General features: G+C 37.1%; 5 protein-coding genes and 1 long non-coding RNA gene across 8 annotated transcripts in view; 4 read left to right on the top strand and 2 right to left on the bottom strand.

Moving 5' to 3' along the window:
- The window catches only part of LOC122649715 (ADP-ribosylation factor-like protein 8c), a 4,719-nt gene extending 574 nt beyond the window's left edge, over positions 1 to 4,145 (top strand). The window contains exons 2-6 of one of the 2 annotated variants that reach the window (XM_043842958.1): positions 2,498 to 2,579; positions 2,668 to 2,700; positions 2,778 to 2,899; positions 3,369 to 3,530; positions 3,671 to 4,145. In XM_043842958.1, coding sequence (XP_043698893.1) covers positions 2,498 to 2,579; positions 2,668 to 2,700; positions 2,778 to 2,899; positions 3,369 to 3,530; positions 3,671 to 3,788 — 517 coding nt within the window. In that variant the 3' untranslated portion in view covers positions 3,789 to 4,145. The remainder of the gene's footprint in view (positions 1 to 2,497; positions 2,580 to 2,667; positions 2,701 to 2,777; positions 2,900 to 3,368; positions 3,531 to 3,670) is intronic. The other variant, XM_043842959.1, reaches the window with a different exon arrangement.
- A 6,955-nt stretch (positions 4,146 to 11,100) lies between these two features.
- LOC122650936 (pentatricopeptide repeat-containing protein At4g20090-like) lies at positions 11,101 to 13,163 on the top strand. The gene has a single exon (XM_043844295.1). The coding sequence runs from the start codon at positions 11,101 to 11,103 to the stop codon at positions 13,048 to 13,050; it is 1,950 nt and encodes a 649-aa protein (XP_043700230.1). The 3' UTR covers positions 13,051 to 13,163.
- A 7,223-nt stretch (positions 13,164 to 20,386) lies between these two features.
- LOC122652441 lies at positions 20,387 to 21,113 on the bottom strand. The gene is made up of 2 exons (XM_043846177.1): positions 21,022 to 21,113; positions 20,387 to 20,937 (listed from the first exon to the last, which is right to left on the bottom strand). Exons 1-2 carry the CDS (start codon positions 21,058 to 21,060, stop codon positions 20,518 to 20,520), a joined length of 459 nt encoding a protein of 152 aa, XP_043702112.1. The 5' UTR covers positions 21,061 to 21,113; the 3' UTR covers positions 20,387 to 20,517.
- Positions 21,114 to 35,483: 14,370 nt separating this feature from the next.
- LOC122650935 (probable LRR receptor-like serine/threonine-protein kinase At3g47570) lies at positions 35,484 to 39,627 on the top strand. Its single transcript, XM_043844294.1, has 4 exons — positions 35,484 to 35,517; positions 35,648 to 37,501; positions 38,307 to 38,701; positions 39,523 to 39,627. The coding sequence occupies exons 1-4, from the start codon at positions 35,484 to 35,486 to the stop codon at positions 39,625 to 39,627; spliced, it is 2,388 nt and encodes a 795-aa protein (XP_043700229.1).
- Positions 39,628 to 42,028: 2,401 nt separating this feature from the next.
- LOC122652222 (protein TIFY 6B-like) lies at positions 42,029 to 48,221 on the bottom strand. Of its 2 annotated transcripts, XM_043845904.1 has the most exons (8): positions 47,934 to 48,221; positions 46,521 to 46,726; positions 46,143 to 46,417; positions 45,976 to 46,060; positions 45,559 to 45,883; positions 45,365 to 45,451; positions 43,513 to 43,516; positions 42,029 to 42,040 (listed from the first exon to the last, which is right to left on the bottom strand). In XM_043845904.1, the coding sequence occupies exons 1-6, from the start codon at positions 48,016 to 48,018 to the stop codon at positions 45,390 to 45,392; spliced, it is 1,038 nt and encodes a 345-aa protein (XP_043701839.1). In that variant the 5' UTR covers positions 48,019 to 48,221; the 3' UTR covers positions 42,029 to 42,040; positions 43,513 to 43,516; positions 45,365 to 45,389. The 2 variants fall into 2 exon arrangements, with proteins under 2 accessions (XP_043701839.1, XP_043701838.1); XM_043845903.1 differs by lacking the exons at positions 42,029 to 42,040; positions 43,513 to 43,516 and adding an exon at positions 44,602 to 44,960 and having other exon boundaries at positions 45,394 to 45,451.
- A 15,333-nt stretch (positions 48,222 to 63,554) lies between these two features.
- Positions 63,555 to 71,699, top strand: part of LOC122652353 — a 10,100-nt gene continuing 1,955 nt past the window's right edge. The window contains exons 1-2 of the long non-coding RNA XR_006331587.1: positions 63,555 to 63,569; positions 69,770 to 69,772. This is a non-coding gene — a long non-coding RNA (uncharacterized LOC122652353). The remainder of the gene's footprint in view (positions 63,570 to 69,769; positions 69,773 to 71,699) is intronic.

The following is a 71,699-nucleotide window of genomic DNA, read 5'->3' as shown; positions in this document are numbered from 1 at the left end:
GTCTGCAATAACCTATACTGTACTTTTTTCACCATTGGTTCGCGGCAACCTGCAATTTGATCTGTCTTCTTTATGGAGATTACTACTTACTACCTTCTTTTTTTGAGAAGGGTTTATGATGTTGTTGCTGCTATGATATTTTGGATTGTAGATTAGTGTTTTCTGCCTCTTATTCGTTGTTGCTACCAGAATGAAGTTCCCTGTTATGGGGGGGTGATTAGGTGGATAAATTCAAAGGTAGTAGTACTCACCTTTCATTCGGGGGAAGAGGAAAAAAAAGAAAAAAAAGAAGAGGTAGCTTAAAATTTTAAGGAAAAGCCCTCCTCCCCCCCCCCCCCCCAACCCCCCGGTGGCAGGTGGAATTTTTGCTTTGAATACATCTATGGACTAGTTCTTGACATTGAATCCACTAAGAAGGGGTTCTTGACAGTGAACCTTGGATTGGCAAACTGGTGCTGCATTTGTTTGAGAGAGAGGAAGAAGAAACCGCTTTTTATTTATTTTTGGCGCGTTAAGCGTCTGTTTCTATTTTACTGTATTGTATGAGGCTGTTTGTGGAAGAGTTTCCCTTTCGCAATTGAAGAGGAATTTTACTTTTTGGCAATCTTCTTAACTTGGAACTATGATAATTATTATTATTATTATTATTATTATTATTATTTGCAATTGACAAACTTGTCATTTCATGGGGACTTTCGAGGGAAAGAAATAGATGAAATTTTGAATATAAGAAATACAATTCTTAAAATTTTGTGCATATACTGATTTTTTCTTGAGTGACGGGCTTACAGTGTTGAAAAATGTGGAGAGATCTGATTTGGGGAATCATTAGTGGACTTTATCAGATTTGTAAACTTTTGGCTTGAATATGTTGTTGATAGTTGTCTATTGTTTTGGTGTTTCTGATAGAGTTCCTAATTTGTATTGCAAAGTGCTTTGTAGGTATTTTATACTTCTTAAATACATTCTTTCTATAGCCTTTAATGGATAAAATTTGAGGGGGGTGAAGAAAAATGAAAAGATAGAACGAAAATGATGCTGGCCAATTTTTACAAAACCTGCAGGTGATGGGCCTTAAAAAGAACAATAAACATAAATAAAACAAAGAGAATAAGGTAGGGGCTTGCTTACCATGAACAAGGCTTAGGTTTTACCATCAAACTAATGGAAAGAGAACCATTTCCTTAACCATAACCACTTAACCAATCCACTAAAAATTATGCCATTGACAATGCTGTATAGAGACAAAAAACCAGGCCCATTTGTGCCTATATGAATTTTACTTTAAAGAAAATTCCTAATATGACTAAAATTACATTAGCAACTCCCTTGAGTGCTTAACCCGTTTGCTGAATAAATAAAACTACTTATTTAAGAAATAACCCCAAAATAAGAATCCTAATCTTGCTTAACTTTCTAAAACAGAATTCCCGTCACTGACTGATTCTATCAGAAAATTGGTCATAACTTTCCTGATATAGTTTGAAATCACAAGATCTTGGTCTTGTTGGATAGGTAACTCCATAAGCTATCAAATGGTATTAACATCATGCTAAAAGAATGAGTTGTCGCCTTCCAAAGATAGACCCAAAGGAAAGTGAAGGAAATACGCAATTTCCTGTGTTCTCCCAATTGGTGTAGCATGTCCAAACCGCTGAATTTTCATTATAGGATGCTTTGGCATCAGAAAGTCCTATTCCCATTACTCTTATTTAAGGTATATTGTCAAAGGTTCTTGGTTTTTGGCTTGAGTTTGTCGCAAAAGAGATGTATCAGTTACCTTCAACAAATTCATGATCTCACAAATCTGGTGACATTGGAAATTATGGCCAAAATAGTTTCCGATTATTGATATGTATCTGGTGTATATGAAATGGTGCTATACAAAATACAAAATTACGTCTCTTGCCCTCGGCCATGTCTATAACTCAGGCAGAAGAGGAGGAAGAAGAAGTAAGAGGAGGGGAATGTCATGGTCAGATGAAAGAAACTGAGTGACCTGAGTCCAAAAGCCATGAGTGGTTCTTAGAGTGAAAAGTTTGAGTTGTCCTATTTGAAGTCTGATAAATTGTTGTACAGATTGTGAAATGCTCCGGTGGAAAACCCCATCGAAAATCCACAGAAGTATTTCATTTACCATCCCAATCCAGCGATAAAATGGAGCCTCAGGTCATCGCAACCATTTTCTTCCCCTCAGTAGGAATTCATGCTAAATTAGAAAAATTGCATTGCCCCCACCTTTACCAGAGGAAGAAAATTTTCAGTTATTTATATTGTGTTGTAATACATAACTACCTGTAAAATCTAAAAGAGCACTGAATTCCTTGTTTGAGGTAGATGGTTTATGCCATCCATTAGGTTGTGATTTTACACTTAATTTTGGAATAGATCTGAGTGATCTGCATAACCCCGTCACCTGGGAAGAGGGAGTAACAGTCGAAATTTAATCAGTCCTCTACTTCATTAACTTCTCCATATTCTGACTTTGAGTTTACAGTTTGTTTTTCAAACAGGAAATGGAGCTTTCCCTTATTGGACTTCAGAATGCAGGGAAAACATCTCTTGTTAATGCTATTGCTGTGAGTAAACACTATATTCTTTTTTCTCTTTCTGCTGATTTGCGACTAATTCTCTGTGACTTACCTATAACTTGTTAACTTCTATCAGACTGGAGGCTATAGCGAGGACATGATTCCAACTGTAAGTGCTATTTCCTCAAATAATTCAGTTTAAGCACCTAATGGTATATCACTGATTGTGTAAATTCTGAAATCTAGGTTGGCTTCAACATGCGAAAGATCACAAAAGGAAATGTAACCATAAAGTTTTGGGATATTGGTGGGCAAAGGAGGTTCCGCACCATGTGGGAGCGATATTGTCGTGGTGTCTCCGCAATTCTGTAATTCCTCCCACATTCCCATAATTTGTATATAATGAATTTCTAAATGTTTGATGTATGCTTTTGTTTAGTTGACCATTCAAAAAAGAGGTGGGGGGAACAAGTTCTTGGACTTGAAAGGAAAATGTCTTGTTGTTATAAAATGAAACTACTACATCAATATTATTGAAAAGAATATCAAAGCAAAAAACCGTGAGTTATGAAAGTGACATCAATATGATTGGGAAAAGGACGGAATTAAGGTGAACTATAGCCTATATAGCCATGGTACTTTGGATGGGCGAGTCCCCTAACAATGTCAGCTCTGAGCATATTAAATCTGTACCCATTAGTCATTGTGGATTTCCTTTGCTGGAACTGCATATTTTTTCCCCTTTTTCTCAGTCCTGTATATCTGCAGATCCGTGATGTGGGATGGGAATAGTTTGGTTTTGTGTCACTTACCTTTTGTCCTTCCTTGTAATGGCAGTTATGTAGTTGATGCTGCAGATCGAGATAGTGTTCCTATAGCACGAAGTGAATTGCACGACCTGCTCACGAAGCCATCCCTAAGTGGGATTCCCCTGTTGGTTCTTGGTAACAAGATTGATAAGTCAGAAGCTCTTTCTAAGCAAGCATTGGTAGATCAGCTGTGAGTTAAGAATTAATTGATCAATATAAATCATCTAATGTTTCTCAGTGTAGTGTTGATCTTTTCTTTTTCTTATTTGGTGTCGTTATTTTCTCTGACTTGTTTCTCTTATTCTTGATGTTTGCGACACGTGGGGTTAGGGGGCTGGAGTCCATGGCAGACAGGGAGGTCTGCTGCTACATGATCTCATGTAAAGATTCTATAAACTTAAACATTGTCATCGATTGGCTTATCAAACACTCAAAGACAGCAAATTGATTCCATTGCAAAGCTTTCATCCAGTTTGCAGGAGATTTTTTCTGTAAAGGCCCATTGAGATCTTTGTTAGACAATCAAATTTGAGAATCCATGCCTACCAATGATGGGAAATTTTCCAGGCAAAAGCTGCTCTTCACCGAAGTGTTTCTGTGCATATTCCTCCAAGAGAAGTACATTGTATAAGATGGAGTGATTAATCTAATTCTTTGTGAATGGTTTGTTTTCTTGGTTTATTATGTGAAGTTTTTTTATTGTTCTTTATATCTTGCTGTCAAGCCTGTTGTTTGTTTGTTTGTAATTGAAGGAATACTTTGTATTGCACGTTTGTTTGTAATTGAAGGAATACTTTGTATTGCATGTTTGTTTTTGTTGGTGCATCCCCGTAGAGAATGACAGTTTTTGAAAATAACATAATGACAATTAATTTTCTACTTAATTGTTTTGAAAATTCTTTTTTCATTCATGATTAAAATAACTTGTGGGAATAAGACAAAGGCCAAAAAAATAAGATTACAATAAGATTTTCCCTATATATTACAAAGCAAAAGAAGGCCTCATGGTAGAGATACCAACCTCATGACCGCCCTTTTTTGTAATATTATTTGGAGCATTTGGAATGGCTATTGGGATGTCATCTTTAGAAATCAAAGGTTTTATTCAAGAAGAATCCTTCTCAGAGCTATCTCCGGCGCAAGAGATCAAATTCTTCCAAGTTGTGATCGAAGCAAACCAAGTACTATGATCAAATGGTCTCCTCCTTCCTACCCACTAGTAAAGTTCAATATCGACGGTGCTAGCCTTGGGAATCCTGGAAAAGCTGGTATTGGTGGAGTATGTCGCTCTTCTGATGCTTCTTTCATTTGCAGTTTTGCTATTGGGATTGGATGGAAATTCGCTCGTCGCAGAGGTGCTAGCAGTTCTTCAAGCTCTTCTCACATCCTTAAACTTGAACATTTCTAAACTCATCATAGAAAATGATAACTTGCTAGTGATAAACATTTTGAATGGTTGCTCTCAAGCTGTTCCCTAGAGAATTAACTTCACGAATCATTCATGAATGCCTTCAATTCTCATCCAGATTAGAAGAAGTGTGTTGTGTTCACACCCTGCAAGAGGGTAACTCTTAGTTGATTGTCTTGCTTCTTTAGGAGCTCAGTCTCAAGATTTTTTTTCTTGGAATCTAGTTCCTCCCAAGTGTATTTCTTTTCCTTTGTATGATGATCTTTGCGGAACTTTGTTCCCTTGTTAATAAAATTCGTTTATCAAAAAAAAAAAAAAGGCAAACAAACGCTACCTAGTCATGTGGCTCCTGCACCCAGGCATAGGAAATAAAAAATCATATTTATGTTAATGCCCTATGTGCGCTCTCATTGTCCCTCGCACTGGTGCAACCACTACACGACCAGATGGCTATCTCTTGCCCTATATATAATTCTTGTGCTTCCTCCTCGTCTCCCGACAAGGTTCAAAATCCTGGTATCGGACTCGAGATTGATCATGACCGATCCCGATCCGGATTGATCAACCTTGGCTTGGATTGGTTAAAAATGACCAAAATCTAGGTTTTTCTGGATCGGGCTTGGATCGGTAAAAAATATTAATAAAATATTAAAAATCGGTATGGATCAGTAAAAAATTCAAAGGGAGGGTCAACAAACCCAAAAAAATGGCGAATATTGGATGGGATCGGTCAATCCAACCAAGTTGACCAATCCAGGAATACGTTGACAGATTGGTCTAATCTCGGGATTGATCATGACCGATACAGATTAGATCCGACATTACGAACCATGGTCACTACTCACTAGGGTATATAAACGCCTCTCACTCTCCTTTTTATAAAGAATGAGATGATGGGTTGCCTGACATGCAGGACATCTTGGCCCATTTCCATTCGATGGCTATCTGAGTTATGTAATTCAGACTCCTTGTGTTGGTCACGTATCAATAAATAAGCTTTCTTCTTAGTTCTTACCAAAAAAAAAGATGATGGGTTGCCTCAACGCACGGGAAGGAAATTGTTGAAAACGTTCTCATTCTCCTCTATTTGCTCTTCTATTTGAGGAACAGGAATGAGGTTTGTTCCTGTAGCCCGAGGAAACATAGATGGAGGAGCTTGAGAACGTTTTCGAGAAGTTCGATGTGAATGGGGATGGAAACATATTTCTTGGTCTGTTGTAACTGGGTGCGATCATGAGGAGCCTTTGCCACCCTCCAACCATGGTTTTAAAATCAGGAATCGGTCTAAAGAACCCTAAAATCGGTCATTTGATCTGAAACTAATCGATTTAGAAGAATCTTGGCTTGAATATTTCGATGCCGATTCACCCATTGGAAGTTGATGCGGACTTATTGCAGTTTCCTATTTCATCACTTCCTTTTGTTTGGGAACACTTTTCTGTTCATAATTGTCTCAAAAATTATATTTGGGTTGATATAAAAGAATTTCTTGGTTTTGGTTTTGGTTTGTTTTGTAAACAGCAATATTCGTTTTCCTCTAATCTATATTGGTTTCTAATCTTTTTATAGGGCTTGATTAATGTCTTATCAATATATTCAAAAGAAGAGAAGTAACAACAGTACATGGCACAAACCCTGCCCTCAAGGGAAGAAGGGAAGGGAGCAACAATGACAAAGCCGAGCCACAGGGCAGACAAAATCAGAGGTGGATATATATATTCTAAAGAAGCACTAACCTATGGGAGTCATAGGTACTATAGAAACTCTATCTGTGAGGTTTCAAAACTTCAATTGCGATGGTTGATTAAAATGCATTTTAAATGCAAATATTTGTTTTATTCCCCTAACGAATGGCAAGAAATGGGTTCAGCCAAAAAGATGGAGTCACGGTACGGATTTAAACGGTAAAATATTGCAAATGAACAGTCAAATAAAACAGAAAATGGTAAAAACCGAAAACGGACGGTACGGATTTTAAACATTTATATTTCTAAAATACAGTACTATTCTCATATAAATTGAAGAATTTTTATTTGAAATATATGCTTCTAATTTTAGTATCCGTCCATTGACCTTGAGTTGAAGGTGACATCATGAAAAATATTGGCCCTTTTTTTTTTTTTTTTTTTTTTTTCTGTATGTTTGGTAAACATACAACAAAATGTGTTTAAAACGGTAAAAAACGGGAACGCGTTTTTGCTAACAGAAGTTCAATCTAGTTTCACATACTAAAAATGTTTAAAACGGAGAATGCGTTTTTTTATTTCAACAGTTAAAAAGGTCAGCAAAATTACGACATTAACCCCGTATTGGTTGGGTCTTTGAGTTCGGTTCGACCATGGTTTCAAGAATTAATATTTGGATCGGAATTTGTCATGGGCGATCTCGATTTTAGATGATTTTTTTTTGTAAGAAAATATTATTAAGGATAACGTGAGAAACTCATGGTTGGGCATTGCACAAATCAAGCAACCATGGATCGGAAATAGGCCACACAATCATACACGTCACCGATAGGAACCTCCTTGCTAGGGAGTTGGCGAAGCTGTTATTCTCCCTTGGAACAAAAGTGAAAATACAACTAACAAAGTAACTTGATAGGAATATGATATCCTCTAATATAACTCTCAGACTTAATGGAGAAGAAGTAATTCCCTTCTACAAGTAGGAGATCACGTCGACATCTTTGCTATCCGACTCAACAACCACCTACTCAAACCCTTCTGAAAGCGCATGTAGCAATGAGGAGTGAATGACCATGGCTTCACCAACTACCACAACAAAAAACATTGTTGGAATTGTAACAACATGGAGAGGATATCCTCTAAAATCCAGATAGATTACACCTAAACCTCCAGTTGATCTGTTATAGATCAGACTTGCATCGCAATCAAGGTACTAAAACTCGGGTCTCGGGACCAACTCGGCTCTTGGAAAAATCGAGACGAGTCGAGATCTCGCCTAGTTGGTGCATTTTAATTTTTCAACTTGAAGCCTCAACTTTGGATCAACCCAAGATCTGGACCCGAGATCCGAGATCTTCCTGAGATCTGACCAAGATATGTCGAGTTTTGTCCAGTTAGGTAAGGTATTTAAGTGGTAGGTGGGTTAAAATAATGGGTTGAAACCGAGATCCAAACCGAGATCTGAGATCTCGCTGAGATATTGCACTTTTGAGACTCGCAGGCAGTCTCGTCTTGGCTTTTTCAAAAATCGAGAAACTCGGTGAGATCTCGCGAGTTCTCGAACTATGATCGCAATTGATTTTAACCAAACCTGGTGCAGGGGCAAACCATCTCGAAACACTCAAAGGTTGTAAGGATTGAGGTTGTTTCTGTGATCCTTGGGAAGGAAATGAATTCTGAAATTCTTGGAAAGCTAAGTAGGAAGCTTCTATTATCTCTTCAGGCAACCAAGTTCGACAACTAAAAACTTATCCATTTCGGACTTTCCATAGCATCCAACAAATGAAAGATGCATGGCAAGAATAATCCTAACAAACTTTCTTTTGTTGAGAAATAGAATCCCATCCTTTGATCCATTGCCATAGTGTTGGTTCATCTCCTGGTGGAAGGGAAACCCCAAAGCACTCCTAAACCATGTAGCACGAATGAAGTCACAACCCAACAATATATGTGAAATTGTTTCGCTCTTCCCACAACGTATGCAACCATTTTCAATATTAATCTGGAGATGATGAAGAGCATCAGTTGTTGCCACTCCTGCGACACACGATCTCCACAAGAAACGCTGGATCTTTGGTAGAGTGTTTGTGCTCTAGATTTTCTTCCAAACATCCAACCATGAATACATCCTTGATGTTGATGCTGCAAATGATGTCTCATCGGATAAATTGGATGCAACAATATGATAGACACTCTTAACAAAAAAGAGACCATTTTTTGACCCCATCCATTTAGGCTTATCCCCATGAGGAAATAATGGTAGTTGTATCTTTAATATATTATCCACATTAGATGAAAAAAATAAAGAGTGCAATAGATTGGTATTCCATGTCATGTTATCCTGATCAATTAAATCAACCACTTTGCAAATAGTAGGAGACCTTGGACATAGTATACTGACCTTAACACCCTTATTTGTAGGGATTCCAGCCATCATTCTAAATGTCAACAGAAGCACCATCTCATATACGCCAACATAACCCTCTTTTGAGCGGACTTGGATCTTGTGCAGTTGTGGCGGGAGCTGCATGGTGCAGCACCAAAACCCACCTTGAATACAGGGGGGAGGTGGTCATTTCACATGTGGGGCCCAAGTGGGACCCACCTGTGAAATGACTACCTTACCCCCATTTTCCTTGTTGTTTAGTGGTGTTGCACAGGTGCAGCTCCCGCCACGGTGGGATAAGATCCAATTCCCTTTTGAGCACATCCAAACCCTAAAAAATACTCCATCAACTCTAGCTTGGATTGTTTTTTCTTTTTTGCTTGAAGCAAATTTGGATGTGGATAAATGGACTTCAAGAAACGGGTCAATAAACTGGATGATTCAAGATAACCGATTCACGACTAAAAGCGTTTAGATCGCGGATAGGAATCGGTCGTCTTTTTTCACCCAAAAAAAAGAAGGAATCGGTCGTCTTTTGAAACTTTGGGTTCGAGTTACGACTGTTCTACAGTCGACACTCCACTAATCTCTTCGTTCTCAAATCTGCAACATTCAAACCCTACGTCCCATCCCTGAGAGTTCGAGGTACCAGCGTCCAACGACTCCTCCCTCCTGCTGTCACCCCTTCCCTGCCCCCTATGACGGTACAAGAGCAAGACTACAAGTGTTCGAAGCGAAGACACGACCCCCTGTTGTTGCAGCAGCAGCAGCAACATCGGCGCTGGAGCTGGTAAATCTCTCTCTCTCTTACAGCCTAATCTTATCAAATCGAAAGCCACAAGGGCACTCTTTTCTTTTCATTTGAAACTCCTTCAAGAATATCAATGGGCTTCCTTCGAAGATGTAAAGGACACAGAACCTTCAGAGTCGTCGATGATTCAAATCCAAAATGAGATTTTTAAACCTCGTGGTCCTGAAATCCCCAATTTCACCTCGCCGAAAATGCAGATTGACATTCAACTTTTCTGAAAAAGGAAATTAAGACTCAGGACTTAGGGTTGGGATTCTCTGCAGATGGACTACCATTAAAACACTCCGAGATTTTCAGCCACTGATTCAAGAATTTAGGACTTAGGATTGACATTCAACTTCTCTATCAGTTTGGGTAATCTCTCTCTCTTATTTGGAAGATGGAAGTACATGGAGTATTGCCTCTCGTTTGGGCAATCTTCCAAGATTGATTACAGTGACACCCCTCCATATACATCAATCTTGGGAACTATCTCCTCATCTTATAATGTTGAACAAGAATTTTAACTCTTTGGGATACCCTGGGCCAGCTGGCTTTGGTGGCATTGTTAGGAAGGCTAAAGGGAAAATTGTATTTGTTCTGTATTGGGACTTTTGGTTTCTGTAGCATACCATTAGATCTAGAACTTGAGAGTTCAGATTTTCCATCAAAGTTGTTTCCTTTCCATTTTATAGATTATCAACTTCTCCGATTATCAAAATCACAGGATTTGGTTCCTCTTGAATCTTTCTTGGTCCTGTTCTCTTGTGAAAAATTGGTAGTTTCTTCTCCCATACTGCACTGAAAATCTTGGCCCTTGCAATATACAAGGCCTTTGAACTGTAGGTAACATTTTTGAGGATCATTTGATATATAGATTGCCAAATCCATACTGGTAGCGGCCTATAATGAATTGAACAGGGGTTCTGCAATTTGAACCATAGTTTCTTCTCCCATACGGGATCTGCTTTGGATCATTTGATATATGGATTGCCAAATCCATACTGGTAGGGCCCGATGAATAAATGCTTTGATTTTGGAGTTTAGAATGGGTTAGAATGAAATGTGGATATTTGTATGTATTTTGTTTAGATGTTATAGTTGCCTTGAATTTTGGATGCATGCATTTAGGTCAAATTTTGTGTGTATATTGCTGTTTTTTTGGTCCCATATTTGAAAATTTAAACGTTGAAAACTCGTACTGTTTATTTTTCGTTCTCAGAATGTTTGACCGCATTGACCGCATTTATGACCGTCCCGTTTAATTTTTGAGCCATTTTAAACACGCCGTACCGAACAAATTTTTTTGCCCTTTCCGTTTTAACTATGATTCTGACAGGTCTCCTTTTCCTTTCAAGCATTCCTCCTTGTCACCGTTCTCTGTTTATTCTTGTTTCAGTCGAAATCCGCAGCAAACCCTCAGTTCCCTGCACAATGACCGGGAGTTCCTCTGAAGATGGTTTTTTCCATCAGAACTTCAAGTAATCAACCATGTTCTGCATTACCCTACTCAGAAAAAGGCAAAGGTGGAAACGTTCTTTGAACCCATGTAAGTTTTCAGCTCCCTTTGGTTGTTGCTGCTTTTCAGCTAGCGTTTCTTTGACTAATACTTCTAAGACTGAGCAACCCAATGAGGATAGTAATGAACCACCTCTTGCTGAAGAGATCTTCAAATCGGGTCCTAAATTGGGTTCCTACAGACAGGGTGATTCCACCTTTTATTTTCTCATAAATAATTTTGCTGATTTGGGGGACTTTGCATCATTGGAGAGGGTATTGGATCGAATGAAGCGAGAGAAGCGTGTGTTCTTAGAGAAAATTTTCATCCTTGTGTTCAAAGCTTATGGAAGGGCTCGTTTGCCCGACAAAGCGGTCAACCTCTTTGATCGAATGGTAGTGGAGTTTCAGTGTAAGCAAACAGTTCGGTCATTTAATTCTGTACTTAACGTTCTTGTTCAAGCGGGTCTCTTTGACCATGCTATGATGTTTCACTCACATGGATTGGGGAAGGGTATCTCACCTAATGCCCTCACTTACAATTTAATCATCAAGGTCTTGTGTAAATTGGGAATGACTGATAGAGCAAGTGAAATGTTCCGCGAAATGTCGTTTAGAAACTGTACTCCTGATGTTTTCACTTATAGCACTTTGATGGATGGGTTATGCAAGGAGAATAGGATTGATGAAGCTGTTTCCTTGTTGGATGAGATGCAGATTGAAGGGTGCTTCCCCAGCCCTGTGACATTTAATGTATTGATCAACGCGTTATGCAAGAAGGGTGATATGGCTCGTGCAGCAAAGCTTGTTGACAATATGTTTCTTAAAGGTTGTGTTCCGAATGAAGTGACCTACAACACCCTCATTCATGGTTTGTGCCTGAAAGGGCAATTGGACAAGGCTATCAAACTTTTGGAACGGATGGTCTCAAACAAATGCATACCAAACAACATTACATATGGCATTATTATCAATGGCCTTGTCAAGCAAGGGAGAACTACTGATGGGGCCCGTGTCTTGGTTTGGATGGAGGAACGGGGGCACAATCCAAATGAGTTTGTTTATTCTTCACTTGTTAGTGGATTGTTTAAAGAGGGAAACTCAAAGGAGGCAATGAGATTGTGGCAGGAGATGGTAGGGAAGGGTTGCAAACCAAATACTGTAGTCTATAGTGCTCTTATAGATGGTCTTTGCCGGGAAGGAAAACTCGATGAAGCCCAGAAGGTTCTTTTAGAGATGGTGGATACAGGTTGTATGCCCAATGCCTTCACTTACAGCTCCCTAATGAGGGGTTTTTTCAAGATAGGTAATAGCCATCAAGCAATTCTTGTGTGGAAGGAGATGGGGAAGAGTAGATGTGCTCCTAATGAGGTTTGTCATAGTGTACTTATTGACGGCCTCTGCAAGGATGGGAAGCTCAAGGAGGGGTTGATGGTGTGGAAGCATATGTTGGGTAGAGGATGTAAGCCTGATGCTGTTGCTTACAGTTCAATGATACATGGTCTCTGCAATGCTGGCCTTGTGGATGATGGTCTGAAGCTATTGAATGAGATGCTTTTTGGGGGGCCTGAGGCTCAACCAGACATTGTCACGTATAATATACTCTTCAATAGTTTGTGCAAGAAGGGCAACATTTCTCTTGCCATAGATCTCCTAAATAGAATGTTGGATCAGCATTGTGATCCAAATTCAGATACTTGTAACATATTTTTGAAGAATTTTGAAGGCCCAACTCACAATGGACAGGAGTTTCTAGATGAGCTTGTGGTACGACTAACAAAGCATCAAAGAATAGAAGGTGCTTCTAAGATTGTGGAAGTAATGCTGCAGAAGTTTCTCCCTCCGAAGGCCTCCACTTGGAAAAGGGTTGTTCAAGATGTCTGTAAGCGTAAGAAGGTGCGATCAGCCATTGATAGGTGTTGGACTGAAATATTTGTTAGGTGAGAGATTCATTGTTGTAAAATCCTTTCTAGTAACTTGTTATGCTCTGTACTATGCTACATCATATAGTTTATCTTTGTAGAGAGAGGTACAATAGATGCATTTTACAGCTCTCATGAACGTTCTTTTCTTATCCCAACTCCCATGGAGATCATCTTAGTTGTACTTATGCTTAATATGCCTCTATATTTTATGGAAGTTAATATCTTAGTATTGCTTATCACTTACAAGTTACATCCATAGCCCCATAGGAGGCTAGCAGAGATAGAGTACTGTATAGATGTTTCGGTTGTTTATGGTTATTGTTCCCTATTTCCATATACTTGTGGGTGCGCCAGTACGCTAGATACTGATTTTGTTCTCAGGATAATACAATAATCTAACTTCTATGACAGGTTTAAAATTAATAGATTCATGCATTAACAAACAATTTAGGAATCCATGTTCAAATTATAACTATATGTTAATAGAAAACATTTTGTCATCTTGTTTGTATAAACTTGACCAGTGAAGTTACTGGGTTAACCATTAATCATTAGGTTCTCAAACATTTATTTGACGTGGTTGAAATTCCAAAATTATGTCTTCCAAACAGCATAGTTTTTTGAGCAAATTACTTAGACCTCCCCTGACCTTTTTGACAATTCAGGGAACCCCCCCTGCCCTTCTGACAACTACTCAGACCTCCCCTACTTTTCAAACTTGGTTTCACTTAGCCCATGTCCGTTAATATTTTAACGTCAGGTAACGGATAGATTTGAAAAAATTAAGAAACCTGAAAATTATACCTATTTTCCCTATAGAAAATTACCCTATTGCCCTTACACCCTTTTCCTTTCTTTTTCTTCTTCTTCTCTGCTACCTTCCATGTTCCAAAAAAAACCCTCAACTGCAACTCTAATTGATCACCCCACCTCGCCCTGTCACCGAAAGTGATCTTCTTCGACGGTAGAAATTAACCCAACCATTTGCCACCACCCCTCGAATTGCAGAAATTTGAAGGATCCCCTGATAATTTTATCAAAATCCCTCTTAAATAAACCATATTTCATCAACTAATTGGGTTGAAAACCTCGAATTAGGTATGAATCTGAGATATCCACCCAAAAAAAAAACTCTAATTAGAACTAAGAAGTTCTCCAAGTAGACGAAACCAACCCACCCAGCTGAAAAACCAGGAGAAATCAGCAAATCTGAGGAAAGAACATCCAACAATAATCGCATCAAACGAGGAGAGCAGGAAGAAACGGCGACCCAAATGAGAAAATCAGAAAAACCAACGATCCAAGTGAGAAGAACACGATCCAAAGCTCTCAAAATCAAAACTCTCGTTGGGAAAGAAGAGTAAAGTAAGAAAGGAAACCCTAGGACAAAAGGCAAATATAGAGAAGAACTTAAGAAGTCATCACAACTTACCAATGTGCATGGCAATCCACAAACAAGAAACCTCACGCACACATCAACATCATATATTTTTATAGCAGGGAGAGAACCAGATGAACCTTCCTCTTCTTCTGCTGCACTTTCGCCTCCTCTATTTGGGCTTAATTTTTTGGTGGGTCGATATCATTTATGTGATACAGTCCATTCAGATTTCATTCTATCCGTTCTCTCTCTCCCTGATTTTAATTATCTAAAAACTTCTACCACATTGATCTAGGATTAGGAGAATGTCTTCATCGACCCGTCTCTTTTTCCTTTCCATTCAGCTGAACTAACAGGAGACTGCTGCGGCAACTATGAAGGTTGAGCCATTTCCACTTGATCTTCTCCATTGCTGAATGACTGACTCTTCACCCTGCGTGGATGGGGTTGCAGAGGGGTGGGACCAGGTGGGTTTGTAGGAGGAAGAGGAAGAAGAAGAAGAAAGGGAAAGGGTGCGTTGATGTTGGTCATTTATAAGTAATGGTATTTTGGTCAAAATAGGTATTTTACTAACACCGTTAATGGACATGGGCTAAGTGAAACCAAGATTGAAAAGTAGGGGAGGTCTGAGTAGCTGTCAGAAGGGCAGGGGAGGTTCCCTGAATTGTCAGAAAGGTCAGGGGAGGTCTAGGTAATTTGCTTTAGTTTTTTTTTTGGTGAATCCCAAACAACATAGTGAAACCAGATTAATTGTAACTATATTCAAATTACACATGCGAGATAAATGACAAGCTCCAATTCCAGTCAAGTTACTCTGGTTACTAGATGAATTATTAATCCTTAGGTTTGCAATCAGATTTTAACGCTGTTGAAATTCCAAAATTATGTCTTCCCTGCTTATAAGATCTTACCAGGGATTTTTTCTTTTTAGGAGGGGAGGGGGGGATCATATCGTAACACTGTGGACTATATTTCCTTTTAGTTTCAACTCATTAATATATGCTATTGCACCTTGTGAGGTTCTAAAATAGGTGTGAGCTGGAAATTCAGTAGACAATCTGCTGTTCTTTTTCGATTCCTGAAAATTGAACAACCTAATACTTTTTCAAGTATACCATCCTCTTTATGACTTCAACCCCCCAAGCATGGGTGGTTTACTCCCCTCCTCTTTACTCTGATTAGGTGTTACTTGGAATCATTTTCTATAGTGGTAAAAAGGCTATGGGATCATCTCCATCTGCGACTACAGTTTTCTTAGACATTTTGATTAGGAGTTAAAAAAAGAAAAGAATAATTTCTTAATCCTGTGGAGGAATCCATTGATTTGAATATCCATATATGTTTGGGCTCATCTAAATTGAAATGGTGTTTGGGAGTTTAAGAAGTGTATAATATTTTTTGAACCATTGACAGTCTATGATTGGTGAGTTTACTTCCATATCTGATAAGGAAGTAGTCAAGAGGTTCTACAAAACCATAAGGCAGAAACTTTTGAAGGTGATTAAGGAGGCTGCTAAAGCAGAACACTCTAGAAACAATGCTTCTATGCAGATTGATGGCGCAGGTAATGAATGTTCACCAACACTTGCCAGGTATGTTGACTCCTTCAGAGCATGTAGCTTCATTATATTAATAGTTTGATAACTCTCGATGCTGTTTCTTATAGAAAGATAATCTCATTCTAATTGTAAAAAATGTCAAATCTTATTGTGTGGAAACTGGAAAGATGAAGGTTGAATCTGTGTTGGTTTGAATGTTGAAGAGGTTGATGTTTTAATTTATGCAACAAAACTAGCATTAAAGGTCTGTTTTTATACCTATTATTGTTGATTATAGTTTATTTTCTAAGGGAGTTCCTGTCAGGTTTTCTACCCTAATGAGGTTGCCTTTATAGTGTGAGTTATTTTTTATTTGCAGGATGAAGGTTTGATCCAGAAAATGGCATACAAGATTCTTTCAATTATTCTTAGGGTATTGATTTTCTCTCCCCCTCACCCTAAAAAAAAGAGAAAATTATGCGTACACCCCATGTACTTTGCCTAAAGTAATAATAAACCCGAAGTTTCAAAACACGCACTTGTACTCCCCCTCTATTTTTCAAAAAATACAAAATTAACAGTCTGTTAGCAAGTAAACGTTAAGTGATGACGTGGACTTTAAACTAGATATGAAATGACTATTTTACCCTTTCACCCTACCCTTACCAAAACAATGATTATCGTCTTCCTCAAACACAAAATCATCCTTGTCTCCATGCGAAGAAGAGGCGAACCAATGATCCCTTGCCCAAATAAACGTTCCTCTATTCTTGCGCAGAAGGTATGGAATTGGCCGACTAATGTAGTCCTAGATTCAAATAATCAAACTAGGAACCAAATCAGGATTTGAAGATGCAGGTCTTCAATGGCAACAGCTTGAAGATAGAAGATAGGTCCTCCCGATCTACAAGATGCAAGGAGTCGATTGGAGATCCACTAATCCCTTATAATAGATCCTTTGGATCTACAAGATGCAAGGAGTGAACTGGAGATCCACCAGTCCCTTCACCTTGATATGACTCACAAGACAACACTCAACAAAGTAGAGCAGCAGCTATGGCAGCAAGCAAAAACTTTTTCATTAATCAAATCCGTATTCAATACTTTGCCCCCTTACAACCTTATATAAAAGACTCAAAATGAGACTCCTACACTAAAAAGAAAAAGCCTAACCCATTCCTTAACATACTAGGTAACTTAAACTGACTAGGAAATTGAAATAGACTCAAAATAGAGTCCTAATCCAGCCCAACTAAACAATTAAAAGACAAACCACCAAAATCACTTCTATTGAACCACTGGTTCAAACCAGCTTTGGAGCGGTTCAATTTAAAACATTAAAAACATGAAAATAAAACTAAGTGTAGGGTTAATCCCGTATGCAACCTATGTACTTATATTTTAGGCCCATTAAAGTGGCCTATTACATAGAAAACCCATGGGATCAAAGGTCCAACATGTATATAACCCAACCCTAGACTTATTCCTAATAAAATAATCCCATTTGGATGATGAATCTTCATCAACTCTCCCTAGCTTTAAAAAATTTGTCCTCGAATTTTGTAGTGATGAGGGGGAAACAACTTGTGAGTAGCAATTTTGACCATTCCTAAACAGAATTCTGGTTGCTTGTAGATTTTAGGGATGTAGTCTTCAAGGCGTGGAGCTTTCTCTTCAAAGAATCATGGTGGCATAACAAGCTCTATGTGTTCAACCTCTAAATCAATATCAACTGTGTATATCGTATTCATAGAGTCTTCAACAATGGTAACCTTTTCATCTAAGACTTGAGGCGCAAGCTGTACCTCTTCAAGAACAACATCTTGAATGCCAACGATTTCCTGTGGAGTGCTCTCAACCACCTCTTCATCTTCTGCTGTTTCAGCTTTGTCTACTTTGTTCTCTTCGACATTGACCTCTTCAGTAGAGTCTTCTGCATGTTGTTGACTTTCCATCTTTGAAGCTTTAGGCATTGTCTCTTTCTTCTCATTACAATTCACTGTGATCACTTTAGCTTTGTCTTCAACTTGTGCTCTTTCAATTTCCGTTGGCAATATACATTTGTATTTAGCCGTTGATTTAACACTGGTGATGTCAAATTTCCAATACTTTTCAACTTGCAAACGGAATCTCATTGATGGAGGCTTCAAATTGTCTTCAGATTTGAAGGCCTTTTGGTGGTGATGTTGTCGATGGGAATTTAAGTTACCTTGTTGTAGAGCTTTGAACGTCCATAGGAAATATTTCTTACTTAGATCTTCTTTCATCTTTGCCCATGTAACAGGTTCTCTACCACGGTAGTCAGGATAATCCACCTGGGTTCTCCACCAATTATGTGCTGGTCCCACTAGCTTGGTATGTGCTAGTCTCATTTTCCTATGCTCAGGCAAATCATACCAATCAAAATAATCATCTAAAGCAACTACCAATCACAAAATACCTGTGGATCTGGTCTGCCATCATAGTCCCTCAACTTGAACTCCTCTGGAGGTCTAGGATGTTCCCTGTAGTCTCTATTCCTTCTATTAGGGCGACGAACTAGGGATTGTCCTCGACATCTGTCTTCTTCTAGGGGATTGTTGCTGTCCCTAATAGGAGTATTCCTCTGTTCTTCTAATCGTAACAGTTTGTCATTAATAACCTTCTGACCAGTATATAACTTTTGGAGCATCTCCATTATGGCAGCCATGGGATCTGGTGGGGGTGGCAGCACTGTATTGCCATCTTCATCCATGGCTCTGATACCACTTAATGTAGTCCTAGATTCGAATAATCAAACTAGGAACCAAACCAAGATCTTTTCATCAAAGGATAGTTCAGATTAGGGAAAATCTTGATAACAGAAAATCAGATGGTTAGAATGATCCCAAATTCCATATGAGTTTACTAAATAGGGTCTGGAACAATTGCTAAAAAGCTGAAATTGATCTAATGGTTAGATAAGCTAATATGGGGGAATCCTAGTACAACTAGGAAAAGGGCAAAAAAGTAATTTAACCAAGAAATTCAGAGATCAGAAATTGGGGTTATGTTTAGTAATCGAATATAAATTTAGTCTAGAAGAATCAACAATAACAGATAAGCAGAATAGGTATATTAATTGTGACCTCAGAAGAACAATATAACAATAAGGGCAGAATTGAAAATTCACATCAGGAACAGATCTGCATGTCAGAATTGCACCAAACTGAAATCGAGTTCATGAATTAGGTTCAGGAACATTGGGTCAAAACTTGAGATGATTCTAACCCTAACAGATTGAGGAAGGTAGTAATGATTGAGTATTGGCAATGGGGATCGATGGGGCTGGGTTTAGATGATTAGGAGAAGAAGGGTGTGGGCTAAAATTGTAAACTACTTACTTGAATTTGCAGGTCTTCAATGGCAGCAGCTTGAAGAATAGAAGCAGGTCCTCCCGATTTACAAGATGTAAGGAGTCGATTGGAGATCCACCAATCCCTTATAACAGATCCTCCTGGTCTACAAGATTCAAGGAGTTGATTGGAGATCCACCAATCCGTTATAACAGATCCTCGCGGTCTACAAGACGCAAGGAGTCAATTGGAGATCTACCAATCCCTTCACCTTGATATGACTCACAAGGCAACACTCAACAGAGTAGAGCGACAACTATGGCAGCAAGCAAAAGCTTTTTCATTAATCAAATTCGTATTCAATACTTTGTCCCCTTACAACCTTATATAAAAGACTCAAAATTAGACTCCTCCACTAAAAAGAAAAGGCACAACCCATTCCTTAACCTACTAGGTAACTAAACTGACTAGGAAACTGAAATAGACTTAAAATAGAGTCCTATTCCAGCCCAACTAAACAATTAAAAGACAAACTTCTAAAATTACTTAAATTGAACCACTGGTTCAAACCAACTTTGGACTGATTCAATTTAAAACATTAAAAACATGAAAATAAAACTAAGTGTAGGGCTAATCCCGTATGCAACCTATGTACCCATATTTTAGGCCCATTAAAGTGGCCTAGTACATAGAAAACCAATGGGATCGAAGGCCCAACATGTATATAACCCAATCTTATTCCTAATAAAATAAGCCCATTTGGGTGATGAATGTGCATCACCGACTGTATTGGATTTGATATTGCAACCTCTGGAATTGTCTTTAAACAGCTCCAAAGCAATCATATAGCTGCTTATCATAAGACTTGTCACACCTATCAAGGCAACTCGTACTTCTTTCATAACAAGCATTTATTCCCTGCAAAAGAAGGAAAATTAGGGGAAGAACAATTACAAGAAAAAAATACCGAAGAAACGATAATTAGGAACTACAACTGTAAATGCCAAATTGAAAAAGATTTTTTTTTAATCTCTCACCTGACTCAACTACTGTGGCCATAATGGCACAACATTGGTTGCCAGACGACGATCCCCAACCTTCCATTTTCTGAAGCCATTCTTGGACTAATTCAGCTTGGGAATGGGCTCCATGGCTTCGAGCAGCCCTGAAAAACTGAATCTCCTAGGAGGAGGAAGATCATACATGACATCAGAAGAACTCCTTTGGGAATTCTCTTCAGCAACTGTAATTTTCTAGGTATCAATTTCAGCACTGGCACTTGCAGTCCTCTGATGTCCGTGAAATCTCTCCTCCTTATTCTCTTGTGAACCCCACTCGGCTGAATGCGCAGAATTCTTCGAACAACTTGACACTGTTTCTCCACGCGCTCCCTGCAAATTCCCCCTAGCAAGAATCGTAGCAGAGGGAGTGGCCATGTCTACCAAAGGTCCTGAGAGAAACAAGGCGAGCTCATCCCGTTCACCTTCATCCAAACGAACCCAAGGCAACGTCGACTTGCCTTTCGCGACGACTGACTCCTTCAATGAATTCTCAACCGTAGAAATCAGAAACTCAATAGCAACAATATATTGGTGGTGTTTGATTCTCCCATCTTCGGCCGAGCTAGAGCTCTCAACATAGCTCGAGTTGACTGCCCGTGCAAACTCCTCCAACTGCAGTGACAAACTCAACAATCAACTCAAAAACGTTTTGAAAACCCTAATCTCAGAACAGAAACTAGGGGATGTGAAAGCCTCCTGCCATTTAGCAGTGCCAAGGGTTGTATGTAGGTCCATGCGTAGTTCATTGACATCGTAGATGTTCGACGCTTCTGTGGTTTCATGTAACCAGGTTCTATAAACCGATTCCATCATTTAATCAATAAAAAAAACAGCGATTCAGAGAACAAAGGAACGTTTACTTGGGCAAGGGATCACTGGTTCGCCTCTTCTTCGCACAGAGACAAAGAGGGATTTTGTGTTTTAGGAAGACGATAATCATTTCATGTGCAGTTTAAAGCCCACTTCATCACTTAACGTTTACTTTCTAACGGACTGTTAATTTTGTATTTTTTGCAAAATAGAGGGGGTGTACAAGTGCGTATTTTGAAACTTCGGGTTTATAATTATTTTAGGCCAAGTACAGGGGGTGTACCCATAATTTTCCCAAAAAAAAAAGAGGAAAATTTACGAAACACCCCCCTGAAAATGGGTCGAAACTCAGATCACCTCCTGAAATTTGAAAATACTTAGATCACCCCCTGCATTAGAGCCCTATACTCAAATTAGACCCTACCGTTAGTTAACTGATGAAGTCAGCTGGTTAAATTTTTAGAAAACCCTAAACTACCCTTGGGAAGAGTATAATTTCTATTTTACCCTTAGATCTAAAAGCCTAACATGTATTCTTTTTTTTTTTTTTGTCTTAATTAAAATAAGGAATCAGAGAGGGAATATTCCCTCTCCTTCCCAAATGTAGAGTTACTATTTTACCCTTGAACCTAAAACCCCAAATATCCATCTTCTTCCTCACATGACCTGCAACTTAATCTCTGCAACTTATAGGGTTTCAAAATTGCAGGTAGAAACCTGCAAATCACGGTTAACCGGAGTGACCACCTGCCTACAACTCCCGATGAAGGGATAAACTCATACGGCGACCAGTATGCCGGCGAAGGATACCGGAAAAAAACCCTTGCGGTTTACAAGGGTTTCAAAAACCCTTGCGGTTTACCGAAGTGGCCACCTGCTCTCCATCTCCATCTCTCTGTCTGTCTGTCTCTCTCTCTCTCTCTCTCTCGCTCTCGTAACTCTTGGAGACGACTGCAGCGGGGGCGGTGGTTCAAGTCTTCTTTAATCGCAGCACCTATGCTGCCTCTATTCGGTTTACAAATCCATCAACCAATAAAACCCTAAAATCAAAACATGGGTAAAAAAACAAAATCAGTAAGATCTGAATCCAATAAGATGAATTGATAATCGCTCGTTGGATGTTCCGTTGCTAGTTCTCTTGTTGCCAACATTCCCTGTTAATTTCACGGGCAACACTGTGGAGGATTCGGTTGTTGACAGACGCATTGAGACCGTGAATTTGGTCGACTCGGGTTCTCTCCCGACTCCTGTTAATCTCTGCTGCACCCTCTGTTGCTTTACCCACTTCATCCCCCGCGGCCTCAAGTGATGATTAATTTATTCATGCCCTACTGATAAAACCACCACCCCCACACTTTTGAATTTCGCCTTTGATTTTTTTCATTTTTTTAAAATCCTTTTTGGGATTTCTTTGTTTCTTCTTTAATTTTACCTTGTTAGCTTTTGAATTAAGAATTCATTCTCTGTAATCGAATGGTCATCTTGCAGTGACTTTGCCTGAGAAACCCACCTCCGGGAGTTACAAGAGAGAGATAGAAGAGAGATGGAGCGTGTAGAACATAACCATTGAAGATGCAGGTTGGTCGGAGATGGAGAAGGAGAAGATATGGCTCCGGTGCCGGTGCTGGAGAAGGTGAAACGCTTTAGTCCTTCATCCTACTTGATTTTGGGGTTAAAAGTGTCTTTTCAATGTACAAGGGTAAAATGGTCTTTTTACACCAATAACTAACAGCAGACTAACACCGTTAGTGTAGAAGGGGTGATCTGAGTATTTTCAAATTTCAGGGGGTGATCTGAGTTTCGACCCATTTTCAGGGGGTGTTTCGTAAATTTCCCCCCAAAAAAAGAAAGAAAATAAAATAATTGAAAAACTTAGCAAATATTATCAGCTCCTTTTGATGATAATACATCATCCGGGGACGATTGATGCCCCCAATGTTTGAAGTGTATTCACATTCTGTGATTCCTTTGCGACAAACAACCATGATAAGTTGGGAACCATTTTGGGGATTTCCAGTGAAAAATTTTCAATTCAAATGAGCATTTCCTACGGGATTCTTGTAGCCGACCTTATTTTGTTGTGATGAGGTTTAGTAAAATTGAGTTGATAGGTGGAAGCTCACTTCCACCACCTATTGGGTAGACCAAGCAAATAAATCACAGAAGTGGGCTTATTTTAGTCATACTTGTCACGAAGTCTAGGCGATCCTAGGCGTTGGAGGAGGGGAAAAAATCAAGGCAATACCAACAAGATGTCGCCTTGACAATTATGATTTTGGTGGAAATAAGCCTTGGACTGGTTTACATATGTGTTGGGTCTTTCGTCCAAGGGATTTTTATTGTTGTAATAGACCAACTTTAATGTGCCTAAAATATGGGTAGGGGGTAGGAATATGGGATTTTTTAGTTAGTTAAGTTGGAGTCTTAGTAGTTGTTTTCTATTTATTTTCTTATTTATTATTTTCTCTTATCTTGAGCTAGAATAGGCTTGATGTTAGCAATCCAACTTATCTCCATCTTATCTCTATCTCTAGAAGTCTAGAGTCAGTCTTTTAGTAAAATATGCTGCTGTTTTTATTAGGGACCGGTTTTCATATATGGTCGTGTATGAAATGTGATCAATACTTCAATCGTCGGATAGACACACAAGTATTGAGTATTCCTATCCAAGGGCTAAAGTGTTGACCGTGTTCATACATGACCATGTATGAAACCTTTCAGCCATTTATTATTTTCTTTGGATAAGGCTATCTATCAGTTCTGGGTATTGCTATTAGTTTTCCTAGTAGCACTAGGACTTTTCTACAACTCCATAATTCTGTTTTCAGAATTCCTTTAAATTCTGCAGGTTGATTCTAAAGTTTGGATCTGTTCTGAGTTATCAGACTTCTTTTAATTCTGGTTTCTTTCCTTTTCTCTGACTCTGTTGTGCTAGCTTGCGTAGCGGCAGGGCAGAAACTTAACCTGATTCTTAGAAATGCTGTAAGATTGTTCCACGGGTCCTAAACAGCACTCGACCAGAATTTCTGTTACTTCTAGTTCTGATATCTGTTATTTCTCCTCTAGTTATCAAACCCTAACTTGTGATCTTTTCGAGCTAAATTCCAACTGGTTTTATTTGGTTCAATTTTAGACTCTGTTATTTATGGAACTGACAACAGAATATGAAACTGGATGTTGGGTATTCAACGTACTCGAGAAGGAATAAAACCAAAAAATTAGTGGGCCTGTCCACTACCATTAGTGGGTGATCTGTCCAATACTACCACTACCTACCAAGGGTAATCTGTTCACTACCTACCACCACTACCATTTGTGGAGTTATTTTATGTTAGTGACTGTTAAGTAGATGTTGGTGGATGTATTAGTGGAGGTTTTGTTTTTATGTTAGTGAATATTAGGGGAGGGTTAGTGAATGTTATTTTTTTTTTTAATGTAGAGTTAGCCTATTTAAGATGCAAGAGCCATAAAGCTTCTAACCAAGATTTTCAGAATGAATGAATGTTTGGCTTGTGCCTTTGTTGCTGTAAGAAACAGTTGACTGGGTCAGATGCTCTATTAGTTGGTGACAGACTGACCAAGGCCATAGATGAGAGGCCATGATCATATCCTTTTATTCCTTGGGGCCTAGTTTTTGGTCAGATGTCTCATTATGGCCTCATTGACTATATATTCCAGATCGATAAGCATATATTTTATACTCCTTTGCACCAGTTGCATTGTTCTTCTGTTCGTCTTTTGAAGCTCTTGATTTTTTTTTTTCTTTCTAATTGAAAGAGAAATTCCTCGATATTGATGTTGCTTCCTACTCATGCCAGGTCAAGCATCTCCTTGATATGCTTGTTAGGAAATGTGGTCTAGAGGCTGTCAAAGTGGTGATGCATGAAGAACACATGAAACTCCTAAAATATAAGGAAGGTTAGAAAAATAAACTCTTCAGATTGAAATGCTTATTTTATTAGAGTTTACATGCTTACAAATTCCTTGTCTTAAGAACAGATAAAGGAACAGAAAGAAAAAGAAAAGTTCAGCAAACACTGAGGAATCTACATCCCGTTACTCAAAATTATACTCATCCAGGTTTCTATGCATAACAAAAGGAAAATTTTCTGTCAGTCCCGTTAACGTAACCTATATTTACTCAAAATAACCCAATAGAACATAAAGTTTCTGATTTCCCCCAATAAAGTAAACTTTCACCTCTCCTTCTCCCCTGGATTTTTAGAATATTGAGATTACCCTTCAATGACACATTTTCACTATTTCTCCAATTCACCTTTAAATCTACCTTCTAAGTATGTATTGAGATGACCTAACTATGTATTACGTAATTATTAATGCCATATTATCCCTTTGTAACTATATTGATTCAAATGTCCACATGGCCATCCTTGACCCAAAAGGCATGGTATTTGATATATGTGATACGGATTGACCAATTTTTGAGCACATTGTTTATCTCTGTATTATTTTAGTATAATTACATACTAGAATAATTTGATGGTTTTATTTAGTCCACTAATTCGTTGAGAAATTTCTGAGATTGTGTACCATATGATTTTGGGTGCCCATGTGAATGTTAAAATAAATTTAGACACTAAAGGGATAATATATCTTTATAACTATGCAACACATAGTTAGGTCATCTCAATGTGTACTTAAAAGGTAGATTTAAAAGTGAAGTAAAAAAAATAATTGTAATATTTCATTGAAGGTTTTAATCTGGGCATTTTAAAAAGTTGGGAGAAAGAATTTGAAAGTTTGCTGTATTGAGGGAATCAGAAAAGAAGTATTCCATAGGGGAGATTGGATAAATATATTTTTAAAAGTTAGGGTCTGATAGAAATTTCCCCAGGATCCCATCACAATTAATTAATGTGATCTTTTTTGCTTGTAGCTGTTGCTTTCTTTAATCTTGGCCTTTTGGCTCAAGTATAGATCTTCCTAATAAAAATGGCCACTGTTAGGTTATTTTAAACTGGACCAGACATCGAACTGAAAGGGGCCTGTTCCGCTGCAGTCCAGTTTTAACAAACTACGGTTTTGGAGTATGATTTAGAAAGATGAATAAAATTTGGTGTGAAATAAATTAAAAATATTAAATTTTCAAATTGAAGGAATTGGGTGGAAATAACTTGTTTGATTGAGTCTAGTTTTAGTCCGAAGTGGTTCTATGTCCAGACGGATTTTGACCATGCTATCTAGTCTAGTTTTTGTAAGTATGGGATACAGAATTAATTAGGGATTTCAAGCACTATGGGGACCTGAAATTTAGTGAGGCATCAATATAAGAAACACTGTGATTTTGAACCTGGGCCACATTATCATTTATCATCATCCTTCTAGATGCCCCTTCATTTTGTAGACACTATGTAAGTTTTATTATACATTTCAATGAAAATTTGTCATTGGAAACCCTAAATTACTGGTGAACCAAAACCTTAACAGTGGTGTTCATAGCCTTGGAACCCATGGTCAAATCATTTTGTTTTATGGTATAAACGGTTTCTTCTTTAATAATCTGTATAGGTCAAAGTGTACCAATCGAGCTGCCAAGAGCTTGCCAGAGGATTTGTCTGACCATTTAGGAGACGATCCACTTGACTTGTTGGTCAGGCAAAAGGCAAGGTCAGCCATCCGATCCTCGAGGAACCTCAAATGGAAGTCCAGAATCAGATGATGAGTTTGAGATCGATTCTGAAGGAGGCTTGGTTGGTGATCTGTGAGGAAGAAAAGCCAAATAAATAAGAGAGCCCTCTGCTGATCCTTACATAGATGAAAGTCAAGCGAGCAGCCATTTATCTACAAAGTCTTCCAAAAAAACCCAAAAGAACTGCAAAAAAAAAAAAAAAAAAAAAAAAAAAAAAAAAGGGAAACTGATGGGCCTACACTGGTTATGCATATGCTAGTAGAAAGGCTGGTGGGGATGTAATTAGAAAGAGTAGAGAGTGGGTTGTGTACAGGCGATTCTGAGTTATATTTATCCAGAACTGGTGGTCAAGTTGTAGGGGTAACCAATATCATAGGTGTGGAAGTATTGTAAATAGCAGTTTTGCCTCCATGAAGCCTTGTATGTTGAATTTTAACTTGAAATTAAACCTGTACCCCATGATCCAATTGCGACCCTGTGGGGGACTTGTTCTATCTTCAGTCTAAATGGCAAGCAAAGAAAGTCGGTGTGCATCTTGTGATGCCCATGGAAACCACCTAAAAACGGGGGGTGGGGTGGTCATTTCACATGTGGGGCCCAGGTAGGACCCACCTTTGAAATGACCACCCCACCCCTGTTTTTGCTGTCGTTTAGCTGGGCTGGGCGCTCCAGCTCCCGCCACTGCAGGACAGGAGCCTTTTTTGAGAATATCATTGTAAATAAATGTGGATCTGTATCTCATGTAAGAAAGCAACCCTACTTTTCCACTGTACCTTTTACTTTGGAAGTAGAAGCTTTGGCATGAGATATCTATACCTTGTCTTTGTACTAAATTCTGCATCGTCCTCTACCTCCATTCCGTGCCCGTTCGCGGATATCACTTCCGTAAATACTTGTCTTTGCACTTGGACCAAGTTCAACATACAATATGCATGTAGATCATAGTTGTCAAGCCGGCGTCTAAGCGACATTGCTTAGGCGTCCAGACGGATTTTTGGGGTTTAGGCGATTGTCCGCCTTAGTGATATTGAATGCCCTGATCCTTATTTATGTCAAATATCATTTAGGCTCCGTTTGGTTGCAAGGGGAATTAAAGGGAATGGAAGTGAAATTTTCATACTTAAAAAAGTAACTTTTTTAATCATTACCCCATGTAACACCATGTGACAATATATCTCACTCCAAATCATTCAATATTTGGTTATTAAATTTCACTTTACATTCCATCAATTTCCCTTTGGTTTAAAATGTAAAATAAATATCACATGTTAAATATATCTTTACAAGATATGATAAGGAATTTAAGTAGTTTATACAATCACATGGGGTAATAATTACAAAAGTTTCTTTTTAAGATTTGAAAATTTTCACTTCCTTTCCCTTTGGCTCTGTTTGGTTACAAGGGGAATTAAAGGGAAGAGAAATAAAAATTTTCAAACCTAAAAAAGAAACTTTTGTAATCATTATCCCATGTGATTGTAGGGCTGCTGCAGGGTCGGGTTGGGCCGGGCTTTATAGAATCCTAACCCAACCCTAAGTCCCTATAGCTGAGCCCAGGCCCGACCCGATCCTAACTAAGGGCCAGACAAATCCAACCCTGACCCGCCCTCAGGGTCGTGCCGGGGTGACCTTGATTGGCCCTGATTATGGGGAGGGGAAAGAAATGCATGGGCTGAAATGGGCCAGAGAGAACATTATCAATTTTACATAAAATAACACTATAATAAAATGTATTATATTACTTATTTTCTTCATATATAATATATCACATAAAAAAAATATGGGTGACGTTTAAAGTTTATAACGTATATATTATATCAATATATATTTTATAGTATAACTTAAATCAGGGTCGGGCCAAGCTTAGCCCGAGGCCTCAACCCTAACCCGACCCGACCTTGACAAAATTGAGAAGTTCCATGATTTGAAATGAACGGTCAAAATTGAGCCACGCGGTTGATTCTGATGTAGTGGTGCTACTCAGAGTAAATTAAAAATTATAATTAAGCACATGCAAAAAGGTTCACTTAAAAATTTTCCTTTTTGTTTGATCTGAACCACTCATCTCACATTTAATCCGACGATCAAAGTTTTATCAAAGTTTTTGAATCAAGACCTAATGGCCAAGATGAGTTTTGACATTTATACCAGTCATGATTTTAAATAGTGAGCCTAAAAAATGTCACTAAAAAGACACTAAATTGATAGTTTAGCCCTTGTACACGGGAATTGACATATCTTTGCCTACACAACTCCAAATGGAGTGATTCAAGTTGGGGATTTTTTTAGAAAAACAAGGAGAACACATTGGGATGCTTGGGAGAGCTCATGTGTCCAGAAACTCGATTTTGTTTTTATAGTCAATGTATTTGGATGCATAGAATCAATTGAAGATTGCTTGGGTTTATCATTTTGGAGGTGTGTGGGCTTGGAAGAGCTTGTGATGGAAATTGTGAGTGGAGAACTTCAAGTGGCTAGCCCACTTAGGTGAAATCCTATCTTTACTTCATTTGTAAATCCTAGGTTGTATTGATGCATGATGTTTACACCTAGTTGTTAATTGTGGGGATTGGGGATTTCAATTTTGCAGTCTTACTTTTATTGTAATAGCCTTTTGAGTTGTTACTCATAAGGTGTTTGTAAAAAATCATAAACGGACTTAGGTACTCACAGTTGGGAGCTGTGATTGTTTGGGATAGTTGTCCTTCATCTTTGTACGATCAAGGACCGAAGCCATATCTATTGTTGCAGTGTTGGAGAGTATTTGTGTAAATATGAAACCCAATATGGGTACTGCACCATGGATGTAGGTTTATTGCCGAACCATGTATATTTGTGTGTTGTGGTTTATTTTTGTACATTGTGAAATGTTGTGCGTTTGCAGAGTGGGTGTGTTACTCCAGGTAGACCTAACCAATCTTGGTCATAGGTGGGAGTACACATGAACTGTAGCTGGCCAATGGGGTGCCCCAGCCAGTGATGTTTACAGGTGACTTGAATCAGCACTTGGCAGCCCGTTGTGTGTGTTTCAGTGTGGTGACCATTAGTGGGACTTATTTGTAATGGAAAAAAAGTTTTAAAGGACTACTCATTCACCCTCTCTTAGTAGTGAAGCCTAGTTCAACACTATGATGGCTGATGGGCGGGAAGAATGTAAAACTCAGAGTAAGAGTGTAAACATTATTATTTTGAGTTCAGGATTACTCTTTCATGCTTCACATATGAAGCATATGTCCATGCTAGCTAGTAAAATCTCTTTTTAAGTGATATCTTTAGTATGTAGATCTATGGAGAGTAGTGGAGACTCTTCTTTTTGAATCAAGTGCTCAATTTGGTGTCTAATTTTCCAAGTTCTCATATCAATATGTCAATTTAGTTGATAAGAGCTATGGTCTGCATTGCAAACCTAGATATTCTAGTTCTACTCGTAATGGAAATGGAAGTGTCTGATAAAAATAATAAAAAGCTGATCTGGGGAGGCTGGTCTGAATGCCAACAATCAACAGCTACTTTGGAAGGTGTATTATGATTTCAGGGACTGTTTAGAATTTCTGTTGACAAAAGTTCTCTAGCAAGGTCTATGTGTTAGACAATTTCAATTGGAAGAACTGCAATCAAAGATCAAAACCATGGTTGGACCATCGCCCTTTCAGCAACTAAAAAAAATTCCACATGGATTTTGAACCATTTCTGGAGGCCTTACACTTAATTGGAGCAAATAGGGGGGCTTGGCTTTTGTTTTTCATTTTATTTTATTTTGAAGATTGGGACTCCAACTTGCAGAAGAGGATTATGAGGGTTTCTGGATACCTTTAGGGTAACAAAAGATAGAAAAGCTAGAAACAACATTATCTAGCTATTTAGCAAAAAGAATCTGTGAATTAGCTAACAATTTCATTGACCGGCCAGAAATTTTTTCATTGTGGTACGTGTACATTTTTATGCTTATATTCTTGGTTCGAAGAAAAAGTATACACTGACATCGTGTGTATCTTTTCTCCATTTTAATTTTTAAGTTTCATTAAATTTTTTTTCTCAAAAATAATTTTATTTCTTTGTCCCTTTATTTAACTATATTCGTGATGCCGCAGACATTTTGGTATTAGAGTTATATTGCTCCGTGAAGGCTCTTGTGATGCTACAAAACCAATATTTGATATATAATTATTGGGAGAAAAAAATGCTGCCGAGTTGCAAGCAGCACGCCACGCAGCCCCTATGTACAAATCAAGGATCACGTGAAATGACCACCACATCCCCATAGAAAGGCGGAAATCTTTGAGAGCATGGCGGTCATTTTGCATGACCCTGTATCTAGGCATAGTGGCCATACGCTTCACACGACTAGTTAGCGTTCTCTTCTCCATAATTAAAAAAAAAAAAAAAAAAAACAAAATACTCATGCCAAACATCAACTAATTTGATAGTGAGGCTCTACAACAAGTACCATTTATGATCAGCCATTCTTATTTAGTAACAAGGTTCCAAATTCCCATAGCTACTATTGATCTACAGGCCCAAATGGACGGTCCATCTCAGATTCAAAAACATGGCACAATTTTTATGGTCTACCTCAAGTCTAGGCCTGAGTATCGTGATATCGTATGAGCTGCATTGGGCCAGAAACTTGGCCCATGTTCAACGTAAGCCCCATGCTAAGAGCTGATCAGAGCTGAGTTGGAACAACTCAGCACGACGGAAGGCTAGTCCAAGCCCAGACAGCAATTGCACTTGCATTGGTATTTTTGTAATATTATTGACTTGATTCCCCTGCTTGAATCAAATCTCAATTTGATAACACGCTTGCTTTGGACTCTGTATATCATAATTTTACATAATTTACACAAATTTAAGATTGTGTTCATTTTTTCTCCAAGTGGATGTAATATTGACCATCTTCCCGATATGGTCAAGGTATTTGCTAATCATCTTAGAGGGATCTATACAACTTTTAATCCCCTTGATCCCTCTTTTGTGGAAACCCTTTTTACCTCGGTTATTTCTCTTGATTTGTGTGTCTTTATGCGCTATTCCACTAGAGTCTGAGGTAAGAGAGACAATCTTTAGTATTGGGGGTTTTAAAGCCCCTGATTTTGATGGTTTTTACTCCTGCTTCTTCCATCATTTTTGGGATGTAATAAAATCTGATGTTAATCACTTTATCGCTAATTTCATTTCCACCAGAGGGGCGAAAGGGGTGACTACTTTTATGGCACAAACATGAAGCAAGAGAGTCAATCCTATGACCTCCTGGGGGCATGCACTCTATTGTCAAGCCATCGATCAACTAACCAAGCAGTTGTTCACATATAGTCGAAATTACCTCTCCCTAATGTAATCTAACAATATCGACGGCCATGGTCCTTCACAACAGGTGAAGGAATACCCGGTTTAATAATTAAATAACACTATTTAGACAATGGATACTTTCAAACCAATTTTTTTTTTTTTTTTTTTTTTCTGTTTTCTCAATTAATTTGTTATTCAATATATTAAATAAGGGATAGAGTTCTCTATGGGGAACGCAGGGGCCACGCGCACAACAACCAATGAGAACATGATGCAAGCCCAGACCAAGGCCACTTGGACCATCGAATAATTATAAAATGATCGGCCCCGTATCTAAGCTCAAAAGCTCAAGTGCAACCCAAGGCCTAGCACTTAAACTTGGCCCATAATGCAAAGCAAACTCATGACTAATATTTCTTAATTTTTATTGACCCTTGCCCAAACTCCCCATGGAATTTCTAAAGAAACCCAATCCTCCACACAACTCCATCATCATAATACAAACCATTACCCAGTTCAGTAACCTAAGAAGAACCATGATAGTCACCTTAATCCTCCAAGTCCACAGTTTTTAATCTTCTACAACTACATGAATGACTGGTAGGGGGTAGTAGGACTAATAAAAAATGAAGCTGATCCTAATGAGGAGCAAAAAGAAGGGTGGTTCTAAAGCATTCAGTTCTAAAGTTAGACTCCATATAGAGATGTAAGATTTTTTTCACTCGTATGCGTTTATCTAATTAAATTTTGTGGTTTGATTCTAAGCCAATTAAAACTCGCATGGTGGTGGTGGTGGTGGTAAAGAAGAAGGGTAATGTGTTAATTTTAACATGAAATTACTGTTTTGTCCATCAAATTAACCATGTGCTAATTAAAAAGAAAGAATGAATTCAATTTCCATTTCAAAATTGAAACATAATTTCTATTTCATTGAAATAAGGTGCAAATCAAACCAAACAATTTCCGACATAGAAATCACCCCATAAAATTGAAATAGAAATCATACCAAATCAGGCTTACATTCATTGAGATGTACGTGGTCGTTTGGAATGATGAGATTGCTGCCATGGCTTACTCCTGTGAATGGATGCCCTTTGGGATTTCACTTCTTTTTATTTGGGACCAATTCTCTTTAGAATTGTCTTAAATCATCTGGCTAACTGGCTTGATATAGAGGGTTGTCATGGCTTAAAATTTTTGGATTGGAACCAAGATGTGGTTCTGTAAAAGGATGAAGTTTTCAGAATTTCCTGGTGTTTTTTTGTTGTAAACAATAATGGCAGTTTTCCTATAATGTTGTTTTGGAGATAATATTCAAATGGGAGAGAGATGGTTATACTAGCAGTATACCGTATGTTAGCACTCTATGTGTTTATTTCTATTTTTTTCACTTTTTGAAATGATTCCTTTACCCCTAAAAATGAGTATTACCTACCAACACGTGTAGGAGATACATGTTCAAGTCCTTCAGCCGTTGGATGGGTGGTTAAAGAGGAATTGAAATTGGAAAAGTCTTTTCCCCGTATTAGAGGCTTTAGAGCCGATAAAAAGTCCTCCTATTTAGCTTTAAGCATCGAGACATGACAACTTGCTCAACCCACCAACACAACTTTCTTTAACAAAACCCATAATCAACGAAAAGGAAATTAAAGGGCTTACATCAGATGGAAAGATCCACTTACCGGCTCCCTTAGTATTGAAGGGCTTACATCAGATGGGAACGATGAGTTATGGCCATTATCAATTCCAAGCCATGGATGTCGGGGGTTCACGCACCCCACAGTGAATGCTGACGATGTAGTGTTTTGATGACACATGGATAAGACCAAGGAATGTGAGTGCGTTATTGGCTTGATAATCTTGAAGAGTCCATATCACATGTGTTGAGCTTGGAAGAGTTTAAGGTGAACTCAATAACTGAAGCAGATTTGTTTCCTTGTTTTTGGATAAGGATTGATGTAGGAATGTTGTTGGTTGTGATAGGTCTTGTGGAGAGTGAGTTGGACTATGTTGTTGAAGGAGATTGGATGCGGTTAGTAATCTTATAGTTTACAGGCCTCATGTTCCGGCCCCAGAAGAAAAGGTTGGTCAGAAAGTCAGAGTGAAATCGAGCCTGCTTGGATTGGATACTCAGTGCAAGAAATTAAAGGGAGCTTCCCTAGCTAGCTAGTTAGTTGCAGAAATTAAAGAAATGGCTAGCTAGGAGGGGGGGGCATTCATCCAATCTTCCATCTACCAATCATCCATTAATTAATTATTTTACACTTCCGTAAAAAAAAAAAAACGGAATCCATCGAGTTTTGGGTATGCTTCATCAATTAAGCAGATGATAATATATAAATTTAAGATGAACACCCAAAAAAAAAACATAAAAGAATCCCATGCATAAGGTGATCGATAACCTTAATTGACAACCTTTCCTGTAAAAGTAATCCCATTTCATACGGTGATCGATGACCGTCATTATTCTTATTCTTAAGGAGTACTTTCGCATCAAATGATCAATAATAAGAGACTATATATAAATAGCAGCAATTGATGAGACTATAAATTAATTATACTCCTCATCATCAATTCATTAAACCTAACTCGATCTTTCAGAGTTCCATCTACCTCCTACGTACTACTACTCCTCATTTCTTCTTCCTCCTACTGCAAGCAACTACTGAAATTTAACATTTGATTGATTGATGGGTTTTTATCTTGGTGCTTTGGTCGTCCAGTTGCACTATTAATATTAATATTAATGCCTTCTTCTTCTGCTTAATTCTTCTTCTCTGCTGCTGCAGCAGCAGCTGCATGAGCACAGTCAGGAGGAGGAGGAGGATCAAATGGAACTGATAGGCTAGCCTTGCTGGCCTTCAAGGATCGGATTACCAATGATCCCTTTCATGTTTTAAGCTCCCAGAATGACTCCGTCCCTTATTGCGAGTGGCCAGGCATTATATTTGGTGGTCATCGGCATTCGAACAGGGCCATAGCCTTGCTTTTACCATCTAGTGGGTTGGTGGGTTCCGTGGCTCCAGAAATAGGAAACCTCAGTTTCCTTCGTAACATAATACTCAACAACAACAGCTTCTATGGTGAAATCCCTAGTGAAGTAAGCTTTCTTTTCAGGCTTCGTTATTTAAGACTATACAACAATTCCTTTGAAGGGGAAATCCCACCCAACATATCACGATGCTCCAACCTTGTACAATTCAGTTTAGGTACCAACAATATTGTGGGGAAAACTCCTTTAGAACTTGGCTCCGTGTCCAAGCTTCAATTCTTTGCATTTCATCACAACAGATTGACCGGAGCGATCCCGCCTTCCTTTGGAAATCTTTCATCCATTGTCGTCATTTCCGCAACATCCAATGATTTAAGTGGAAGTATTCCAGATGCCCTACGCCAACTGACTAGATTAATGGGTCTCGGACTTGGTGGTAATATGTTGTCTGGTACTATCCCTCTCACTATACATAATCTTTCCTCACTCACCAATTTTAATGTCGGACTTAATCTACTTCAAGCTAGGGAGTCTTCCATAAAATTTAGGATTCATTCTTCCTAATCTACAGTTGCTTTCAGTTTTTGATAACCGGTTTCATGGACCAATTCCAATTTCAATATCCAATTTGTCAAAACTCGAAGAGCTTTATACTGGCGGAAATAGTCTTTATGGGAAAGTCATTGTTCATTTTGGAGGCCTATCAAGTCTCACTAGGCTTTTATTTGCTTCGAATCATTTGGGAAGGGGAGAGGTCGATGACCTGAATTTTGTCAATACATTGACCAACTGTAGTGGTTTAACACTTTTGGGGCTTAGTGATAATGGGTTTGGTGGGGTGCTCCCCAAATCGATAGCAAACTTATCGACCCAACTCACATGGCTCTCTCTGTCAAATAATCAATTATCTGGAGAGATCCCAGTGGGGATCAGGAATCTTGTAAGCTTACAACTCTTGGGCTTATCTGGTAACTTACTAGAAGGAAGTATTCCAACTTCAATTGGGAGACTTCAAATGCTTATTAAACTCGAGTTATATGGGAACAGATTAACAGGGCCAATCCTTTCTTCTCTTGGGAATTTGACATTCTTGATTCAGCTCTATTTAGGAGATAATCACTTGCAAGGGAAAATATTTTCAACTCTTCGAAATTGCAAAAATTTGCTACGGTTAGGCTTTTCTGGTAATAGTCTCCATGGTAACATTCCCAAAGAGATATTTGGTATTTCCACATTACTAGAGCTTAACTTGAGTAGAAATTCTTTCTCTAGTTCTCTACCTTTGGAAGTGGGTCAATTGATCAATCTTGGAATGCTCGATCTTTCTGAGAAGATGTTGTCTGGTGAAATCCCTAGCACCCTTGATACTTGTACAAGCCTAGAGCACATTTTTATGGAGGGTAACCTATTTCAAGGATCTATACCATCGTCTCTGAGTACTCTAAGAGGTCTTCAAGATTTAGATCTTTCACACAACAACTTCTCTGGTTTTATCCCAAAATATTTGGTTAAATTTAAGTTTCTACAAAATTTAAATTTATCATTTAATCATTTGGAGGGTGAGGTATCAGTAGATGGAGTCTTTGGAAATTTGAGCGCATTTTCAGTCATTGGAAATAATAAGCTTTGTGGAGGTATACAAGAACTTCATCTGCCAGCATGCCAAATTCAGAAATCAAAAGATGGTAGACCTCATGTTATCAAGCTAATAGTCATCATATGTGGTTGTGGGGGCTCTTTAAGTTTGATTTTTTTTATGGTTTTATTCATCATCTGTCGGAAAAGAAAAGAGAAGAAAGAATCCACTTTATTTTTTATAGAGAGTCGTCATTTTAAGATCTCTTATGCCCAACTCCTTAAAGCTACCGATGGATTTTCTTCTGCAAATTTGATTCGAGTGGGGAGTTTTGGTTCTGTGTACAAAGGAGTTATCAATCATGGGAAAACTATTGTTGCAGTAAAGGTCTTCAATCTTACACAAAGAGGGGCTTCCAAGAGTTTCATGGTTGAATGTCAATGCCTCAGAAACATACGACATCGTAATCTTGTAAAAATCTTAACATCTTGCTCAAGTGTAGATTTTAAAGGCAATGATTTTAAGGCTCTAGTATATGAGTTCATGCCCGGTGGGAATTTGGAGAGCTGGTTACATCAACATCCAAATGGCGTACAAGATGAACAAAGGCATTTAAACCTTGTTCAAAGATTGAATATCGCCATTGATATGGCTACAGCATTGGATTATCTTCACCACCATTGTCATACACAGATTATTCACTGTGATCTAAAGCCAAGCAATATTCTTCTTGATGGTGATTTGACTGCACATTTGAGTGATTTCGGGGTATCAAGAATTCCTTCAAATGCCACAAGTGGATCTCAAAATCACACGAGCTCAATCGAAATAAAGGGATCTATTGGATATATTCCACCAGGTAATGTATCTCTTTTATTGATCTAGTATAATTTTCTCCTATTCTTTTGAAAGTTGTAACTAGGCTTACATTATTACAATGAATCTAATATTTGTCTATTCTATTCCACCGCAAAACCTTAAGGCATAAAAACTATTTTCATATGCATTTTTGTGACATCTTTAGCCCAATCCTAAAGAAAAGTATGTTTAATATCTCAAACAATTTTCCACCAAAACAAGATTATCTTAAACAATTGAAAAGTAATAATATAAAAATACTAAGGTATGTATGTTTAGATGATATTTTGAATCTCTTTATTTCTACACCAAGGCTTTTAGTACATCTTTCCTTGTTGTATCAAATCATACCTACAAACTGTGGTTTTTTGAAGAATCAAGCATTTAGTTTGTGAAGGGGTCGATAGTGTTCCTCTATGTACATAGATTAATGTGGCCACATGCCACATTAAAGTCAATCATGTAATCAAATTGCTTTGATATCATGCCATCAGATGATCTGTTGGATTTAAATCTAATAGTCTATGATCCTTGTATGAACACTATAAGAACGAATTTGAAGATACCAAAGCCTCTGTTAAGACGCAAATTGTTACGTTGGATACATACCTCTCTAAAAACTCTAGAACCAAATAATTTCCTCTATGCGATTTTCATTGATGGTTAGAATTAGTTTAACCCTTGAGTTAAACTGAGTAAGAAAAACAAACTTTCCGTCTCATGTTATTCTTTCAGTTGAGACCAATAGACTTTGCTCCTATTCTTAAAAGTTATAAAAATACTAACCTAAAATGCATAAATTACAGAGTATGGTGCAGGTGTTAATGTTTCAAAGCATGGTGATGTCTACAGTTATGGGATTCTCTTGTTAGAGATGTTCACAGGGGAGCGTCCTACCAATGAAATGTTCAAAGATAATTTTAATCTGCATTTTTGGGCTGAGATGGCTTTGCATGATGGAGTCATAGATGTCGTCGATGTCGACCCATCACTTCTCCCCATGGAAGAAGATGATGAAGAGGCAATAACAGTTGTAACCACCATCACTAGAAGCCGAAGATGCATGAAAGATAGAGAACAAGAGTGCCTTAATTCAGTTATTAGAATTGGAGTTGTCTGCTCAGCTAAATCACTAGGGGATCGAATGGACATAAATGATGTGGTCAAAGAGCTACATTTGATCAGGGATATTTATCTTGGAGTTGGCATTCACCAAGGATGATGAACTATAATAAGGGTTATAAACAATGTTAAATCATTATTTCCTTCAATAATTGAGTTAGTTGTACTTGTTGATGAAGCTGAAACTTTTTTCTTTTATTTGAGTTAACTATGCTTTGGTATGGTATGATTTTATTTTTTTTTTTTAATTTTTTTTTTTTTTGTGTGGGGTGGTGGGGAAGGAGGGAGATGTATTACTTTGGATCAAATTTTGTTCCTTAATCATTTTCTGGTTGAAACTTATGCATCATCTGTAGGCCTAATTTTCGTTTTGACTACTAATATCCTCATGGGTCTTTAACAAAATGGTACGGCAAAGCAGATTGAAGTAACCAATTGCAATTATATGTGTTATTAGTGAATCATTATAGTCTTTTTTTTTTAGGTTTATGTGTTGTAGTATTATATTCGTTGGCTTTTTAACTAAGGTTTAGATCAGAAATCAAAATATTTCATATTGTTTATAACATGAATATCTATATTTGAGTTAATTATCAATTGAGAAAAGAGAAGTCGAACAAACATTGTAAAACACTGAGTTGAAGTTAAACAAAACCTAGGACGGAGCACTAGATAAATGAGACGCTTGAATAAACGCCTCTCACTCTCCCATTTATAAACAATGAGAAGTATCAGCCTCAACTTGTGGCGGAAGGAACCTCTTGAAAACATTCTCCTCCTCTTCTATCTTCCTCTTCTACTTGAGGAACAGTTCCTCGGGATGAGAAAACCCAACGAACTCAAGAGGTTGAAAGTGGAGGAAATCCATTTGAAGTTGGATTTGTGTTGCTGTTCCTGCAGGTGAGGAGCCAGATGGAGGAGGAGCTTGAGAACTTTTTCAAGAAGTTCAATGTGAATGGGGGATGGAAGAAATCGTTCTTGGTCCAGACTCTGAACAGGGTGTAAGAAGGATGGAAGAAATATTTCTTGGTCTAGACTCTGAACTGGGTACAGTGCTGGCACAATTGCTCTGTAAGTTTCGATGGTCCACTTGGAAATAGTGAAGATGATTGAAATACTTGAATAGTGTTTCGTGAGAAGGTTGGACACAAGGTAAAGTAGGAGTGGGGGAGTTCTTTGGAAATATCTCAGTTTTGCTAGTTTCATATAAAATTATTGGGTCTCTAAACTCTGAAGGAAACAGAACACTTAGTAAAGGAAAATACCTAAACAAATAGGGGCCAATATGTGTAGGACTAAGGGAAGAAGGCAAGATTTAAGTGAAAAGAAAGGTACCGAACTGAGTAGTAGCCAAGGAGAAGGGAGGGACAAACCAACCAAGGTAAGAACATTTACAGATGGAATCCAAACACAAAATTTGGAAGGAGGGGAGAGGGGCTATTATTCGTCAGCAGCATTACCTTTATACTTTGGTCTCATTGAAACCCCAAAGAAACTCACAAAATTAGGCATATATCATTGACCCTTGCCCAAGCTCCGCATGGAAAGAAACCCAATCCTCCACACAATTCCATCATCATAATACAAACCATTAATTACCCAGTTCAGTAACCTAAGGAGAACCATGATAGTCACCTTAATCCTTCAAGTCCACAGTATTCAATCTTCTACAATCATGGTTCAAAATTTCACGATATATCACCGAAATTTTGGTATATTTCGATAATTTTGACACTATCGAGATGAGATGGGCTTCCGAAATAAAAAATATTCAAATTTCAGAATATTTCGGTTTATTTCATCAAAATTTTGATATATTTCGTTAAACAATGTGTCTTTAACTATTTATACATCAGGGTCCGACCGTATACTGTCAATCAAAGGTGCAAACCCAAAACACCACTTTGAGTTCACCTTTTTACAATATGAAGGTTTAAATGTATTTATTTAGCTTAAATAAGGGTGCATATGAAGTATCAGGTCTTAATATGGCCAAAAACCCACCGAGATGGACTGTTGAAATATAACAGAATAAATACCATATTTCGACAAAATTTCAGTGAATTTCGGATATTTCGGAAAACTTGACTTGCCTAAAATGGCAAGACGAGACGAGATCTTGAACTATGTCTACAACTACATGAATTATTGGTTGGGATAGTAGGACTAATAAAAAATGAAGCTGATCTTAATGAGGACTAAAAGATAAAAGGGTGGTTCCAAAGTATTCAGTTTTAAAGTTAGACTCCTTATACAGATGAAAAATATTTTCGCTCGTATGCGTTTATCTAATTAAACGTTGTGGTTTGATTATTAGCCAATTAAAACTCTCATGGTGGTGGTGGTGGTAAAGAAGAAGGGTGGTGTTTTAATTTTAACATGAAATTACTGTTTTACCCATCAAATTAACCATGTGCTAATTAAATAGCAAGGGTAAAATCAATTTGACTTCCAAAATTGAAACAAAATTTCTATTTCACTTAAATAAGGTGCCTAAATCAAACCATACAATTTCCGAAATAGAATTCACCCTATAAAATTGAAATAGAAATTATACCAAATCAGGCCTACCTACATTCATTGAGGTGTGCGTGGTTGTTTGGAATGATGAGATTGCTGCCATGGCTTACTCTTGTGAATGGATGCCCTTTGGGATTTCTCCACTTCTTTTTATTTGGGATCAGTTCTGTTTAAAATTGTCTCAAATCATCTGACTTGATATAGAGGGTTGTCATGGCTTAAAATTTTTGGATTGGAACCAAGATGTGGTTCTGTAAAAGATGAAGTTTTTAGAATTTCCTGGTGTTGGTTTGTTTTGTAAACTACAATGGCAGTTTTTTTTCTAATTTTTTTTTAGATAATATTCAAATGGGAAAGAGATAGGTATGCTAGCACCCTATGTATGATCTCTCTCTCTTCCATCTTTTGAAATGACTCCCTTACCCTTAAAAGGGAGTACACTACCTACCAACATCTGCAGGAGATGCATGTCCAAGTCCTCCCACAGTTGGATGAGTGGTTAAAGAAGACTTGGAGTTGGAAAAGTCTTTTTCTGGTTTTAGAGTCGATATAAAGTAAGTTTAAGCATTTTTTGAGGGGGATGAATGTTAGCGTACGTGAATTCAAATGTAACTTTCCCACAAAATAGATTTCATCTAAACGACTGTGAATTCTTCACGTACGTGATGATTCCATGCACTCTTAGTATTGAAGGACTTACATTAGATGGGAATGATGGGTTATGACCATAATCAATTCCAACCCATGGATGTCGATGGGTCACGCACCTCACAGTGAATGCAGACGACGACACAGCAGAAAATGGCTCATGACTTGGCAATTAGACTCCCACCGACCAATCCTTGTTTTTTTCCCCAAATAAGAAGCCCTGTGGCCTTTGTCCTCCATTTTTAAAGTACTTTTAGCTTGTGACATCACAACTTGCTCATTCCAAGAAGAAGAATGGCCCATGAGTGATGAAGTTGACAGAACCAAAGCAGTTAAAAAGACCTTCATCCAACCTAACAGCTCCTATCTAACATTCCATCTCAATTCTAACTGTCAGTCTAGCTAGGACATGGTTTGAGTAATCGATATCGGATCGTTTGATTCGGCAAATTTGTATCGATATCGGCAAAGGTTGATGTTGATTTCTGATTGATTCCATATTCATGAATCGGTACGAACTAAGCGTAGAAATATTAAAAAAATAAAAAATAAAAAATTCATATTTGAAAAAAACACCAAAGGTAAATCCATCAGATCCAGATTCCAGACTAATAGGGATCGATCTAGACTGATATTAGATCAGTATCAACTTGGGCCAATATCGTATCCAACACAGATTCCCAAATCTATCACTCGTTACCTTATACAGTTATACTTACTCTATGTTTACTAAAATTCTTTTTCTCTAACAATTTATTTTTTTCAAACCACTATCAAAATAGGAAATCGATCATCTACATGTTTATTTTATTTCCACAAATATGCAGATGAACGCACATATAAGAACCATGCACATGTTTATTTTATTTTCATAAATACCCTTTCTCCCCTTATAAATGGTAAAAATAGGACAAGTGATTGCCTCTCACATGGATGCATGTAGGTGCAGAAGAACCCAAGTCATTAAAATATGGGGCAATTACTATCACTACCCGACATTTAGCCTATATTTTCTAAAACTACCCTATCTTAAACTTCTTTTCTGATACTCTCTTGCTTTTAAACTTTTACATCTCCTGCCACCCTCATGTTTTTAAGTCCCAGATTGTCCTTCCTTTTCACCTAGTAACCTGCTAATCTATTTAACCTACCATTCTTCTTCTATTTTTTTTTAACTCCATTTGATTCTCTCTCCTGTTTTTTACTCCATTCGGGTTTTTTTTTTCTTCAATCAATATATTTAATTAATTTTTTATTCAATATTTCATCATCATCGTTCTTCTTCGAACAGATCGACCTGATCCTCACTGTGATCCAGTTCTTCTCTTTCCTCTCGTGCATTCCCTTCTCTGAAACCGATCCATCTTTCATGGATTCTCATTTTCTCCGATGACTTAAGATCCTTACATTACCCTCAACCCCTACTTTCAGGGTTATAAAATCAAGAATAGGAGGAGAAAACCCGTCACTACCGATTCCCATTTCAGATTGGATCGGAACTTATCTTCCTCCTATGCTGCTCCTATCCATGTAATCGAGTTCGAACCAGGTAATGCAGGCGTTTCTGCTGTCAAATGGAGAATCCATGAATGCGCTGTTTGTTTTCAGTCTTCCGATCTGGACAAGCTCTTGGTGGCACAAGAGATCCCACCTCTCTGGTTCAGCTATAACTACCAAGACAGTTAAATTTGGCAACAATTTGATTGATCATAACCTCCCTACTCTACTCCGGGATTGACGATGACGATATCAAACAATTTGAGATCTCTGTCTCTTTTTTTTTTTTTTGGTAGAGATCTCTGTCTCAAATGTAGAGCAGAGCAAATGATGGATGATGAAGATTGGATTCTGTACAATTAAATATTTGAATGAGATTGCAGTCGGAACTCCTAACTTTGATTATTTTCATATTGATTAGACAATAGGGTCAAATGGATCTGTATATGGTTTTAAAAGTCGGGAATCGGTGAATCAACTTATTCGGATCAGAATCGGCTGACACTGATTCTTCTACTTTTTTTTTTTTTTTTGATAAATAGATTCTTCTTCTTATTCTTCTCAAATCCATGCCTCTCTCTCTCTCTCCAATTCTGCATCTTTATATCCGTCCGACAGGACGAGTGATGTTTACTGAATATCCTTCGACAACAGTCTGGGCATCGCCGAGCGATCTCCCAATTAAATTTTCAGTATTTCTCAAATTTCTTCGTGTGTGTCTAAGGCTCTAAGCGTTTCTACGCGATGAGCAGCATTGAGGAGATGGATCTCATTGATGAACTCAGTGCCACCAATGTTGAAGGCTAGGAGAATTTCAGGGTGAAGTTGGATTGAAAAGGGAATTGCATATATACTTTGGCAGCAATGATGATGCGGTTGTGTTTAACACCTGAGATGCCAATGGCTTCTTTGATGAAGGAGAGAAGCCAGGGGAGGGGATGAGTAGACCACCTACTTGAACCAGCAGCACCGACGGTGGAAGAGGCACGGGCAACAAGAAGCAGATGAAGATGGAAAGGTTAAAAGGTCAAAAATGCATACATGCATGATACGAAAGAGCACAAGTTTTTTGTTGTTTTGCAATAATAATTATCTTTATTTTAGGTAATTTTTTAGTTAATCGGAACATTAGGTGGGTAATTTGGTAAAGCTAAAACCCAATTTTAGATAATCCGATCTTTTGTATTAACCAAATCTTTAATGCCCGGCACCTCTAATCTCCTTTTGAGTAAATATAGGGTAAATATAAAGGAGTGATAGTTATTTTTCACTTATAATGAAGTAAGGAAAAAAGTATTTTTATCCACCAGACCTCGTTACTTCAACTTCTTTTACAATATCACGACGACAAGTTAAAATGGTTACAAACTGTTCTAACAAAGTGTTGCTGGATGAACAGGCTCCGATCACATTCAAAGGTGAAAAAGAATTGAGAGACTAGTAGATAGATATCTTTAAAGAGGGAACAAAATTATAGGGCTTAAATTTAAGTTGGGGGGGGAAAAAGGAAAGGAGAAGAATCCTTCTTCAGCTTCCATCTCCTATGTAGTATTCAACTATGTATTATAATCCTCGATCTTAGTTAATTAACCACACACCATGACTGCTCCTTGCTGGCTGTGGTGCTTTCTGTTGATTTGTTGCTGGAGCTGTATGGAGCTACACTCATCACCCTGCATTGAATGGACAGAGAAGGGGATTAATTGAAGGAACGATTAAAACTATCATAAAAGTAACACAACTACCACTCACTGGTTAGGGATTCAGGAAGTTCTATTTACTATAAACAATCAAAATGAATCGAATCCATCAACAACCATGTCATCATATCTAGTACGAGGCTAAACAGAAACCCTAAGCAACCCTTGCAATAAAGGGCTCCTACCCATGCAAAGCAAAAGACCCATGAAGCTGTTTCCCATTTAGGAACTAGTTTTTGTAAATAAGTTCCCAAATCAAAGAATCCCATTTTGAAGGCATACCTAATTTCCCAACCATATTGAAATCAATAACTTTCAGGAAGAAAACTAAGAAAGGAACTAATCCACTACCAACAGGTGAAATTTTCTCCATTGACAAAAAACAGTAACGAGTTCAACAAATTACCTCTCCTTGCGCTTCTCCAAAAATCGAGCCAAGGATGCTTTACGGGCTTGAGGCACAGCTGCAGAACCAAAGATCAATTGGTCAATTTTTAGGATAATAATGTATAGATCTCATGCCACTTATAACCATATTATAAATGAACATGATACGGATATAGAAAATTACCTGTTGGCATGAGAGTTGTGGCAGTAGATGATATAGGAGTGGCCATCACAGGAGCCTCAGCTTGACTGCTGCTAGGAGTTGTCAAAGTTCCTTTGGATTTTGCAGCCATCCCTTCGTCACTGTTGCTAGATCCACTACCTGATTGCGCACCAGAATGCGAAGCAACAGAGGGCAGGCTTGGACGACATGCACAAGGGGATGGGGAATGGGACTGGTTCCCATGCACACCTTCAACTACTGCTGGTTTTAAGGTTGGCGTTGGCACTTGAGATCTTTGGTTGGTTATGGAAGCTCCGTTTCCAGCCAAAAACATAATTGCTTGAGCCTAGATACAGAGTAGGATATTTTTCAGCAAAATAACCAATTAAAATCCTGGCTGTCTCTGCATGTGGGGGTGTGTGTAGGATAGAAAAATACCTTCTCAGGAGAGACATCATCATAGACGACCACTGACCCAGCATAAAAGATGGTCAATTGAGTCCCTGAGGGCTTTGAGATATTCCTACAAAAATAGACTCAATTTAGCATTCACAGTGAATGATACCCTGACATACCAATTTATCAAATGAGAAAAGATATATTACCTTAGATCAATGGACCCATTAGCATGGAAAATTGCATGTGAGGTGGTAACCGGAATTCCTCCATATGGTTGTTGCTTCAGAGCAGTAGCAGGCAAGCTTTGGCCTGTGGGAGCGACGTGGGTCTTGAAGAAAGGGTTGCTCATAGAAACCGAGATACTCGGGTTACGAATGGGAAGCGCCCTAACTTCGTGTGCACGATGTGCATCAACATGTTGCACAGGGTAAGTGGTCACTGCATTATTAGCTCCAACTTGCCTGTCCAGATTCAAGTTTTTCTGCAAAATACATGGTTGCAAGATCAGATCTGTTATAAAACTAACAAAAAAAACCAAAATTTCTACAAAAGATCCCTGTAACTCAAGAGGGTTCAGATCGAACCTGGACTATGCTTGCAGTCGGTTTGTGATTAGCATCAAACGCATCTGCTGTTGATATGGTAGGCATAAATGCAGAGGAGGCCATGGGATCAAATACTATCTTTTTTGACCTATCTTCTTGCACAGCAGTCTTGAAAGACATTAACTGGGGAAGCGCAGAGACCTTGTGTGAGAAGGGCCACTGCATGCCTGAACCCCTCACGAAAGCTGAAGGTCGAACAGAAGTACAAATGAAGCTCAATTAGCTAATATCAAAGATCTTAGGGTACAGCAAGTTATGAGATGCTTTATTAGAGAGTCAGAATGGACCATTAAAAGTTAAAACTCCATAACAGGAATCTCGATATTCCTTATGGGGAACCACATCTATAATTGTGGGGAAATATTCTCAAATTGTTGGCTAAAAATAGTTATAGATATGATTGGAGTAAAAGTATTATCCAAGGGAAAAAAATCAAACAACATATTCGTAAGAGCAAAAAAGTATTTTACTTGATACCCATGTCAGTTAAGAATAATTTTATTTCTTTCTTGTGAAAAAGAATATTTATTTCTCACCTAATTTTTCCGGAGAGGAAGAAGTAGTAGCTAAATGGTAGGTTTGATGTCTGGTCTCCATCAACTGAACAAGTTGTTTTAAAAAGAGTTTCTTTCCTCCTATATAATCCTTTTTAAGGATTTGGTAGAGAACTGAACAAAATCAATTAAACCTAAATGACTTCCTCACATGGACCATGCATGTTAGCAAAACTTTATCCAACTAAAGAACATACGGAAAGGGGGGGAGAAATTAATTAAAAAATATTGAGAGACCCAATTCCCCGTACTGCAAGTCTGAAACCCTAATCAACATGTGTTAAAGGACCTGAAACCGGTACCAGGAGGGGGGAAAAGGCACCTGAAAGACTGAAACCAGTACCAGGAAGGGGGGGGGGGGGGGCAGAAATTTCAAGATTGAAGTAAATATATTCCGAGGATAAAAAAAAAGCAAGTTCTAGGAGAAATGGTCATTCTAACGTGAGCCATGAGGGACAAGGCTAATACACGCCGCATGATTCTGCAACCAACTACACAACCCCATGGCAGTACCTCCAAAGTGCAAATTCTATAAGCTAAATCCTTACTTTCCATTTAAATACCATAAGTTTCTTAAATGAATTATTAAAGATTAATTCAAATCGAACCAAAGTTCGATCTCCAGTATTTTCCATATTTAGCAGTTAAACATCACAAATTTGCGAGAAAATCGGTGTCTTCGCTAAAAAAAACGCAGATTCACAGTAAAACCAGTTCAAAAGCTCTCAATTATCAAATAAAGAAAGTGGTTGAAGTAAAAAAAAAAAAAGGCAATTCAACTTCAGAGAAAACAAAATTTCTCAAATTAAAGTGGAAAATAATCGAATAAAAGACATACCAGAATCTTTCGATCCCTCCTTGCTCTCCTCCTTCACCGCCGGCGACGATTCCTTCGCATTCAAACCCAAGAAGTCTCTCTCCATCTCAGATTTACAAACTTTTAAAATTTTCCAAACTTTTGAAGATCTAACGAAGCAGAGCTCTTCTCCTCTTCACGTTCTCTTCCTCAAAGACAAACCCTAAAACTGATTAAGCTTCAGAAGTTCTCTCTCTCTCTCTCTCTCTCTCTCTCTCCCTCTGTGTATGTCTCTCGATGGACAACGCCGAAATGCTGCAGACCCGCAACTCCCGCCTTACACTCTTCTTACAAGCAAAGAAGGGTGGGAGGTCACTTTATTAGCATTTGGATAATAAATCTGGGCCGTTGGATCTGGGAATATAGGTTACCGGTGAAACCGTTGGTCACCGGTTGTTCCAGTGAGAGAGCCACGTGCGCCAGCAATAAAAACCCACATTCTCAAATCGTTGTCCAGGAAGAGCTATATTTAAAGCATATTTCATGAGTTAGCGGTTGCCACGTGGATTCAACAAATCGTGCGTATCGTGACTCGTGACGAGTGAGTTTCACTCGTGACTTAATAGGAAAGAGTTCGACTACGCCGATTAATCGTGAAATAATACAGCTCACTATCACCTTCTTTTTGGGGGTTTTGTTCAAGTGCCCACCTCAATCTGCCCAAACGTACAAATGCCCGCGTGAACTTACACTAATTCTAAATACATTCCTACTTTTCAAACTATATCACTCTAAGTCGTTCCCGTTAATCTGAGACGTTATGTTCTAACGTCTATCAGTTTTTAAACCTGATCAGACCATTCTGCCCTTGATAGGGTAGAATGATCAATTTGACCTCACTTAATTAGGATGGTCTAACCATGTACCAAAAATTGGTTAGGCCATTTTTTCATATGTGTTAAGTTATTTAAGACCAATTCTTGGTCCAACCCATCAAGATCGACACATTCACAGATCAGGCTCCTCTCTAGCGAGCACCCCGTTCAGTAAGTGCCCAGTGAAGCATCCAACAATAGGGTTACGCTACGCATGCCAAGGTGTGGCTAAGCACACATTATGGCACGTTGTGAGCAAACCTGTCGTTAGATGCATCCCTGGGTAATCACCAAACGGGGTGCTCGCAGGATAGGAACCGAATGATTCACATAAGGGTGTCATTTTTTAATTGAACCAAAATATCCTTCAATTTAATTTTAAAAATTAAAATTTTATTTGGTTTGATTTCAATTTTAGGCTCAAAACAATGGTTCAAACTATACTCAAATTACCTAATCATTGGAATCTTGGTTGCGAAGTTTATAAGTTATACGTCCTCTTGTTGAATTAAAAAATTATCTGATTGAAGTAAACTTAACCATATAAAGTGGGACCTTTATCCACTGTTGTAATTGGAGCGCTGCTGTGCGCATCGTGCGGCGCAGCAACGATCATGTATGCATAGTAAGGCCTGTTGTGTACACATAGCTACTGTTGCATCGCACGATGCGCACAGCAGCGCTCCAATTACAGCAACAGATAAAATTTCTATAAAATGTACCCCAGAAGACTAAAACACGTGTTCTATGATCTCGGTTTTTACTTCATTTCTACCACCTTCATCTTTTATTATAGACTCTTCTCACTACTATTTTGCAATTTTGCACTTCTTTTTATTTCCTCTTTCCCATCTTCCTTCTTCAAAATCACTACGAGACATTCTCAAGTTTTGCACGAATCAAAGAAGTGAAACAGATAGAACCAAATAAGTTAAATCGAACTATCAGATCATATACAAACCGAATACAAAAAACCAAATAGATAGGAACCGAACAAAATCAAACTGATTTGATTCGTTTTCAATTTGAGGTTATGAAAAGTATTTGATTTCAATTCAATTTCGATGTGTACATATTAATCATCTTAAAACGAACCATAACCAAACCAAGAACCAAAAACAAAAAAACAAAACTAAATCAAACAGATTGACACCCTTTATTTGATTCACATTCGAATGGAAGAACAGGATCCACATATGTTGGGCCCGGTTGGTTCTTCTTGATAGTAAAGGGATTGAGTGTAGACTTTGTGTGAGATGACACGACCGTGGTGGTCCCTATCAAGTTTTCTATTTCTACGACACGACTTGGTCAAGGATTATAAATCAGAATCAGAACTATTTTTGCTTTGAGCTCCACAATTGATTTGGTGGTCAAAATATTTTTGAGAATTTCAGGATGATGGCCCAAAAAGGGTTGATGGTATCTCCTAACAGGTGGAGCCACTCTCTTGCATATATATAAATTGATATATTTCAAATACCTTGCATTTAGCATAAAGGAAAGGACTAGATTCTTCTTCAATTGATGTTTCTTTTTTCACCTATGATGTGATCATGTGATTGAATTCTTAGATCATCAATACACTCTCACTCCTATTGATAACGTTAGAACTATCGTTCTTATGTCAATCTGACGGTATCGATGATCATAATTAAGAGATTCATCTTTTAGTATCACTTAGTTCTGGAAAAAAAAAAAAAAACATTTATTGATAAAAAAAAAATTGGCACCATAATTTCCAAATTACTATAAAGGCCCTCCCACCCGAAAACCCTCAAACACTCAAGTAATTTGAATTAAAATATGATATATTTCACAAATAATTTTTTTGGGGTGCTCGGCACAAAAAAAATATTAGTCAATATATATATATTTTTTTTGGTAAAGAATCAATATATTTCGAAGTTAAGGTTAAGAAAAAAAAAATTTTAATAATAAAACCCTTTGCTTCCTACTCAATGTTTGAAAAGTTAATATCACAAGCATTTTGTATATGTTTAACATTCTTTGACCCTAGATAAAATGGATTTTTTTGGAAGGAATTATATATATAATAAGATGAACGTTTTTATTATTATTTATTAAGGCATATTTTTTAATTGATGCTTATCATATAATAGTTGTTAAATACAAAATTTTTATTAATTAATAAAACTATAAAATGAACATAGCCCAATTTAGGGATTCATACACTATATGCATCATAACATTTATATACAACGTGCAAATATTAATATAATGATATTTAAAGTTTTGAGCATAATAGATGCTCAATAAAAAATATTGATAAATTACTTAAAGTTAATTTTTACCTATTATAAAATATGGAAAGGTGTTGACTTAGCACATCCAAATATCCAATAACGGACTCAATTGGTTGCCGCAAAGGTCTGGGGATCAAATCTTGCCTTCGTGAGTGAGTTGAGGTCTTTTTATATAAAAATTAATACATATGGAACATTTTCTTCAAAATGTATATACTATAGAAGGTATTTTCTTACATTGATCAATTTTTAACACATGCATATAGTATGCACAACTATTAGTTCTACAAATCTAGGAATTGTAAGGTTAGCAAGGAAGCCAATTACCCAATATTCATGTTCAATTTATAAACTATTTTGGATAAATAATACTCACTCATCCTTTTAATAGTTAAGGATGCAAGTATATTCACATGCACGGGCAAGGTAACGAGTGAGGCAACAAATTTGTGTGTGTATGTATATGTAAAGAGAGAAACAGAGAGAGACATATAGCATTCTCATCGAATAATGGGTGGAAGAAAGAGAGAACTTTCTTGTTGAATAATGGGTGGAAAATAATATAGCAATCCTTATTTTATTTTATTTTTTGGTAACTATAGCAATCCTTAGTTATCTCAATGAGATTTGCTTTGCTTTGAATCCTCTTCCTCTCAAAGGTGAGAAAACAAAATAAAATTAAGTAGTTGATTCAATTGATTCAACATGACTAAATAGGGTTCTAGCCTAAGTATAGTTTTACTATCATTCAAACATAACAATGCTTATCCAAAACGAAAATGAGACATCTTGTATTGCAAAACGCTAGCTTATGTGCTAGTGAAGTCTTAAAATTTAAGTCAAAGAAATATGTTTATGCATCATAACATATATTTACAAATACATTCTAGCTATGTAATTCCCTAATACTAATCAATTCCACTAAGAAAGTATTTTTCCTATGAAAACAAGAAAATTAAAATAGATAAGACTCGAAAAAGATTGCTCTTTGACATAAGTAATTATCATGCCAAACAAAAAGATATTCCGATAAAGGATGGTTTACTTATTATGTCATTCTATTTTAACAAAATGCTTGTCTATTAGGATGAGTAAAAATCCACTCTCATTTATGATGTTATGGTTGTTATTGTTTGTCAATGACAAAACTAACTGTGTAAGTTAAATATAAAGATATGGGGGAGCGTTCTCCATAGGGAAGCGCAGGGGCCACACGCGTTGCAGCCAATGAGAGCGTGTGTGCTGGCATCTCGGAGGCGGGGCGATCATTTCGTCCCCTATTGTGTTTGGGCGTGACCCCCCCCCCCCCAAAAAAAAAGAACATTTTCCCTAAAGATATATTTTCTCCATTTGATAAAACAAACATGTGGTTTTTAGTCCATGTTATATTGCTATTTCTATTAAGTATTCTAACAAATAGAGTTGAATTTTTTTAAAAAAAAATCATTGAGAATTTTTTTTATTAAAAAGTATTACAAGTAAATAAATAAGCTATTTCAATAAAATTATTTATTATAAATTATTACTTTTCTCTTCCAAGTTTTCCGTTATTGCACATGTCTACAATTGAACTTTCCCAAACTTCCTTTTGTTTGATGAATAATGATTTAGTCTCTCTTTTTCTTTCTATCTCTTCCTAGTTGTTTGCCAATGGCATGTAATACAAGGGATTTTTTCCCCTTCTTAGTAGGCATATGTGTTTCATCATCTATTTATAATTGATATTGCTATATTCCTCTTAAATGCAGTTTGAATTTTGAAGTTTACTTTCAAAAATAAGTTAGGGAGGGGGGCTCAATATCATATAATAACTAAACAATAAAGTAAGTGGTTAGCCAACCTCCTAGAATGAACATAAAAATTCAAAAAGAATTCTTTACAAATCTTATATACATGTTATTAACTCTGTAGGTATACAATGTTTAGAAGTTAATTAACAAGTCAATGGATGATTTCTCAAGTGTACGAAATTGATGAGAGAGATTAAATCGAAGGGTATTTCTCAAATGTAGTATTTCAATCAAAGAATGCATCCTTTCCATTGGTACTTGGGGTTTAGAGAAGAAGTTAACTTACCTTTTAATTGGGAAAAGGAAAGCACGGAATATATCTAGTCTTCCTCCATTTGCACAATTATGTAAAGAAACTAACCCTAATGACAATCTCAGCATTGAAGTATCTAAACTTTGTCATTCAATGGAAATTACAAGTAATCTCCCTTTTAAGTTACATATTGAGTCATTGAAAGACTTTTCATAATCTTCATTTTTATTTACACTGAAAAAACGAAACAACACCAAGTTACAATTGTAACTATTGCATCAAGAAACCTTCAGTTGATTCCTCCTAGATGGAACCTGCAAAGAAGAAAAGATGAGCAAGGAAGAGCCGATCTTCTCTAGTGGGGGACTTTCCAATGCCTAATTCAGGTCTCTTTGGCAGCGGACAATTTATGAGAGGTTGAGAGAAAATAAGTTAGATGATTTATTTGACCTCTAAGCCTACTATTTATATGCCAGATTAGGCAAAGGTTATGCCTCACTAGGAGATGATGAGTCTTGCACTCCACGCTGAGCATATTTTGATAAGAGTCCTGTTAGGAAAGTGATGATTGGAGAGTCCACCATTAATGGGAGTTTTCATATTGTTGATCGGTTGGAGATCTTGTTTCCTTATAGGATTGCACTTACTCGTTGGCTGCAGTGTTATATTAGGATTTGAATATGCTTGCTGCCTTCTCTGTGGATCATATCCTTATATGACTAGGCTTCCTGATCTGGGTCAGTCCGGTGCAAGTACAACTCAACGAGTCTGGAGTCCCTTCATGCGGTTGTGGCCTTGCCACATATTGCGTTAGTATTGGCAAACCATTTTAGGTGTATCAGGAACAATGAATAGGTAACTAGAAGCAACAGAAGAATACTATGAATTTTGCATTAGAAAAACCCCTTACTTTTTCATGGAACAACACAATACAATTACTAGAAATCAATCAAAACAAGTCTAAGGTACACACCAATTACTATTTGAATATTTATCAATAATGACAAACACATAACGGTTATTAATTTCTAAATATCACTCAAATATGTTGTACTAATATCTAACACCAACCACTAAAAGGCATTGATGTACTACCAAAAAAAATGCCGTAGGTCCATAAAGCGCCGCTAAAGAGCTATGAGCGCGTTTTCTGAAAACACCGCTGAATCCACCGCCGTTTTTGCCAAATGACCTTTGGTGGCGCTTTATTCATGCGGCCGTGCATTTTTCGAAAAACGCTACCATATATTGTAAGGTATATAAAAATAAGAAAAAATTTATCGATGTTTTTCTAGAAAGGTCACCATAAAACAAATTTATCATTAAATGTTGTCGTCCCCCCCCCCCCCTTTAACTCTAAACTAAAAAACTGATGACCAGATGTGCATTTGAGGATGGACCACCCATAAAAGATCTAGCTGCGACACAAAGAACATCAGCCCTTTTGGGTGGGGAGAGAGGGAGATAGGAAGGGAGTAAAGTACCAACCAGAGGACTCAAACTCAAGACCTCCTGATGAGCATAGGTATAAAGTGCACCACAGCTCACCAACTGCACTACGCGACGGTTGGTTATTTATGTTTTTTTCAGCATACGGATTGCTTATGAATTATGTGAACTCCGCCAGCTGCTTTAATTCTCATCCGTTCGATCTCAAACGTAGAATCTCCTAACCCAAATCATGGCCAACGATGCAAAATGATTTCTTGAGATTGTTTTTGAAGAATTATCAAAAGGAATCCTCTAGTGGTCAAGTGGGACCCACGTTGTTTTTTTATGGGCAAAAAAAAAAAAAAGTAGATGAAGATGCTTTTGGCTCCTCAGGACCACCACTATTTTCGGAGGATGCGATTTACAATTTGGAAACCAAAAGTAGGCCCCACATTGATAGTGATCCAAGTCATTAGCTTTTACTATTTGAATCACTACTAACACATGTGATTTTTTTATGAACAAATTATTTATTTTGTGGAAAATTGGTCATATATGGAAAGAAAGATAATTTCATGTCTAGAAGCCTTTCTATGTTAAAACTTCAAATGTATTAATAGACCAAGGTGATAATGACAAATAGTTATGCAAATTAAATAAGGGAAAATCTTGTTGTAACAGAGGTTGGAGAAAAAAAATTGTAATTTTTTACTTTTTGTTCTTTTAGTATAATTTTTTTTTAAATCAGGATAAATTATGTCATTTTACATGCATACTTGAAAACAGTTTGTAACTTTTAATAATGAATGAAAATTACAAACAAACAATTACACGGTTACGCACAAGAATTTACGTGGTTTGGTAGGACTGTCTACATCCACGGTGAGATGTGATCTAATTCACTATCACTGGAGAATAGGATTGTAACCGCTTGTACTCACACCTCTAAGAGATTGAAGAGAATGAATCATCCCTACAAATTTATAGCGAAAACCTATATAGGCCACATTACCAAAAAAATACCTATATAGTCCTACAAAAATTTTCTTGGGAGCTACTGCCCCCGAACCCCCCACCATGGCCACCCCAAAATCCTTCACGTCCTATGAACTCTTCAAGTCCCTTCGAAATCAACCTACAAATGTATGTAACAGAATACAAGACATCTACCCCTACAAACAAAACTGTTTAATCGCTCCTTATTGATGTGTTTTCTATGTCGCTTGCTCTGAGAACTCTCCCCCACTTAACAATTAGAAGAACCTCTTATTAGAAGGTTGGAGTTGTCTTATCCCTATTAATCTTATATAACCCTTAATGGATGTTTAACAAAAAAAATATATATCATTATTATGAATTAGTGGTAAGCCAAAAAACCTTGGATAATCCGCTCTAAGCTAGTTCACTCAGGCCGTTGGATCCTCGTTTATTTAGATGTAGAAGCAATAAGTTAAACATATAAATTTGTAGACTAGTATGATGGGAATTTGACCTGACTTAATACCATACTTAATTGTCTCGTAAAAAGAAGGCAAAAACTTTTTTGTTACCCACCCACCTAGGGTTGTGATAGAATCTCTTCATTTGCCATTATTTGACATTAATTGCACCTTCCACTTGAACTTTCCTTTGTTCAATAACTATAATTCTTATTTATTTATTTATTTTAGTGCAAACAATTCTTATGTTTAAGTTGTTTGTAGGGTGTCGAAAAAACCTGGTCAGCCCAGGCCCTCCCAAAGTCCGGACGGGGCCGGGCCAGGCCTGGATTAACACAGAATCAGGTTGGGTTGAGGCTTTTGTTGGCGTTGTTAGGGTCGGACCAGGCCTGAAGCCTCGGACTGAGCCCAGCCCGACCTTGTATATATATTGGAAATTGGTTTTCTATCTAGGAGTGTGGCCTACACCAACACTCTCATATGTCTATTTCTCTCCTCCTCAAAATAAGGGGACAAAGATGTCTTTTCATATGGTGAGGAGAGAGGTAGACTCATAAGAGTGTTGGCGTAGGCCACACTCCCGGACAAAGTTCTTTTTCCGATATATATTATATATGTTATATTATATCTTTTCTATATATTGTAATATATATACATTGTAATATATATATGCATCATAATATATTATATATATTGTTTCTACCAAAAATATATATATATTATATATATTGTAATGTATATGCATTGTAATATTTAAAAAAAAAAAAAAAGGTATATGCATTGTAATATTAATATGTACGTATATTACAAAAAAAAATTTGTTTGTGAATCAAAGTCTTTCTTTTTTCGTTGTTGCAAGAATAGTTGTTTAGTCATGTGGCCCCAGCACCAATGTTGAGATCAATGAAAGCGTGTGCAAAGGCATCAAATACTGTTCATAATATTGGACTTGGATCAGTATCAGCCGAGATTGATTCTGATTCGATATCGATCCATTGATACGACCAAGGGTAAAAAGGTAATAAAAAGTTGATTTTTTTTTTATTACAAGACAAGGTCAAATCCATCCAATTCAGCCCAATTCTAGGCAGTACCAAGACTGATCCCAAGATTACGAATGATACCATCAACATGGAAGAGATTTTTTTTAATTTCATGGGGTAGGATGGTAAATTTGCATACTCATTTGTTTGGGCATAGCGGCCACACGATCAAGCAATGTTCTTTTTCCAGTTTTGTTTTTTTTTTTTTTTTTTTTTTTTTTTCCTCCTTAAACATAAGCCTTACAATTAAACCTACCAATCAAAAGGTTCATATCATAGTTCATAGCATCACAAATTAATAAACACCGCCATGGATTGTAGATTGAGATCCAAGTATATCCTCTACATTAGGGTTCTAAAACAAACTTCACTATCCTGTTTGTCATTCTATTTTGTTTAAGGCCATGTTTGTGGTTAACTGGAAGCTGTTCATATCTTTTGCAAGTCGAGGAGTGGACCTTATTCTTATTTCAAAATACTTCTTTTTGTTATTTGGAATCAAATTTTGAGTTTATTAAAATAAATTGACTTCAGGAAAATTGATTCAACGTTTGAAGTTTAAAATGGACCATGGAAGGTGTTTTATCTTCCCTAGGTAGAGATTTCGGGGAAGACCATACATTGACAATCCCAACATGCGCCCAAATTCATATACTTCAGCAAAATAAAGTTCTTAATTTCTTTTGTTAAATAAAATAAAAAAAAATATTTACTACGATTCCAGACTGCCAGACTGCCAGAGTACTATTTTCCACTCATATAAGTTTTTTTATTATTTTTGTTAAGGCACCTCTTTTGTTAATAAAAAAAGTTTTTTATTAGTTTTTCTCGCTTATTCTAATCAAATGGAACCTATGTGAACCATACCATTTTTCCACACCACTATTGATGTGACATATATCCCTAAGTGGTGAGAGAACTAAGGGTGTCAATTTTTTATTTGGAAAAAAGAGATGTTATATTAATAAAGGAAATAATACAGATATTTTCCATCTAAATAATTTCTTCCCATTGGCGTCGTCCCATATCAGACCGGTAAGAGAGCCTATGGGAATCTGTCAATACACAAATGAAGTTCCTGAAATGAAAGTAAAAGTCCAGCCCGGTAATCAGCACAATTGTTGATCTCTTTCACATGGTGTGTGAAGACACATCTTTGAAAGCACCCACACAGATCGTAGATATCTCCTATAAAACCTAGAGTGCACCATGGGACATTGAATTGGTCAATGATCATCCGTATTGACAACATCGAATCTGAACAAACCTGAATGTGAGTGTGATTCAATGATCTAGTTTTCATATGACTTTGTTTAATCACCAGAAGGTCCATTCGCAGAATGTTATCAGCCATTGTTGTGCCAACAATCGTAAAAATCGATAATCTAACAGCATCATGAGCAATAGCACCATAACCTCCAAGATTTCCCCGTGTTGGTCCATCACAATAAATAGCCACCCAATCATGTGGAGGGCGAGGCCATGCGTGCGGAATCGATCCATGACACAAGGATGAGATTTTAATCTTCCATCGATCATTGGCCTCTTCCTCTCGATCGTCAGAGCTCGGCAAACTCGACTCTTACAAAACTGTGAAGCGGTTTCCATTGCTGGTAGCCAGTAATGGAGTACCACGGATCATGGCTCGAACCGTTGATTAAACGGCCTGCTATTCGGGCTTTGTTCCGTCTCTCATGAATCTGTTTAGATGGGTTGTCCACCTCAACTTCAGTTACATGTCCATCGGACGTGGGACGAATGCGTTGATGATGACGTATTCAGTTGATCAACCGGTTACATGACACAATCCATGATCGTCGTAATAGAGCCATGATTCCCTGTGTGTCCATGCACCACGACATCACGACTAAGGAGTCTAACACCTCCATTCACAGTTATGGTGTGTCGGGAACTCAGGGTCGACTTGTTGTTGACCAGAGTTGCAAAATTGGTAGGGACGAGCGCATCGAAATCTGCAAGCATTGCTTGCCATTTCTGCATCCTGACTTTGTTCGGTAGGTTTGATAGCCTGCTCAACCGCAACAACAGTGCAAGAACGATCCAAATGACCAAAACTTTGTAAGTGTTACAGATCAGTGATGTCCAGTCATACTCCACCCTTTGTTCTACTATCGACCCGTCATCTAGCATGATGGGTATGCTTGAAGGAACTCCATCCACCACTTTCATTTCGATGTAGAGGCAAGCGAAGGAGTGTCATTCCCTTTGAGATGTTCTTTGATCAGTGCAAGTGGGTTTGCCTAAGACAAGACACTGGCAATTCTTCCCAGACTTTGGTACCCCTAAAAGTGGAGGTTAAGGGCATATAGTCCAACCCATAGTGGTAATAGAGTCTCATCTTTCTTAGATAGGGAGATATTCGAAGACCACGGTCTTAAAATCAATGGCCTCGCCACTAAGGTCCAAGGACTTTCGTCAAGGACTTGATGGTTTAATTCTAGTGTCTGGAAATCGAAGACGAAGATTCCACTTTAAATACCAAACACTTCCACGGTTCCACCGCTCCCATATGCGACCACTTCTCTCGAGCAAAGCGCTTCATGGTTGCATAGGAAGGTCTAGGGCCAAAGACGTAGTCAACCAGTGAAGCCTCCCATCGATCCTTTTCTTCAGCCAGGTCCTCATCACTGCAACATGTTACTGTCTTACCATTAACCATCTCAGGTTAAAAAAGGAATCGAATCCTCACCTTCACTGATATGGCCTCCAGGAAAGAGGCTAACCCACAAACGAGATGTTCACACCCACAACAGGGACTGGTGGAGTGACAGAAGTTTCATGGGCCACTGAGTTTGAGCTGCTAGTGGCCATTATATGCCGGACTAAAAGGACAAGCATGAGTTCTCTCTCTCTCTCTCTCTCTCTCTCTCCAAAACGTGGACAAGCACCTTTTTCGTCATTTGCTTCAAGGTGTCAATTTAGATTTGAAACGAACAAATCATAATCAAAACCAACCATTTAAAACTAAATCGAACAAAAAAATTCTGATTGGTTTTGGTTTCTAAATATAAAATCTTTTTGGTTTAGTTTTTATTTTATGATTGAAATTGTCAAATCGAACCAAGTTACCTATTTTAGAAGTGAACAAATCATATATATTATGTGGATTACAAATTCTATTCTTTTGTAATGTTTGAAAAAAGTTTGGTGGATTATTATCCTAATAAATAAAGGAGTTTTATTTTATTTTGATGAAATGTAAAAAATTGATCCAAATACCTCAAATAAGGTCTAAACTAAAAATAAAATAAAATTGAAACCAAATCGATCTAGTTCGTTTATGATTTGGAAAATAGAGCCTTATTCAATTTTTTATTCAATTTCAATTTTCACATATTATATCTTGAATCGAACTAAAATAAAATAAAATAAAATAAAAAATCAAAACGGAAGCGATTGACACCCTTTCCAAACCCTCTCCAATAAATAAATCACATGTTGACAACCCCTCAAGTCCTCCCGGTCCCCACAGCAACACACTTTTGCATTCCATACTATAAGAAGTAAGAAAGGGCAATAAGAAAATCTTAATAAATATAAATTTTGCAAAGTTGCTTAAACCCTAGTACTCGGCGGAGAACGAGAGAGGTTGGCGAGGAATCGTTAACCTATAAAATCTACACACGTGTCCTGATAATAACATAATAATAAATTTTCCTTCCACGTTTCAATAATGTAGGTGGAGAAGGAAATTAAAGAAACTGATGTAGACTTCTTCGCCCCAACAGGCCCACACCACCTGAAATTAAAAAGCCTTTCGGTCTACGAACCAACAATTAAAAAAGAGAGAGAGAGGTTTTACAAAGCAAAATTATTATTTAATTCTATCTTTAATTATCCAACTATTTTGAAAAAATAAAATTAAAAATTAATTAAAAAAAAACTCTACATTTGATCCAATCCAAATTTTTTAAACCCGTTACGGAAGCTACTTGGCCCGTGGTTTTAGTATACGATATCAGATCGATTGTCACTTATCTTTAAAATTGATATGATACTGATACGGTATCAGCATAGATCGATCGTATCAAATAAATTCACCCTTGATTTTTCTTTATCTGATAATTTGATACTGATATCGATTCTAATACTGGTACTGATAGTCTGATACTGATACTAATACCTCAAACCAAGACTCGGCCTCTACTTTGTGATTTTGTTTGTTTATTTGGATAAACATAAACCACTTTTCCCTTCCCATCTCGTGTGTGATTTGAAACTATTTTTATAGATGAGAAGAGAAAGAAAAAAAGTGTGACAGCTGTTTAAGAGGAGGGGTGGTAGCGCATGTGCTATAATATTGTTAGATGAGACATGTGATGGACGGAGTGGGTCACGAACCGGATATCACTATCTGTATTGGTCCCCCACGAGTAAGTGGGCCCACATCTAAATTCATAAATAAAATGGCTAAAAGTTCATTAAAAAATTTTCATCTCCCAATTTCCAATGGGCCAAAACAACGTGCTCGTGTGACCGCTGTGACCGAGAACACTCTGCCCTTACACGTGGGAATATGTGCTGCTCATCCCTTGGTTTCTTTTTTTTGATGTGTTGCAATAGGTCCGGTTTTGTAATGTAAGGGATCTGGTTGGACCGGTTTTAGGAAAAAAGTTAATTAACTTATTAAGTAATACTTTAACTTGTCATAATAGTTCACCACATGACAAGTGTAATTGCTTCAAATTTCTGCTTGAAATGAGAGGTAGTCTATAATGTTTTTTATTACTTTATAATACATTTTTTAGGGAAATTTTTAGCACCCATGACAATGATGATTTCATTTATGATTCACTTTTTTTTTTTTTTTTGGTTACATGACAATTTTTGTTGAGAAAAACAACGTTGCTTGGTTAGGTGGTCCCTATGTCCAAACACAGTTCACCCTAAAATGACTGTCCTAATCCTCTTGTAAAATGAAAAATCCCATCGATCGTGGCTACTAGGCAATGTTCTTCTACCCTATTTTTTTAATCAATTCTACTCAAACAATTAAAATACATGATTAAAATTCCCAACTTAATGATACAATAAATATAAATTCAAAATTCCCAACTTAATGATGCAATAGATATAAATGAAACTTAAAAATAAAAAAAGTGGCTTTTTGATCTTGAATCAACCTTGTATAGTTGATTCATTCTGGTATGACGACATTGATAATGATCGATACGGTACCCAATGCCATGTTTTTATTATAATCCTGTGTGTCATACTAGGTAATGACGGACTGAATTAAAAGGAGAAAGTTTTCCACCATGATAGGTGAAGAAAAAATACATTCATCTAGATTCGTTATTAGTGTCCTTTCTATACAAAGTCGATAATACCTTCCTTGCTATTCTGATGGATCCAAGACACCCAAACCCTATAGATAAGGGATTCTACATTCACCATGGGTGAAGGGAATCTACCTCCTAATTAAAATTTTGCTAAAATTTGTGCTTTGCATTCATATTCTGATTTAACATTTAAAAATAAAACCAGATCGAGACCAAACCAGCTCAAGTGCTGAACCAAGAAAGGTTATGAGTCCCCTGCACGTGTGATCCGACTTTCAAAGACTCGTGGGAAAGGAAGGATACAGCCTGTACTGTCACGTGGATTATTTTTTAGTTTTTGGAGAGGCATTTTCTTTTGGTCAGATTTTGAGAGGCATTAACTAACCAGCACCACATGTTCAATAAAGTACCTACCTATTTTTGGGATGGTGTTTTATCCGTTACCCGCCGGCGCACTGTAGAAGGTAGTAAAAACGGATGAAACGTGACGACCAACTTCGAACCTTGGGTTTTGCTATCGTGAGCCGGGAATCCAGGGTTCCACCTTCTCTCCACGTGGTTTTCCGTACTTATTAGATTAAGAAAGAAGAAGGGATTCATGCACGGTCAACTTTTTATAATTGACGACTTTTATTATAGAATAGGGTAGTTTTGGTATTTAAAGGGGGCTTTGAAATAGATGGTACAACGAACATCTACATTGATTCCAATCTCACGGTTTATATTCAAACTCTATTGGTCCTTGAAATTAGGTTTACTTGGGATCCATCACCCACGTTCAGGTGATATGCGGTATTAGAAAAAGTTTGTGGGGTTTGGTGGACCTAGTACACGTGTCAGCCTTCGATTTTAAGTTAGAGGCGACGTGTTTTCAACTCTACACTCACATGTCTGAGACTCTGAAGTGGAGAATCGAAAACGATGTTTTTTTCTTCTTTGGATTTGAATCTTCTGCTGCGTGGGGTTGAGCACCATCCTGCTGTGCTCAATTCAAAGGCGATCACGTGGATTTGATGTAAATCCAATAATTAGTGGATGACGATCTGATATTTTTTATTTTCAACGATTAATTTTGAATTGAGTTCGTCTATCAACCATTAGATTTGTATCAAATCCATGTGATAACATGTGAATTGAGTGCAGCATGATAATCGCTCAACCCATCCTTTTTTTCTTTGGGTTTCCTATTTTAAAACATTTGTACTTAATGTTCCAAATAATGGAAGATCAATTTCTAATAGTAATTTCTTTACCAAATAAAAAAAATGCTAGCTTGAGTAAATTTCAATGCATTTCATTATATTACTCTTATAATGAATGTACTACAGGCCAAGAATCTCAATGGTAATATCAACCTGATAACCTTTACTAATTATTATTGGTAAAGAACACTACCTGATTGCAAGTTATGACACATGACACATTGGACAAGCATGAAAAAAATTGTAAATAGGTAACCACAAAGTTCTTTTGCTCACAATTCAAGTTTTAATTTGCAAAAAGTTTTTCAATTGATAAAAAAAAAACCTTTAAAGAATTTAAGATTGCATTTGAAAATTTCTAATTAATAGAAAGAAGTCACATGGACATACATGAGAGAATATATGATTATATGCTACAAAAAAATATATGATTTAATCTAAGTCTGAAATATAATGTGCGACTAATTCACACCATGATTGAAATTGTCGCATCACATTATAAGCGACAATAAATTACATGCTGGTATAGAATAAAAAATTTTAATTGCCTTTTATTTATTGGATGGCCATATGTATTTCACATCCCTTTAAACATATGTTGTTCTGAAATTTAACTTCAAGTTAAAAAAAAGTTATCGAAATGCCCTCATAAGAATCAGAGTCTTGAACTTAGGGTTTTAGGATTATATCAGATTTGTATCAGTAACAAGTAACAATCAACCATGATCGATGTCAATATCGATACTAATAACTAGTCTATATTTTGAAGGGAAAAATAGTCAAAAAAAAAAAAAAAAAAAGGGGAATAAAAATGTTTTGGGGGGCAAATCTATGAGATCCAACCCAATAAAATATTACATATCAACAACATTAATTTCGGAATCAGCCAATACCCGATCCAGTACTGTGAAGTGTGAACTAAATCCCTATGTGTGGAGTAGCAAGTTTGACATTACTCTTTTTCTCTTACAATAAAACAAAAATATATATGATTAAAGTGTAACATAAAAAGAGAGAAAAGGACCCCAAAAAAAAAAAAACTCTTTATTAATTGAGCAAGTGGTAGAATATTTTATTTTTTGTTAATTTTGAAATTCCATGAAATATTTGTGGTGGAAGATCAAGAATTACTTAGCAAACATGGGGTACTTATTTTTTTGGTAAACAACATGGGGGGCAATTTGAAGATTAAGTTTTCAACACTGCTAGAAATATGTTGGCCATTTAGTAGTCTTTGAATGATTGACCAATTGAATCTTGAATTAGAAACATTTGATTTTACTCATTAAGTCTACTTCTACTTGATCATTTTAAAGAAAACCATTTCAGCCACAAGCTTCAAGATCTTCAGAACCCCAACAAACAAACGGGTCCATAGGGTTCAAGTCTTTATATGGAGAAGCCATTCAATATGGACTATGCAAATTGGTACCACACAACAGGCAAACACCTGCATGTGATCTCTATACCAAGAATTATTTTTTTCTTTAATTTTAGGTTAAACGTAGGTCGGTCCTTACAAGAATAGCCTTCACCCCACTCCCATGTTGTGCAATTAAAAAGTATTATAACAAGTACACGGGACCATCCTACAATATAAATTTTATTTGAGTTACCCATCCACCAGATCTAATAAATTATTTAGAAAAAAATTAACCAGAGATTTGGCTTTTTGATTTATATAAAGAAACAAATTCCTTAATTCTTGTAAGCAACTAAAAGAAAAAAAAACATATTTTAATCATCACATTCATGTACCAAGTTTAAGTAATAAATTCTTCTTATTGAATATAATTATCATTGCTCATATGAATGTTTTAGAATTTTTACCAATAAAAAAAAAAATTAATGTTATAGAATTGTTCATAAATTTATGGGGAGTTGCTGACTCAATTCATTGTAATGACTATTCTCTACTTGTTATGGGGGTGGAAGAGGGGGTTGGGTGAGGGGAAAAAATGCATGAAGAAAGTGAGCTTCAATTCCTTGGTGTTTCTATAGTTTTATTTACAGAGGGGAAAAAATGCATGAAGAAAGTGAGCTTCAATTCCTTGGTGTTTCTATAGTTTTATTTAAAGAGAGTGTTTGAATGATACCTCTATAAGTCTGCTTAGACCTTGAAACCTAATTTTAATTGCATCTTGTCTCATTATCAAAAGTTATTTAATGCAAAGATAAAAACTTTTCTCAAAAAATTAAAACTCATTTTAATGTAGTATTTTTTTATATGAAATTAACATTATTTACCTTCATTAGAAAAAAAAAGTGTTGTACTAAAAAAACAAAAAATAAGGTTTTAAATTTTTTGACTTGTTAAGGGTGTCAATAAAAAAATTCTTTATTTAAAACCGTATGGGATAATAAGTCTTCGGATTAGTTTCTCTCCACCCATGGCAAAGAGAGATTTTTTATCCACTCTAATATTTGACCCTCTGATTGGATTAGAGAAGGACATTTCGAACAATGAATAATAGGGGGGAGGGAAGAGGGGAGAATTATGAACCAAGAGTACTCCAATTATATATGGCGTAAAATTACTATGGGTGAAGGAAAACTTAATCTTAAAACTCTTTTGCATCCATGGTAATCAGTATTCTAGCGAGAAGGTACCTTTCAGGGCTTCTTGTATAACTATAAGAATGTGTATCATGAACTTAGAATTGAATCTATTCTACATTTCTCTATTGCCAAGTATTAGAGCAGTAGGCTTGTGCTAACATACTATTAAAGCTTAGACAAAGGTTGAGAACATGAATTTTCCTTCTATTTCCATCCAGATTGAAAGGTTTCTTGTGCATACAATTCTATTAAAGTTTAGGCAAAACTTTTCATGCATGATTGTGTATGTGCACAATTTATATTAAATGACATAAATACCCCTATTCTTTCTATTTGACGAAATCGATAAAAAAATCTCCCATGTACAAATATCTTCCCCAATCTTTTTTAAAATTAATACTATTGCTTTTTGGCCATGTTTCTTAAGGGCTTTGTATAACTTGAGGGCTTTTCATCCCTATTTTTTCCCCTCTTCAACCCTTAATAAAATCTTTCTAAAAAAATATTTCTTCTTATCGGGACCACATAAGATTATTCTTTTCATATTTATGAACACAACTTATAGTCAAAAGATATACCAATGTGGTCCTCGATCATCTTAAGTAATTAATAAACCAATACTTAACTTGTTCTTAAATGTTTGGTACTTGATTAATTATCCCTTGAAAACCTTGTTCACAGCGAATCGTTGTCCTCTCTTGTAACTGCACGGTGCAGTACTGCATCGTGCTGCGCAACAGAGGCCATGTGGCACAACGGACCCCACATGGTGGACATGACCTCTGCAGCCGCCGCACGATGCAGTACTGCACCGTGCAGTAACTGCATATGATAAAAACTCATTCACAGCTCTCAATCTAAGAATTTGTTTTTTACAGAACTCGAGGAGTTGTTGATACCTTAAAAAGTATAATTGTCGAGGCACATGGCATATTGAGTGCATGCATTGTTAATATTAATAATTTGTATATATAAATCAAACACATGGCTCATTTTTAATCCTACATTAAGTGTTATTTGGAGGTGGTTGTATCCCTAATGCACATTTAGAAAGGGGTGAATCTCTACCATCAAATCTCACGAGGTAATTATTTTATGGTAAAAGGTTTCTCACAACGCCAACGTGGGAGGATTCTCTCACGCCATACCAATAGCAGTGTAGAAAATGACATAATCCACATGAGCCCGAATCAAGATAGGAGAGAGGAAATAATAATAAAAAGATTAGCGTGAGAAATCGATAGTACACTAGCATCGTAGGGAACTTTTTCCCATATTTTTATTTATACTTGAAAAGAAAAAGCAAATATTATAACCTAATTGGCTTATTAATCAATAGATAACCATGTGCATTACTGAGATACAAGGGACCTTTTTTTAAATATTTTTTTTTAAATTGTGGCTTTTAATGCTATTTTTTATATTCTCTCTCCCTCTCTCTTGCACGCATGTGGTCCTGAGTTGGGAAGGCACAAGGTTCTAGCTAATTGCATATCACACTCTTGAGATTTTTAATAATTAGTATTTTCCATACCCACCAATGTCACCTATATTAATCTAACAAAACAAATTAGGGTAGAGCTTCACAAAGTATTTCTTAATTAATATTAAATGATTTCATTAGGTCAAATTCCATTTTTCAAGACTATCATAATCCAACTTGTCTAAATTAGCTTATGGGGAAAAGAGAAAAAAAAATAGTTGCAACAATGACCATCTACTTATAGTGGTTAAATATTTATATTTGCTTATTTGCTTAATTTCTAGATTGTTTAATTAGGAGAAGATGGAAGCTTTTAAATATAATAGTTAATGGATAGTGGAAGAACAATTCAATAATATCTTTGTTTAGGCAATATAGAAAAATGTAATACCCTTAAAACCAAATTCCTTCTCTACTTTGCACGTGGAATTTATCCCTGGATCTCTAATCACATTACACTACAAATCTTGATGCGTTGACCAAACTGTTCTCATATAGTTTACCTAATGGGCCTCTTTTTATTTTTTTCATAGAGAAATAAATTCTTTTAAAGAAATAAAATTTTAGTGCATCAACCGAGCCCATGGCCCATGAAGGGAAATAGTCTTCTAACCCATTAAAGATGTTTTTGCTTGTTTTCTTCACTTCACTAGGTTTTGATTCCTCTAAGTGAGCATGGCCGTATCGTGAAGAAAAGGGCAAAACGAGGTTGCTTGCTCTCAGTGTCACCTTCCAATTCAAAACAGAACGTTCCTTCTGCAACGCAAGGCCAGTATGTTTCATAGTAGCCAAGGATGAGTTCAACCATAGGTTCTTCGATTTGTTCAGAAAAGAAACGACCACACACATCTCTCAGAAAATAAAAGAGACAATGAAGAAAATGGCTCCTGACTCCCAAGTGATTCTAAACTTAGCTCTAGTTTAGAAGTATACTTTACTAGGTGCCTTGTCCCCTTGTACTATTGTGTTACAGTAACTTAGATATGAGCCCACTGGAAGCCCGCTTTAAAAATTTTTTTATCTTGGGCCCAGAAAAGTAGGCCTGTGAGAGGGATTTCACACACCTTGGGTTGGGCCCAAGCTATCTAAACCCAGAGAACAGTTGTACCCCTAGGCCCATCCATACAGCCCAAGCTATATAATTTTTTTTTTAGAAAGGTGATGAAATTTGTTATGTAGAAAATCCAAATGATATTTCACTAATAAAGGAAAAGCTTACATCAAAATTCATAAAATCCAACAAGTTGGTTTTGAAGGTGACTTGTGAGTTAGTAATATAACCAGTTACTAAAAATATGTAGGCCCTTTTAGCCATTAAGGTGTGTCCTAGATCATTACTTTGTCTAGGACTCTTGATACAAAGAATGGACTTCATCATCAAAAGGCAAAGCTCATAATTGATATGTAAATTTAATGAAACAATGGAAAGACATAGTAAAGTGGACTATGCTTTCACCATTCATCCTTTATTTTCAAGGAAATTACCTTGAATTTACTTATTGAAAACATAACTGATTTTTTTTTTAAAAAAAAAAAAAAAAATGGATGTCCAGGATCTCACAATTAAACCATTACAATATATAAGAAAACATAATTTTGAAGAGAAGCAAAACAATCATGTATACATTTACGATACGTATAGAGTACACCGCATGGCTGAGCCAAACTCAACCCAAGGTCTCAGCCTAGATCTAGACCCTGTTTGGCTCTGAGTTTGTAAATCCCACCCTAGAGGAACCCGTTCTGAGAACAACGGGTTTTGAAAGACCCATTTTTGAGAGAGGAGGTCTAAGGTCTCAATGACAAAGAGTCACCTCCGAGATTAGGGTCTAGGATCCACAAACATTATAGAAAGATTCTTAGAGCCGTTGGGGGAAGGTACGCTATGTTGACCACGTACCTTCTCTATCTATCTCTCTTCTCTTCACATAAAATGACCTCACTACACTTCTATGTATGAAACCATTACGCGCAGCACATTGGTGCAGTCCGGCCTCTGCGCCTACTTTCTCAGAGAACCATCTCCCCCAACATTAATCATAAACCTACCGTATCTCTTATATAGAAGTCTTCAAGCCAAAGGTTTCAGTTTCATCAACTTTTGATGAAGGTGGCTACTTCAATGTCAAATTTATTTTTTTGTAAAGAAATTGTTTCGTATACAGAGCAACCAGGAATTACCCTAGTATCAGTCACGAGTTAGGTTGGGTAAAACATCAATTTGGTGGACAAGTAGGTCGCAAGGCCCTTATTCACATGTCAAATTTCAACCCAATTAATGTCAACCCAAATGAAATTGACAATGCATTAAAATTAAACTTCGAAAATTCACCAAGAAAATCTAAGTCTTGAGGAACGGTTGAGAACTGGGTATTATAGATCTCATTTTGTCACTCCGGATAGTGGTGATGAATAGGTGTCCCAAAATGTTGTGGGACTTATAGCAGACCTATTACCCAGGTATTATGAATTCTAAGATTTTCAAGGTAATTAATTTGGGCCAAATAAGACCTGGCCCAGTCTGAACCTAAACTCTGCTTGGTCGGTCTTTGTGGGTTACCTGGACTTCTAGTAATGGGCTTGACTCTTTACTCATGCGTGCTTTAAGGGGCTGTATGGCAGCACTTCTGTTCCAAATTAGTATTTCTGAGTCAAATACTTTTTATGTTTTTGTTAATTTGGAATACTTTGGTACCAACATTACACATTACTACTGACTGTGGTTTGAGTTAAAATTCATATACTTTAAGTGACAAACTAAACATGTCTGGGGCAGTAGTTTGAGTTGAAATTCATCTAATCCATATGACAAACTATTCTTGGACTGGATTTAAAATAGTCCAAGATGGAAGGGAGCATGAGATTTCTGTCCACACAGTTGTTCTTGGACTGGAATTACAATAGTCCAAGATCGAAGGGAGCACGAGAAACGTTTCTGTCCACACACATACCTGCAAAAATCAAGTCAAGCACCTAACATTATACATTACTACTGACTGACTCGTAGTTGTGAACGAAAGGAAAGGAAGAAATATATTTTTTTTGCTAAAGGTCAGCAAAGTATGTATTAATGTAAATGAAATGATGTTACATAAATAACTGGAAAACTATAAAAAATCCTTCTCAGAAGTCTGACCTTTCACCTTCGGCATTGCCATCAGCAAAAGGTGAAACTGGAGAATAACTGGAAAAATCCCAATGCTCCAAAAAATAAAATTATGGAAGTCTATAATAGGGCCTGCCTAGCGCTTCAGAAGAAATAGTCTGAGCAATGAAATTAGGAGTGACTTGCCAAGTGCTTGAGATTTTTTGTTTTGCCGCTTGATTTGCTAACCGCATCTGCTACTGAGTTTGCTTCCCGGTAACAATGGGTGATTCTCCATTGAATTGAATCAAGGAAAGGAGAGATCAACCACCAAGTCTGAAGAAAACACCAGGGTATCTTGTCGATGATGACAGCAGTGACCGTTGCTGCAGAATCGCCAAATTAAGATTTTTTGCACGGTAGCAACACCTCACCCTTGGAGGATGCTATATATCTATCTTCTTGTTTTGAAAGTTGTGTCTTCAGTTTTGTTTCAAGGGAGATTAACAGTTATGCGGACTCTTAGGCAAGGAAGACCTTTTCAGTAATGTACACGATGGTGTTGCCTATTTTTGATCCATGGCTAATGGATTTGTGTCATACATGGGGATGTCAACGGATCAGATTCGCCTTGGATAGTGCTATATCCGCATCCACATCCGATTAGCTTTTGGACGGATTTGGATAGTGCTAAACGGATACAGACACAGATATGGACTGGATATTTTATCCGTTTATATGTAAATATAGCTTTTTGGATAGCTATAACCTATCCGTATCTGCATCTATTTAGCTTTCGAACGGATTCGGATAATGCTGAACGGATACGAATAGTCGAACACGAATACAAAAACGGATTTCAACTATTTATTTACACCCCTAGTCATAAAGCCATGAGCTTTCATGTTTTCTAAATAAAGTGCTTTTACCAAAAAAATAAATAACACCTCACCCTCTTCACCTCCCATAGTCCCATCTCTTAGACTTTCTTGGCTCCTCCCACCTGCGAGGTTCCAACTGCCTGACCTCCCAAGGCTGGTCCATTGCATTGACTTGTAAGCTTCTTTCCTTAAGAGGA

This window comes from Telopea speciosissima, chromosome 2, assembly GCF_018873765.1.
Source record: "Telopea speciosissima isolate NSW1024214 ecotype Mountain lineage chromosome 2, Tspe_v1, whole genome shotgun sequence".
Taxonomy (NCBI): Eukaryota; Viridiplantae; Streptophyta; class Magnoliopsida; order Proteales; family Proteaceae; genus Telopea; species Telopea speciosissima.
The sequence above is the reverse complement of the archived record's forward strand: the minus strand, read 5'-3'. Positions and strand labels throughout refer to the sequence as shown.

What these genes read in the sequence shown, in the direction of transcription:
- LOC122650936 (XM_043844295.1), top strand. Translation starts at nt 11,101, where the DNA reads ATGTTCTGCATTACCCTACTCAGAAAAAGGCAAAGGTGGAAACGTTCT.
- LOC122652441 (XM_043846177.1), bottom strand. Translation starts at nt 21,060, where the DNA reads ATGGACCTACATACAACCCTTGGCACTGCTAAATGGCAG. An exon ending in TTGGCACTGCTAAATGGCAG is followed by an intron (nt 20,938 to 21,021) that starts GAGGCTTTCACA and finishes TTGTCACTGCAG; the next exon opens with TTGGAGGAGTTTGCACGGGC.
- LOC122650935 (XM_043844294.1), top strand. Translation starts at nt 35,484, where the DNA reads ATGGGTCTCGGACTTGGTGGTAATATGTTGTCTG. An exon ending in TGGTGGTAATATGTTGTCTG is followed by an intron (nt 35,518 to 35,647) that starts GTACTATCCCTC and finishes AGTTGCTTTCAG; the next exon opens with TTTTTGATAACCGGTTTCAT. An exon ending in TATTGGATATATTCCACCAG is followed by an intron (nt 37,502 to 38,306) that starts GTAATGTATCTC and finishes CATAAATTACAG; the next exon opens with AGTATGGTGCAGGTGTTAAT.
- LOC122652222 (XM_043845903.1), bottom strand. Translation starts at nt 48,018, where the DNA reads ATGGAGAGAGACTTCTTGGGTTTGAATGCGAAGGAATCGTCGCCGGCG. An exon ending in GGAGGGATCGAAAGATTCTG is followed by an intron (nt 46,727 to 47,933) that starts GTATGTCTTTTA and finishes TTCGACCTTCAG; the next exon opens with CTTTCGTGAGGGGTTCAGGC. An exon ending in CGACTGCAAGCATAGTCCAG is followed by an intron (nt 46,418 to 46,520) that starts GTTCGATCTGAA and finishes TGTATTTTGCAG; the next exon opens with AAAAACTTGAATCTGGACAG.